Source organism: Spodoptera frugiperda, chromosome 14 (genome assembly GCF_023101765.2).
Source record: "Spodoptera frugiperda isolate SF20-4 chromosome 14, AGI-APGP_CSIRO_Sfru_2.0, whole genome shotgun sequence".
NCBI classification, from domain to species: Eukaryota; Metazoa; Arthropoda; class Insecta; order Lepidoptera; family Noctuidae; genus Spodoptera; species Spodoptera frugiperda.
The window spans coordinates 8,031,270-8,103,358 of record NC_064225.1 but is presented as its reverse complement, the minus strand read 5'-3'; the positions used below and the strand labels follow the sequence as shown (position 1 = coordinate 8,103,358).

The 72,089-nt window shown below is 37.3% G+C and overlaps 3 protein-coding genes across 3 annotated transcripts in view; all 3 read left to right on the top strand.

The window, feature by feature from the left end:
* Positions 1 to 14,814: 14,814 nt before the first annotated feature.
* Positions 14,815 to 54,165, top strand: LOC118279313 (homeobox protein orthopedia). The gene is made up of 8 exons (XM_035598971.2): positions 14,815 to 15,294; positions 25,791 to 25,916; positions 26,810 to 26,921; positions 27,351 to 27,468; positions 50,675 to 50,840; positions 51,080 to 51,232; positions 51,553 to 51,675; positions 51,872 to 54,165. Exons 1-8 carry the CDS (start codon positions 15,261 to 15,263, stop codon positions 52,009 to 52,011), a joined length of 972 nt encoding a protein of 323 aa, XP_035454864.1. The 5' UTR covers positions 14,815 to 15,260; the 3' UTR covers positions 52,012 to 54,165.
* A 2,758-nt stretch (positions 54,166 to 56,923) lies between these two features.
* Positions 56,924 to 61,536, top strand: LOC118279079 (uncharacterized). Its single transcript, XM_050698403.1, has 13 exons — positions 56,924 to 57,037; positions 57,112 to 57,183; positions 57,283 to 57,396; positions 57,619 to 57,774; positions 58,113 to 58,307; positions 58,518 to 58,709; positions 58,893 to 59,010; positions 59,219 to 59,381; positions 59,626 to 59,792; positions 60,198 to 60,311; positions 60,440 to 60,537; positions 60,856 to 60,965; positions 61,402 to 61,536. Exons 1-13 carry the CDS (start codon positions 57,014 to 57,016, stop codon positions 61,484 to 61,486), a joined length of 1,608 nt encoding a protein of 535 aa, XP_050554360.1. The 5' UTR covers positions 56,924 to 57,013; the 3' UTR covers positions 61,487 to 61,536.
* A 5,661-nt stretch (positions 61,537 to 67,197) lies between these two features.
* The window catches only part of LOC118279380 (kynurenine/alpha-aminoadipate aminotransferase, mitochondrial), an 11,094-nt gene continuing 6,202 nt past the window's right edge, over positions 67,198 to 72,089 (top strand). The window contains exon 1 of the mRNA XM_035599068.2: positions 67,198 to 67,685. Coding sequence (XP_035454961.2) covers positions 67,436 to 67,685 — 250 coding nt within the window. The 5' untranslated portion in view covers positions 67,198 to 67,435. The remainder of the gene's footprint in view (positions 67,686 to 72,089) is intronic.

The following is a 72,089-nucleotide window of genomic DNA, read 5'->3' as shown; positions in this document are numbered from 1 at the left end:
TAAGAGCATAAGCGAACTGAATTTAATTAAATTTATTATTTGAAGTAGAAACTGAGAAATGTAGATTAACCTACTATTAGGAAGCTTTTCCACTAGAGATGATGCTTCAAAGATGTAATAGCTAAGCTGTGAAAAAATGTGTTTTTTCCATTGATCCTAAGCTGTGCGAGAAGATGCGCAGTTCGAGTATGCAATGCGATAGTAGGAAAGCCATTCATAGCACGCGTCTTTCCATATAAAAACATATGTAACTCAGCTAAGTCCATTTCCACCATTGCCAAGCTATGTGTATCAATGAATATGAATGGTCAAACCAAACGCATCCATAGCATCGTAGCATAGCCGCATCGCACATCTCTAGTGGAAAGTAGCCTTGCGTAGAACAGAAACACGATATTCTCTTCATCTTATTTCGAGCATGACGTCACTGAATTGTTTCACAATTAGGATAAAAATAGTAATATAGGTTGTGTGAAAGAAAAAAAAATAATTAAATCAAATTAAACCATATATACTTAGGTATTTTTGAAACGTCAACAAAGAAAGAAAGAAATAATAGTCTGTCAGCCTGTCCGTCAGTGAATCTAAGTACTAAGCTAGGTGCCATACATGTTTTACAATAAATACTATGAGTATGATATGTATAGCAGTGCTAGTCACCATGCTACATTGACAGTGGACATCAATCACAGTTCGACAGCAGGCCTCATTCTGTCGCGCCCACTGCTGCGCCGACTAATTACACGATGTATGAAACCGGGTTATGTCTTGTTCAGAGATTTACTAATTAACTTCGGCCATTAATCAATAATACACGAACACAATGAGAATTTGTGACAATAGAATTTTATTGCGTGTTTTATTTCAAAAGGATGTCATTCTTTAGAAGGTTATTGTATTTTAGTATTTTTAATCTCGATAAACTCCATAGAATGCTACATTAGTAAATAACTGGGCAAGTCCTATTGTTATAAGAGGTGCGAATATTGCTATATATTGGTAAAATTCAAATCCCCTTGTTAGGTGCTAGACAGATTAAAAAACCTATAACGCTTTTCTTATCCCAGTACCTGAAATTGCGAATAATAACCTAGGCACAAATACATTTCATAGAAACTACATTTTCCTCATTCATTAACGTTACTGAAAATTATCTAATAAGCTTTCCCATGGTTAAAGAATTTTTCAAATAGATATATTTGTTCCGAAGCATATCTATATATTAATACGTGATGCAAAAACTTTGGACCGCTTTTTACGAAAATTGCGCGGACGTAGGAGCATAAAATTTGGTACACTTATAGTTTATGTGTAGGAGAAGTGCGGCACGCTAATATTTTTCAAAAATAATGCTTATAAAGTACATTAAATCAATAAATAAAACATTACACACACATGCATAGTATCTGATCGTATTTGACAAAACGTCAAAATATATAGACATTGCGATGATATTGACGTCTCATATGAATAGAGTTTTATAAAAGAGTTTGTTTGAGTTTGAGTTAAATAAAAATTATCCTTGAACGTATGTTAAGTGGTATTGTATATGGTTGAATTTCAACCACTAGGCGACCACTAGTTTTTCTAACAAAATAATATTTCCTCTTAGTAATTATAAATCTGAAATGAGGTTGCAAATATATTTCAAGTGGAAACATTAAATACTTTTTTGAGTATAATTATCTTATCAAACAAGGACTGGCAATTCGATGTCAAAAAACCTCGGATGCCATAAAATATTTTGTTTTAATTATATTTTTAAATGGCATCTTACAAATGTTTTCACCTGAATCTGCCAGTGTCTTTTACTGAAATAACTAAAAAGGTTTTCATATCTTGTATGTATTTTACATTCCCTTTCATATCCCAATAATACTTAGCTTGTCCCAGATAATCAATACTTAAACCACTTATTCAGCAGTCTTTCTTACAACTTTCTTATGAAATGAAGTTTTTAGACACACAAATGACACATTTCTTTCATTCTCCATTAAAGAGGCAATCATCTTCATCTATCAGGTACCAGGAACTCATAGCTTCTGGAGAAGTGATTATATCGAGTAAACCCGATGTGTAGTGTGTGCCGTATGTCGTGTCAGGCGGACGCTGAGATCCACTTCGTGCAACCCTCGGCTGGATAGATTGTCGCTATGGTTGCAAACGTTCAAGCAATCGAGTGTTCGAGGGCTATGTTTAGAGGTGGAAACATTTGGAAGAGAGCAAGGAACGTGACTGCTGCGTTTCGTGAGGATGGTTTGATTTTCTTTTAAGTATAGTCGAGACCCACAGGTCAACTTTGTTGTAAGTTTTAGGTTTTGCCCCACGCTAGGATTTTCTCCTGTATCAAAGGTGCGTTTACAAACATACAAGTTCACATACATATGACACCCAGACCAGAAACAACAATTTGTGGATCACATAAAGAGTTGGTCTGTGTAGAATCGTGCGCGATGGCTCCTGCCATCGCGTAAACTATGCAGTGAATTTTGGGTGATTTATTTTCATTTCCTTGGGCAATAACATCTGGTTCGTAGTTTTCACAATTCAACTCTATTCGTTACTAGCACTGAACCTCAAGGTGGCTAGATTAGTTTAGTTAGCTGTAAAGTAACTAGCGAACAATATTGCGCGCGAATAATAAAAGCGAATAATATTAACAATATTTTATTGGCCTGTCTATGCGTAGATTTAAATCTGTGTAGAAGTCATACGAGTTTAAAGTAAATGCTTAGATTGATTAAACCAGTCTTTAATGAAACGTGATTTGTATGTACTTTAAGCGTGGAAGAGCCGATCGGAGTCATACCACAGCCTCACCGAAAACTGTCATGAAACAACGCTTGCGTTGTGTTTCGTTGTTTGAGTGAGGTTATCAGAGGCCCAATTACCCCCCTTCCTCCCAATCCCCGAAAAAGGCCGACAACGCACTTGTAATGTCTCTGGTGTTTCAGGTGTCCATGGGCGGCGATTGCTTATCATTAGGTGACCCTTCTGCTCGCTTACCGGCTTATACCATAAAAATACTTTCCGTCATCTTTTCTATATTCTATGTACAATAGCTTGACTGTCGGCTACTGTCGTATTTCCATTCCGTATATGTTCAGTTCTGTCGAAGGATGAATTAATTTGTGTCGTCTCCGCGCGGCCATCTTGTCGTGACAAGGTCCCGCTCGCTATGCCGGGAAATTCCTACCGGAGCGCCCGTCGCCCGCCGCCCTCGAGATGGAGCTGAATTGACGTTTCTTTGATTAAATCCCCGTATATACCTGTCTATGTATGTATGTATGTGTGCGGAGCTGATGACACTCGTGACAGAATTGAGATGTCTTGTCTTGGCTTGTGTTTCGGGAAAATATCAGGAAATGTTAACTAGGTACATATGGTTTGTGTATTCAATACTTCCTTTAGTTTTGTAAAAGGTTAGAGATCATTAGTTTGCTTTCAAATTGAATTTAATTTAAAGGTAAACTGGATAAAAATATACATTTTCTTCATATTTTCTTTAAATAAGTTCCTAAATGCATAAAAGTTCCAATATGCAGTTAGCACCTCAATATGTGAGTAAATGAAGACAAACGTCACACGATCAGTATTAAACAGTCCCGCCCTAATGAAAACCAACTAAAAATTCATAAAGCTGTGTACAGGCGGGCGGGTGCGGGCGCGTCCCGCCGCTCGCCGCCACGTGCCGCCTACAGCGTTAATCTCCTAATATCTATTTATTATTGTAGCGCATGTTTGCAAGGTCATTATCGCGACGGGGCGCCCGCGCCGTGTGCACCCGCCCTTATTGTTTGTTTAAACTATAAAGGTACAACTTGCAAGTCATAAATAAAAGCAATAAATGTAAATTAAGTGAGAATTACATTGTATCGATGATCTGAGAAACTGAAATCTCGTTTTAGCGTATCGATGAGAATTTCCATGGTATTAGGTTTGAATCTGGGGTGATTTAATCAATTGGCTAGGGTATAGGTATTCCTTTGTTAACACTTAGAAAAAATAATGTTCTTAAGAAAAAAAAAGACAATTTACCAAAAATATTTTCATGTAATAATTTTCAGTGTTGCTAAAACAAACACGAAGTTTTTTGATCCAATAAAAACCTTATAACTCTACTAGCATTAACTTCACAAATTATAAACCAATTAAATGTGCAGACTAGTTTAGAAATAATAATTGTCATGTGCAAAAAATATTAGTTCACCAAAGAAGAACAAAATAATTAGACATTACATTTAACGACGGCTGATAAATAATAGCCTCCCACAGGTGACGCTCGAGGCTAGAAAGTCAATTTGCTAACTGCGTATTAAACAATAACCAGAACAATTGAACTACCGATCAGCGCACGCTCGGCAGGCGACAGGCTGCAGGGTGTTATTGCTGCAATTACACAGCGGTCCTGTCAACACCGACCTGCTATTACTTCGTTAAATATATCAATCAAACTGTAATGGTGTGTGTGTGTGTGCGTGTGATGTAGTTTCCATTCACACGCTCTGTCTATGCATGGATAAATGGTCAATGATTATACAGATCTAATGTTCTTTTGTTTATTGTCTACTAGTGTTAGATCCTAAAACTGCTCCGCCGATTTGGAAATCTCTTTCTTTATTAAAGTAAAAGTTTTTTCGGAGGTTAAGCTTATTTCTAGTAATTTTCATTTAGCCTCTATTAGTTCCATTTAGATAAGATTCTATGACTCATATAGTTACCAAAAATCTTGCCTAAAAATAATGTATTTGTAAGAGTTTATAGATGTACCAAACATGACAAATCATTAAAATAAGAAGTCGCTTTAATATAATTCCCACTAGAGATACAAGTAAGAATGCAATATACGTAATTTCCACGTGGATTAATATTGTAATTCCGAGTTAGATCTTGTCAGACAGACGGACGGACAGGTACTCAAACGTGGCGCAATATTGAAGTACAGGGGTTTACAATAAATAACGTTTGAAATGATGCAGCATCACAAAACGACTGTCAAATAAAATATCGTCAGCAAAGCGCACTGATTAAATGTTCTCATGAGAACTGGAGGCGGCAGGATGAACCTGTGACAACAGACAGGCGTGCGCAGAAGGTTAACAGTGCTATGTATGTAAATACAATGTGGAGATAAATGATAGTTAATCGACTGGTCGATAAAGATTGGTTACCTACTGTTGTTAAAGCTTGAGAAATAATATGATATTTCAATAAACTTGTTTTTTGGAAGTTCATAGCCAAAAGACGGTAAGAACAGAGTGTTAAATTTAATTTCCGATATATGTATAACAATGAACTCTCGCCTTATATCAGAGTATCATAATAACACAAAAGTAATCATTCAGATGTAGTTTTGAAAAATAAATATGTTTCCAATCATTGTAATTCTAACCTGGAGCTGCGGATAATCTAGCTTGTTACTGTGGCTCCGGGTCGTAAAGCAGGAGTAGGAACGGGCCGCTTTTTAGTCAGTAAGAATCTGACACTTCCTTGGATGACTTTCCTCCGTCTTAAAAAAAAATCTAGTTATTTCAACAAACACTGTAGTTTCACCGAGTAGAACTTCTACATCATCTGCAATGTAACAACAATGACTACACTGACGCACCTATGAATTAAAGCCAATGCACAATTGCGATTACATTGACTTCGGATTATTCGAAAATGATGCTTATTACAAACAACAGAAGGGTGGTTGTATAATATTCGCGACTATTGGTGTAAGTTGGTGAGAGGTGGAATTGTAGCAACCCCTCACCAATAAACATCAATCAAGGGACTATTAAATGCACCTTTGCCGTATGATATTGTGATGTATTCCACTTTGATCTAGTCGACGCAATCATATGTTACAGAGAGATCATTCTGGATTTGTAATAATATGTAATCTGTTTGTACAATGTTATTTATCCATATTTTTGTTTTGTTATGGTAAACATAATTCAAGGAGGTAGAAAAGCTTTACAAACATTTCATTGACTTTGAGTATGTATCTTTCATTGCAAAACAGTTTTCTGCTTCGAATAGTCTTTAGAACCGTTTCACCCCGTTGTTTAAGTCAGACTAAACCCTGATCCCTTGACCTGGGACTTAAATATAATTTCTAATAACACTTAAGCTACCTATCCGCTGAAACAAATTCTTGTAATCAAAATCCTTCCATCGTCCATTCCGTTCCATACCATGACGACAAACTCTTGTCAGTGTGCTGCAAAATCACAGGAAAAAATTACAATGAGTGGACCTTCGCAGCGGTAAAACTCTTTCATACATTTATACATGCTTTAGTTTACTATGGTCTAAATAAATCTATAAAAGAACCTCAATAAGAAATAATAAAGAGGTACAAATCAAAGGTGCATAGTGGCGAGTACTGTGGATGCAATGTGCGCGCAGGCGGCGCGTGCCCACCTGCGCAATAGACGCGGCACGCGGCCGACACGCGCCGCACCTCGCTGATTTAATAACAACCCTTGTTCCACACAAACGAATTCTTTACGCGTAATTGCTGATCAGCAGTGACTGATCATTGATGACACAATCATATTTGCAAGTTAGGGGGGTAATATAAGCGTGTGATGGGAAGATAATAAGAAATATTTGCCATGCCAAAGAGGCTAGCATTCCTAAATGAAATGGATCAAGATAAAAATGTCTATACGAAGGTACTGGTCCAATAGAAACTGGGATAGTTAGCTAAGTGTGACCTCAACACAAACTTGTTGAGAATCACGAACGATATAAATCATTAACTTTTGACTGCGCTCACAATATTAAGACCACTAGACTAATAAGAGCCTTGCATGTACTACGGAATTAAATACGTGAACTACTTAAAAGGCTGCTAGCCTTGCACGAGGCGCGCTCATCCGCTCCATACATCATCCAGCTAAATCCTCCCACCATTACGAGATCATAAAAAGCCTCGCTTGCGAAATACACAATTTTTTTCCACAATTTCCGTACAAAGCCGTTTTATAAATCAGGCGTTAATACAGTTTGAAATATGTTTGTTTCGGTGCTAGTTAGCGGCAGTTTGTATTCGGGCTGGTGTTTACTGGCCGGATCACGGAGCTTATTGCGCGCTGCGTTACGAAAAATTGTGCGCCGATCTCCTATCTACTGGATGTCGGCTTTCGACTCTCGGCTTTTTCATTGGTTATGAGTTTGTGAACTGTTATGAGCGTTTCCATGGGTTTGTGATTGCTTGTGTATCGGTTTATGTTAGTGTTTCAATGTTTGTGTATTGGTTGCATGTGAAATATTCTTAAGGTATTCCATGTGTTTAGTGTACGAATCTGTCTTTCTTTGGTACTTGTATTTCCTGTTACATTAATTTTGTAGAATAAAATGAATTGTTTTCAGTATCTTTGAATCCTAATATTTGTCCAGTAGCCATATTATATCCATATTTCCTGCAAATATTTTTTTTTCTACTAGACACCAAAATGCACACAGTCATGGCGAGTATAGTGATGTAAGTATCAAATATCGAGCGTCGAGCAAACGGCTCGCAAATAACAGCAAGTAACTCACAGTGGGTATCTCAGTTACAAATAACAATATATTAGTTCCCCGGGGAACGCGAACAGGGCTTAGCTCTTACGCCGCCAACACCGACTAGGGATGAGCTTTGACCAGGAAAATATCGATATTAATTCAGATTAAAGTAAGTTTACTTCGACGTGGTATTGGACTTAAACTGTGTCATAGGTTTAAGGGTTCAATTAGTTCTAGAGCTGTAATTTGTATTGGTTGTAGTGTGCAAGCTGAAATGCAGACGATACGTTGGCTGTGAGTTTCGCAATAATAAAACGATGTTTTAACAACTGGACAATCGTTTAAAGATTTGCTAGAAAAAGATTTTGATCCTCAATGAACCGATTTAAATTAGGTATATTTAATCACCACTTCTTTTGGCAGTCGGATAACTATGATTGAATTTCGAACTTACTGATTAAGTTATCGTATAGATTTAGCCTTTATCGATAGACTTTAAACAACACTACCGAGGTACCTAAACTTTATGCGGGCAGCGATTTAAGCGGGCGGCGGAAGAAGTATCCATTTTGAAATAAATTATTTCCTCGTCTGCCCACCTGCACTGACATGTACTTACAGTTTTAATTCATAATCTCTGAAGTGGAACTGCAAAAGATCGAAATTACAATCACAAATTCAGAGTGTTATCTACCGGTATTATGAGTTTCTTAAAGTGAAGCCAAGAAAATTCTTAGAATCACTGTGAACCAACACAACTAACAAACTATGTGTACCAAATGTATATTTTTAAAACATTAAGAATTATTTAAAAATGCGCAAAAGTATTAATCAGTTTTAACCAATATTTTAGCATCCTATTAGTTAATTATTGCATTGATGATATCGACTATCGATCAAAATAGAATTTAACAGCTACTACTGATAATTTTGATTAAATTGAGTGCACGATTGAAAAGGTAACCCGACGTAAGTTTACCGTATTTAGCTTAAACTCTGCTTAAATTGCTCAAGTGTGGAATCTTGAGACGGCGGGAAGAGATCGATCTACTCATCAGACGTCAACAAACTCATAAGTAATTGCTTTGTTAAACTATCTGCTCACCTCGCCTACTTTGTTAGTAACTTTGGATTTATTTTTCGTTAAAATCCAAAGTTAAAACCGATGCATATTTTATTCCATTGTAAAAAATTAATAAGTAAACATTGTTACAATGAGGTTATTCTTTGGGGATGCCCTTCAAAACAACTGACATGCATTACTGATGACTTGTACTCGGAAAATCGGGACATCTGCCGGCGATGGGGAGGCCGGGGCGTATTGTATAGTGTCTTACTGGCATACGTGTCGGCGGCAAGTGCCGTGCCCAGAGTTAAAAACCGTGTAACTTTATTACAATGGAAACGCTAAAATGGGGAGCGTGAGTACACTGGCGTGCAGGAGAAATAGGGCACTGTTTTACAGCCCCTAGAAAGTGACACTCCTTGTTAAAGAAGTGTAGAGATTTAATGTTATAAATCTTTTGTCATTATTAAGTCGAAATACAGGCATATAGTCAATACTTAATTCGTCGTTATAGTGTGGAAAATATTTAGGAAATCACAAAACAGCTAGTTATCTTTTTCTTTCATTCATTCAGTTATGAATTGTCCTTTAATTATCTAAGCAAGTATTTGTTTCTAAAGTCAAAGTAAGTATTTCACTTGAATTTGACTTCTAAACACATACAAATGAATAATGATTATTAAAAATTAATAAGTGTTTACTTAGAGTTTAGTAACCCGAGCGGTCTAAATTCTCATCAAATCCAATTTTGTATGAAATAATATTGTGCGTCCATAATTTTGCTCCGCAGTGTATCATAAGCTATCGGCCGGGTTAAGGCGGGTGCGTATTAACTTATAATAAACTACGCGCGGTTTCGGTGTTACCATGCGTTACCCCACACGGTACTGTGGATTCGCCCTAACAGCGGCCGTCCAATCTATATAAAAAACCATATAGCTATAGATATAAAGTTGATTTTTCTTAAAAAAGGACCAAGACAAGAATGAATTTGCCTGAAGTTGGGTAGGGCAGACAAAATTAAACTTTGTGTCTCTGGGATTCAGTGTAGATTTCTCTGGACATGGGGTGGTGGTTGTTACATTTTTGTAGGGATTTTTACAGATACCCATAGGCATATCCGATATTAAGCCGAGGGTATACTTTTTATTAAAAATCATCGCTTAGCGGGCGCCGGCGTAATGGTGTTTTGGTTGCTTTATTGTTTGTTTGCATAACTTTGTTATAATAATGTTGTATTTTGTTACAGATTTCACGGAGTTATCAGCTTAGGGTACTTGTGATAAGATGGTAAGTAGGTGTTGTAAGTTATTGTGAAACTAATATTGAGGATAGTTGCGTAACGCATCGATTAGGTTAAGTACTCATTAGTCAATTCCATACGCAATTATGCAATCACACAATTATTCGAAGGTCAGGTGGTTTGTATTAAATACTCTGCTAAAAATAACGTTGAGTTTTGGATTCCAGAAAAGTACTAAGTGGTTTGATTATGAGTAAGAAGCTGATCAAGAAATATAATAATACTTAGGAGTTGTAACATAAAAAAATGGGTACAAAATATCCCGAGTTTCCTCTTGATATGGAAACTTAAATATTTATTTAAGCGTTGGTATTCTTACGAATTTACAAACAAAACTAAACCAGAAATAAAATAGCCAACAATAGTCACACTACACACACATACAAAGGCTATATGTTCACACAAATAATATTCCAATCACTGGGCAACAAGTTTCTCCACTCCTATATAGGGTTCCCAGATCAATTGCTATCGAAAGGTAACACGCTGTATGTTATTCTCATCCCTGTCTCTCGTATAGCGGCGTCTCTGTCTGGCGCAGTAATTGCATTAGTTTTAAGTAAAGACACATTACTGTTAATCTGGTCGGCAGTGCTAAGTGGCGCTAAGTGAAACCCCAAGAGTTTGTTTAATCCGTCACGATTAGTGCGCTGTTTGCACACACCTTGTATATTTATGTATTCATGCAATGCTGACTTTACCGCCGAGGTGTTCGTTGATCGTGCGTTTGTTTGTGAGCTTGGCGTAAATAATTATTGCAGTTATCATAAGAGTTACGGGGCTTTTCTAATAAACTATGGTGATCGTTTCCACTCATACTAAGCTATGTAACTGTGCGAGGAAGATATGCTGCTGCAAAGTAGTTGCCCTAGGAAGATTCGCTGCTCGAGTACCTATGCGATGTATCGATAGTAGGGAAACCATCCATAGCACGCGTTTTCTCATATAAAAAACATATTATCTTAGTACTCGTACTTAGAACCCGTTACCACCAGTGCATTGGCACAAGTAGCTTATACTAGTGCCAATGAAAATGGTTTGTGGAAGCATCCACAGCAGCGTAGCATAGCACAACTCTGGTGGAAAAGCACTCTAATGCAGATCTAATGTTCTAACAAATATGAGATTCTAAAACTGCTTAACCGATTTGAAATCTCTTTCATTACTACTCATGTTTGCAATGTTTGTTGAGCTTTGCAATATTTCTTTTTACAAAGAAACTGGTGGTCCTTAAAATTGTTATGTGAGAGTAGAGACAGTGAGGTTTACGAAAATACTGCAGCAATTGATACCACGTTTCCCGTTTGTAACTTCTGGTCGGATAACAATATAAGATAATGACCTGACTGATGTCCACTATCTTGCGACGAGGTAAGTCGAAAACAAGATAACCATTAAAACTTCATGTTCAACAGTCTCATTTAAGTAATCAGCCACCGAAGCAACATCATTACACTTACCAATAGGCGTTTTATCAGTTCTGACTGCATTCGAAGCTACACTTTGGAAAGATCACCTGCTTCACTGGCAGACAGACTGATAGACAATTCAATTTGATGCTTAAAAAGTGCTTAATTAAGGATTAATTGAAATAAATGCATTGAATTTGATGCGCTAAAATATTTTCCCGACTTGAACTCCAATACTTACATGTCCTCGAGTACATCTGAGTATTGAGTCCAAAGAGTACCTACACTTGAAGCAAGCTGCTGTACATCAAAGCGGGCAGCGACAAACTCACATATTGTGCCGATGTTCCAACGCCAGTCGAGCGCCATTTTATTGCACTCACTCTTACCTGAGTATAGGAGGGCTCACGAATTGTGGTAGAGCAAAAGAGCAAAACCTATTTTTAGCGATTTTTAGTCGTAATTAGTGAAGAGTTAGGTATTGTTACTGAACTCGGTCTTCAACTTTTCGCATCCAATTTAGCAAAAAAAAAACACCCATCTTTGCGGGACGGGTGCCCAGACTGGTGTATTCTCCATGCCAGAACACAACTAGCAAAGAACTTAAAATGTAACTCACCCATATCAGCTTTAAGTTTGGCTGTGTCGAAATCTTTGGTTCACAGTCGAACCAATTGGAGTTTCGACGAATACGTACTACGCCACAAGAGACGAGTGTAAATTACGAAAATATAAACAACATTTTTATAGTTAATGTGGCATAGAGTGGCCACAATTCCTGTACCGTGTCACTAGCCGTGCTTTGAGCGGTAGAATGCAATATGTTGCAATTACACGAGTGACGTCACACAGTGTGACTCGGTGACGTAGCGATTGGAAGTACTTCTGACGGCTATCATATTCAGTGTGACAGATGACAGAGTGTGTCATAGGATTTTAAATTCTCTTGCAGATTATAATAAAAACTATTATGGTGTAAAACGACAATAAGAAGTTTCAATGAGGTTCATGAACCTCTTTCAGTCAAATACCTTAAATGCTATTTTTATTTCTCAAGTTAAAATCTATGGTTATAATATTGGTGGCCTTTGTTCAGTAGTGGACTTATCCCGACTGAAGATGATGATGACTTTACATTACTCACATAAGATTAAAGAAACGTGTAGCCTTAAATCGCTCTTATGACTTTGTAATACGTACCTATTTCTAACAATAGGTACACCCACTACCTACCGCTATAAAAACTAATTTCATTCACTTTCAAAGAAATACAAAAACAAACAAAGTATTAATTCAACGTTTTAATTAGCGTTGTAGCTCGTAGCAGTCGTAGCTCTCCTGGCTACGGCGCGTGGCTACGGCGTAGCGATCGCAGCACCCCTCGCGCCATGCTACTCTGTATAATAATAAAATTTATAAGTCTGCAGATTAGGATTATATTAAATTTTGTATTAGACTCATAGTTGGTCTCTTACGTAGCTTATGAATAAAATATGGCTTTTAATAAAAACAAAAAAATCTTAATAAGTATCTGTCAAGTTTGCATTGCACGAGCGTGGTGATTAATGCTCAAACCTTCTCCATACAAGAAGAGTTATCTGGTCAGCAGTGGTAATTTATAGGCTGTTGATATGTGATGTGTGTCAAGTTGGTAAAGTGTTTATAATCTACGATTGTTGGGAAAGGGTCTTCGTGTTCGATTTCCCTGTTAGACAAAGTTTCACTGTTAGTTACATATCGATGCCTTCCAGCTAAAAGAGGTAAGCAACATTTTTATGCTATATTGAAACACATAATTCGATGTAAAAAATTGCTGATTCCAAATATGCGTAGAAATCAAAATCGCAGAAAAGTCGCTTACCCTATTTTGGCCGGAAGTCTTACATAAATATCGACGCTGTATAGGCAAATTGGATTGACAACGAATTTGGTCAAAAATGAATTTACTGGCGAAAGGAGAAATATGGTAAAGTACATGCCGAACTGTTTGGGATTAGACCTAGGCTATATGCAAATACTAACACTAGGTACTAAATGCCAAAAAACACTAGGTAGTAATGACTCAGTGAACATTCGCCGCTTTGTCTTACTAAGTATACAGGAGATGTCTATGTATAGCTACAGTTTGTTTAAACTACATTTTATTTCGAAGTCATGTTAATAAGATCGAGATCATTGAACCTACATGACAGTGGACAACTAAACTCGAAATTAGGTATGATAAAATGTAACACGAAAAATATTTCTCCAACCCGGAAACCAAACCTCCCTGAAAACTGCCAAAACACACTGTAACCAAGTCTGGTTCTCATTTGAAAGGCATTTCAAATATGTTTCACTGAAAATGCGAGGAATTTTTCGCTGAAGCACAAGCCGCTTTCATAAAACATTTTATGAAATTCTTTCGGCGTAACATCCATGCTACCTACCTACTAGGAATTTCATCAAAGTAAAATCAAGAGCCAATTGGAGCCAAGTGTACAAGTACTTGTGTGAGTGTGTGTGTGTGTGTGTATGGATGATATAATTAATTGTCATAGAATAAGTGGAGCCTATGTTGTAGGGTGAATGCCCCATTTTCCTTTGTCAGAAATTCAAAATGTTAATACTGAAGCAAAACTTTTCATACGTTTATGTTAACTAGGTATATGTTTAGATATCCCTGTTAAAAATACTTAAAGCGTGGTCCTATAAAAAGTCAAGAAATGAAAATCTAAAACAAATATTGTTAAAGTTTACATATCGAAGAAAACTCTTGCGAACATCCTGTGAACCGACGCGAAACAACTCAGTAGGTAGTCAGTAAGTGAGTACTACCAAAATAAAATATAAGGTTCGATAAACAACAAAAAGCTAACATAAAACAGTCGCCGGCATCCATTTCGTCAAGTGTCCATTCCCCCGCATTCCTTATTCAACAACGTCCGAAAATTAAAGGCGCTTTTACAAGAAATCGCACTCAGACTGCGACGTTTTCGAACGCAACCCAGCTGAAATATTTCCAACGGATCTCATTCGAGTACTCTTATTTACCTCGGACAACACAACTATAGCGAGCTATATCACGAGCACACTGCCTGTATTTGTTTTTTCCATTACAAAAGAACGGAACGCCCTGCGCCCGCTATAGCAATAATATTTCAATATCGCACACTGGGTGCCAGCCCTACACGCTTTCAAAGTGATTTCTCTGCGCTCCGATTGGTCGCCCGCTACCGCCGAGGAATGCGTTCGATATCCAAAACCAGCGTGCGATAGAGACAGAACAACACTAGCGTCGTAGTAAACGCTGCAGGATGAACGAGACGGAAGTAGTTATGTCGGTACATGAATATTGTATGAATGGGAAAGGTCCGTATCAATAATACGTGCACGAATGAAATAATAGATTATTCGTTTGTTCAAATCGAACGTAAACAAAATGTAAGCATCCATTACTGATGCACGCGTGCAAAACGAGCGAGACAGTGTGACGTTGTGTGTGCGTTAGAGCGGGACAGGTATATTTCTTCGCGTCGAGCTTTCGGCGGAGCAGGGTCGGCAACAATGTGAGCACTATCTGTTTTTGTACCAGTCGACGGTCGGTTTCCACATTAAACGATCATTTTAAGGGCGAACCAATCAAACTGCAAATTTATACAAATTGATACTAAACGGGTTATATTAATTTTATAACAAAAATTAAGTGTGTAAATAAGTTTGAACGGAGTCGTAATTAAAACTAATTGGGTTTAATATAGCGCTAATTATTTTGTATTAAGGCGGGTTTTCGCTGGAATTTCGTCCTTTTTGACGTTTTGCGTGAGTGTCGTTGGAATTTTTTGTGTCTCTCTCGAGTGGACTTGTGCTGTGGCGTGGAGATGCTGGGCGCTGGAGTGGCGGCGCGGGGCCCGTGCTAGCCGCGGCCGCAGCCATTGGTTTGTGCAGCTGTGTTGCGGACGATGTCGACATAGGGGGCGGCCAGGGTTGGCCCCTAGAGGCCATGCTCAATAACCTCACTGCGACAGCTTTGGGAGGTGAGTTCCTTCATCCTACCTTTCCTCACTTGGAGTAGGCTTAGTACACACTTATACACTGTATGACTTGTAATAGGTCAGTGAGTATTCTTAGGAGCAATGACCATTACATTTGCAATGAATCCATCCTGAATGTGTTAATTACAAACAAGACAGGAGTGTAAGAAACTAACACTCCTTGTTGCTCAAATTCCAAAATAAAAAATCCTCGTGCATAGAGGTCGTTCTGACGACCGCTAGTCCGATGAAGCAGAAACAGTGTAAATACCACAGGTAGAACGTAAATCATAAATCATGTGACTGTTTTAAAAACCCAATTGTGTAGTGCTCATAAATGTTTCTAAATTATAAAACTTTTGTATCTGTGAATTAGTGATTTTTTAAGGAATTTCATCATTAAGGAAACTCCCGTCCTTATTCGGTCCTAGATAAATAACAATCCATTTCAATTGTAATTTAAATGAATCAATGCCACGGCTGTAACTCTTACACATCCCATTCCTTATTATTTAGTCCATAACAATAAAAAATCTAATTTAAATGAATCAATGTATTAGTTTGTAAAACTCAGTTAAACACAGATTGCAAATTAAATTCCAGATTTGATGCATACAATTAAGTAGAAGGTTCTGAAACTCCTGGAAAATTAGTTAAACTTTTAAACGAAAGGCAGGTTCGTTTGTTGGCCTCATTCTTAAATTATGTTTTAAAACCTTAATAGCCCTAACGATTGCAATTTTTCTTAAAAAATCTGTTTTTGACTGCATTGACATTAATATTTTTTTAAGAAATTAAGAGAGATAATAATCTCTTTAATTTTAACCAAAAAGAAATATGTAAGTGACATAATTAATCACCAATCCAATTAAAACTATCGACGTCCAAATCCGACCAACACACCATCCAATAACTGCATCTCCCTCGTTCCTTGAACAAAGGCGCGCTGACAATAAAACGGTTTGCCGGCAATATCCCGCTGCCGTCGAACCGTTCTGTTTTACGGGATTCAATTCCATTAAATCGTGTTTATGAGCCCGCCGTAATCCCGGTGAGCCGGGCCGGAGGTGCTAAGTCCCGACATTTGCTCCCGACTTGGGGTGGATATCATTTAAATTCTGCTCTCAGAAGAAAATATTGTGTTCTGTATTAGTTGGAGACTGTCGGAGGGTAATGGGACATTGAATTTAAATTGATGTCGAAGGAAACTTTACGTGAGAGAAAAATTTAGAGATTTTGTTACGAAAATACTTTTGGTAGGCAGTTAAAGTAACCGTGATGATGATGAACGGTCAAGGAGACCTAACACTGTTACGTTGCCGTCGCTAACGATGTATAGATCCATAATATACATTCTTAAATCTCAAGATTTCAGCAAAATTTTAGGCAATTCCTAGTGTAGTAATTTATCCTAGTAACAGATATTTTGTATATACCGGCTAGGAACATTAGTTAGGGAAGAAAATTGAGACTATCGCGCATTTGGTTAAAACACCTTAATCTTGTTTTTTTTATTTTAATAAATCAAAAATGGGGCCAAAATTATCTAATAACTTCTCTTTATTAAATTATCTAATAACTTGTCAGACTCTTACTGACTAAAAACCACCCCGTTCCTACTCCTACTTTTCGAGCTGGAACCCCGGTAAACCACTAGGCAGTCCGGTATTTAATAATTAAGGTAGCTCCTGATACTTTAATCTTGCTTAAAATTAAAATTCAGTTTTACTAATGTAATCTTTTACACGGAAGAATAAATTTTAAGAAACACTTAAGAAACGTTTCTTTAATCCATATTATCATCATCATCGCCAGTCGACTCACCATACAATGCTCTGTTATGAACTTACCCTTTTTCAGATTTTCTACCTAGATGTAGAAAATAACATGTGATATTTTTTTCTCAGCATTTCGGATAAAACGAAGGTCATGTACCATTGAAAGGGTCACATCTATAATTTTGATTGACATTAGTAGGTATTCTGAATACAGTTATATTGAAAATCCTGTGACCCCTGTCCTAGCGGGGTTTGATAAATAATTAATCCACTGTACTCCCGGTCATGACAATGTCAATGTCAAACCTGATGTACTCACCCTGTGGCTTTATGATTGAGGAACACCTAGGTAATATCTGCCTATTTTATTACATGGGTTTTCTCCAGTAAATTTTCATAGTGAACAAAATTTAAAGCTATTCAAAAAATGTGTTGTACCCTTTTAAGTGTTTTGTCAATTTTCCCCGCATGAACAAGGGAACGGTAACTTTAAGGCAGTGGATAATAATTTTATTCTAATGTATCAGAGATATTGTTAAAAATATTTTTTATGCAAAGAGTAACGATGGAGTTTCTTGCTCGTTCTTCTCCATTTGAAGCTACACTTTGGAACGAGCACCTAGCTTCACTGATAGACAGACTGACGGACAATTCAATTTGTCGTTTCAAAAGTGCCTAATTTAGGATTAATTGAAATAAATGCTTTGACTTTGACTTTATTCGCTTCAATATATTTTTTCTTGTTTATTTCAACTAGTGGTCGCCTAGTGGCCGAAATTCGACCATATATGATTTAATTTACAATACCACTTAACGTACGTTGAATGATAATTTTTATTTAATTCAAACTTTTTATAAAACTCTTGCCATATGAGACGTGAGAATATCATCGCAATTAATCGATGTTGAACGTTTTGTCAAATACGATCAGATACTATGCATGTGTTGTGTAATGTTTTATTTATTGATTTAATGTACTTTATAAGCATTTTTATTGCAAAATATTAGCGCTTGCACTTCTTCTACACATAAACTATAAGTGTACCAAATTTTATGCTCCTACGTCCGCGCAATTTTCGTAAAATTGGTAAAAGTTTTTATCACGTATTAATATATAGATACCAACTTGCTCTCATTTGAGACCACTAACAGATGAACTAAGGCTTCTGCGGTAGGTCCATTAATATTGTACAATGTGCCTGGTAAATTTAGTAAATTTTTCAATACGTCTAGTTAATAGTTTTGCACCGTTTATTCGTTGGCTAACTGTAAGTTTGTATGTTAGGTTTTGATGTGAGATCTAAACCAATTGAATTCATAATTATATAGGGTGTCCCAACAAGAGACGCAAGATTTAAATTTCGCTAAATACAAACTGGTGCAAGATCTAATGGATAATGAAAGCCAACCTGAAAGCTTTGACTTAATCGTAAAGTAGATAGGATGAAAATAAATCTATGGAATAATGTAAAGGATACATCGGGCTGCCGCTGGTTCCTGCAAGTGAATACAAACGCGATCTTTCAATGCCCTCTAAATTTTCAATGAAACACGTTTTGCATACAGATTGAAAAGCGGTTGGTTTTAAAAGAACTTAACTCTTAATTTCAGTACCTAATGTGCCACGTTTCCTTATTCCTATCGTCCTATGTTTTAAGCATTTGTCTCTGTTGCCCATTATCATTGCCATTTAATGTATTATCTGCTACAAGATTAAAATTTTCACATGGATAATCATTGTCATTACTTAATTAGTCTTTCAAAACAGATATAATTGATTGATATTTTATTCACAGTTTATTCAGCTTCCTTAAACCTCTCTGATTTTCTCTGCGATTCAGTAACATGTTGGTATATAGGTAACCTTCCATGCACATTCACAAACTTTATATCTATAGGAGTTAGGTAGGTTTTAAGTTGAACATAGAAATTAACATTCAACTGAACTTTGTGAACTAACCTGAACTAGCCAATTAATCTGAAACTTCATTGTTCATTACGTCTAGTTAATAGTTTTGCATATTTTATTCGTTGGCTAACTTACCGGCCAGTTTGTTGTTCCTTCCTAGATGTTGACTCTAGACTAAATTGAATTCATTATTATATTTAGTTGTTGGGACATAGTTTAGAGCTGTGTAGGTACAAATTGTCGTATTCCGGATTCATTATGGTTGTCCAAATTATCTATTGGTCAAAATGCGGTCCTTTTACTCACTTTTTGCGACTTTCTGTTCATTGAATCATAAATTACCGTGCGTCTGAAATTTATGTTTATTGTCTTTATTAACAAACTTTTCTATACTCAACTGTACCAATCATACTCGTCACAAAGTTAAGAAGTCAATTTCAAGTCGATACTAGTCTGGCCTCAAAGAGCCATCAGACCACAATAGATGGGGCCAAGTAGGGCTGATGCTAATCCGGAGCTGCGGACTGGAGTTACCGGGGTTCGGACTCGAAAAGCAGACGTAGGCACGGGTTGGATTTTAGTCAGTAAAAGTCTGACACTTCCTCTAGCCTCGCCCAAGGCGGGAGAAGTCATTGGAGGATTTTCCCACCTCAAAAAAGTCGACACTAGTTATCTGATGGATATTGTAGTCTATCACCACTATGATAGGTATCTCTAAGTTAGTCACAAAGTGATCACGTACCTATACCTACTTCAGTAGATTGTACTGTAACTGTACTTAGATTTTTGAGGTTATATCTGTAAGTAAGGCATGGATTAGTCAGTATCCGGAGTACCGACGTATTCTCCAATGTTTTGTTAGTGACTAACATTGAATGGAAATACTTTACTTTGCTAGTTCCGGGAGAATTGTCGAAGGGCGTGCTAGACTAGGTTTGAACCTAGTCTACTGTTTCTAGCTTTCTAGAGTACTTGCATTTTTATGCATTTTGGTTCTAAATAATTTCATTTCATATGAAGGTGCTATGGAAGCTATTATTTGATTATAATAGGTTTATTAGTTTGGAAGCTATGACCATAAAGAACGCCGAGAAATCAAAATTATGTACCGATGTCACATGCTTTTCGTCAAGTTTTTAGCGTTTTCTTGCCAATCATGACATTACCGAGAGAGTTATCAATGCAAAGATTTTCAAGCAATTATATATTGCTTGAAACTTACAGTAGAACTTCATGGAGGCCACCCACTACTTGATAGTTTTGAAAAGGTCAAGGAAAAGTTAGGAAGCATCCCACTTTGCTGAATAATTCTAAAACTTGTTCGAAGACTAGAAGTGTACTAGACAAATAGCCAACAACTGACTAAAGCTGAACTAATTAATTGTGTATTACATTACTATTATACGTGACCCGACAGATGTAGTCCTGTCTGACACGTCTTTAATTTGAAAATTTTAAACTTCTTTTTAATAAGCTAAAACATTCTGGACCTTTTTGATGAAAATTGTCATGTCAAATGTTATGACAATATCTAATTCATTACATATTTGACACTGCTGAACTGGTAGCGCCGTCTGTACGGATCCAATGTAAAACATTCCAAAATCAACAACTTACAAATAAATATAGAATAAATTTAATTAAAAAAACTCGTTTAAGAGAAGTTCAAGTGACATACACACGTACAGAAGAATTATATATATAAAGATTCTTCTGTACGTGTGCGTCTCTTAAACGACTGGATCGATTTTGACGATTTTTTTCATGTGTGTGTTCCAGGGGATCTGAGATTCACAATTTTGTCCGCTGGACAATGTTTTTTGTAATTAGTTTTTAATTTATTAGTAGTTGTTGATTTTGGAATGTTTTACATTGGGTCCGACAGACGACGCTACCAACGCAGTGTCAAATATTAATGACGTTAGATATTGTCATAAATAGTTTGAATAATTAATTTTCATCGACTAAATGGTCCAGAATGTTTTAGATTACGAGTATTAAAAAAGTTTAACACATATTTCAAATTAAAGACGTGTAGACATTTAGGACAACGTCTGTCGGGTCCAAACTATAGTTATATATATAAAGATTTATCACACAGTGAACGTCCATGTAATCCATGCATGTAGTTCATAATTTTATTATAACTTTCGTGGGACATACTAAAGTAATTATTATGAGTTATTGTTCTAAAGTAATTATCTGGGGGCACGGCAGTGCCCCCGCCAAGTCGAGCAAAAAAAAGCGGCACGGCCGTACCATCCTTTTCTCGAAGCAATTCGGGCCTTTTTCGACCCCCTATAATTCGGTTGTGGATAAAGCAAGAAACCTGAATCTTCAGTAACTAATCCGGCATTGTATAAACACGGAATATTTAAAATTTCAGTCAATTTGAACCAGTAGTTTAAGAATGACAACTTGTTAAAGTTTCTAAATTTTGTCACTCACTGACTCACCGATCATCAAAAGTCCAAGGCACTTCTAGCAGACTTAGAAGCTTCATATTTGGAATACATATAGAGTTTAGTGTCTTAATCATGGGAAAACTTAAATATTTTGTAATTTCGGTCCAGTTTTCCAAATACACCAACTGCATCAATAACTTTGTAATCCCATATAAATATATGGGATTACAAAGTTATTTATGCAGTTGGTGGTTGGTGGTGGTTATAAATTTAATAGGTGTAGATAGGTACCTACCATATGAGGCAAGGGAGGGGGGGTATGTGTTTAGCCCATGAAACTGAACAACATGTAAAATGAGATAAGACCTTTAACAAAATTCGTTAGAAGTAGATGGTATCAAAAAGAAAGGCTCTACAAAAAGAAGTGAGATCCCATCAAAAACATCCTGTAAAAAACCCAAGTCTCGCAGCTCAGTCTTTCTACCGTCAAAAGTTGTGAGATCCATGTAATACCAAGTCGGTTAATCTATTTAGTGTCTACTTGAAGGACCTTCTGTCTTAAGTTATTACATAAGCTATTATCATGCCAATATTAAAAATATTTAACATTTTAAACAAATAGATCGACTTGGACATCGCATGAAAACAAAATGAATATTACAATATTATATTAGATTCTTTAGTCTCTCGCGCCTCACGCGATTGAAACTCTCGTTCCTGTTGGTCGCTGGCCCGTCGTGCTGTGTAGTGTGATACATACTAATAATCAAATCAAGCGATGTCCAAGTCGATCTATTTGTTTAAAACGTTAAATATTTTTAATATTGGCATGATAATAACTTATGTAATAACTTAAGACAGAAGGTCCTTCAAGTAGACACTAAATAGATTAACCGACTTGGTATTACATGGATCTCACAACTTTTGACGGTAGAAAGACTGAGCTGCGAGACTTGGGTTTTTTACAGGATGTTTTTGATGGGATATATATGTAGTAATTAACCATGCTGAAGGCATATATTGAGCAGCTTTCGCGACACACGACGCGGCGATTGTCGTACTGCTACATGTCTATTTACTATGTATTGTCTATTTATTGAAACCGTCATGAACTGATGCTGCAACTTCCAGGAAATGCGCAGTTTATATTCTTCTTAGAGTACCTCTTTATTTCTGAAGACCGTCAGCTATGAAGTTGTTAATCAGAGTTAATCTACGCGTTGGATGTTACGTATCCACGACATTTCATTTCTTTTTATTCTTTCTACAATTAACAGAAGCAGCATGTATCCTATCATGTCTTAGAAAAATGTTCATCAAAACTAGCTATGTAACAAAAGATTGTGCGTTGCGTTTTCAGTGAATCACGGAACTGTTTAACCGTTTAAGTTGTTTTAAGGCTTTTGATGACTAATAATTGTGATTTAAAACAATCGAAAGCAAGAAATAAGGGCACTTTAAGGTTTAAATCTGAACCAGTATTACTTTGTCTAACCTTTTAGCTAGAATAGCCACAAACAGTAATTTAATGTTTAAGACGTCTTTTGTTTCATTTTCGAATATAGTAGCCAGTAGGAATCTGTCCTTATTCCATACAATAATGTCCTAAAAGACATTTGGTATAACGAGGCGGCTGTAGCGGCTATAAACGATACCATTTCATACCGTGTAACAGCATGGAACGCAAGTTTTCTGCTTGGAAATTCTCAATTTGTTCGCAAATAGAAAATGTTGAGTATCGCCAAGTCGTTGGGTTGAGCCGACGACCGAACTTTGCCAATTTCACGCATTAACACTTTGTTCTTCGTCTAAATTGGATTTATTAAACGTTGTAGTTTCATTTTGTATCGCGAGCGGTTTTTTAAATAGTTTGTGGAAGGAAACGGATTACAACGGTGTCGATACTTTTTATCGACTAAGGTTCTATGTACGGATGATTTCTTTTTTATTTTTTTTATGTATGTTGACTGATTATGCTGCCTATTGTAAACCGATTTTCAAAATCAATAGTCAGTAAGAGTCTGACATTCCCTATAGCCTCACTCAAGGTGGGAAAGCTCATTGGATGATTTTTCCCGCCTCAAAAAAGAGTATTTAGTTTACTTCGATCTAACTTATTTCCTAATCTTCTTGAAAACTAAACCAAACTTTATAGACACATATGCTCACTTCTCCCACGTTTAATTCAGATTTCTAATAACAGGAGAGCGAGAGGCTCTCCAGGATAGTATCCAATACCAGGAGAACCTCTCAATATCAGATTTAATTGTAATTGACTAATGCGTGAAAGGCATAGGTATCTTGTGACTTCGATAAAATCCGTGTACCTAACAATAAGTGGTGTTGTATTCTAACTTTTTCTTGGGACTTTATAGATAAGCTCTTGTTACTTTCACGCAAGTATTGGTTGATAGAGTTATTTACATTGACATAAATCCCGTTTGATGTTGGTGATCATTCTTAATTGATGTCATTAGGTGCTATTTGCGTGGTTGCTGTTTATTATTGTTGTAATCATTACTTACCAGTGCCCTGAAATAGACCAAACTTAATGTTTTAAATGAAATTCATAGTTGAAAGTTGGTGATAACAAAGATGATATTATTTCAAAGATAATTGCTTAATAATTGCATTAACTGCAATATATAACTTCATTTTCTCAAGAAAAGTTTGGATATGTGAAACTTAACCTAACTTTTGATAAAAGCGTAATTTGGATTTAGATAGAGCACACGATATATTTACATCCTTGTCGTTTTGGGTCTGACGTCATTGACATGTCATTTGTTTTTCTTTTGTATTGTTGTAAAGGCGCAATCATTTGGACTAGTTCGCCTAGTGGTCGAAATTCAACCTTATACGTTTATGTAATTTACAATACCACTTAACATATGTTCAAGGATAATTTTTATTTAACTAAACTCAAACAAACTCTTTTATAAAACTCTTTTCATATGAGATTTGAGAATATCATCGCAATGTCTATAGATTTTGACGTTTTGTCAAATACGATCAGATACTATGCATGTGACGTATTTTCATTTCTCTGATTTAATGAACTTTATAAGCATTATTTTTGAAAAAATTAGCGTCCTGCACTTCTCCTACAATAAATCTATAAGTTTCGATACCACTATTTTATGCTCCTATCCGCGCAATTTTCGTAAAAAGCGGTCCAAAGTTTTTGCATCACGTATTAATATATAGATTTAGAAATCTAGCTGTTCAAAATACCTTAGTTATTTGTATCCGTGTAACTCGATTATCTAACTTAAGTATTTTAATAGAATCAAAGGTTCCTGGGAGAAGACTTAGGTATAAAGTTAATGTTAATGGTTTAACTACATAATTTTAATTCCACATGTATTTCTCTTTAATAACACGTAATTATTGATGTTTATCTCACTGAAACCTAATGTTATGTATGTTACCTAAGTGCAGTGAATTTTATAAAATATGTTCGTGAAATATGTAGGAAAGTTATAAACTTAGTAATATTTAAAGAGTATCGATTTAAATTCTTACTCCTTTCATATAAAGATAAAGATATTTTTATTTGCATTAACATAAGTGATATTACACATAGGAAATAACATGCAATGGCGGTACATGAGCTACATGTTATGCCGTCTAGGCGTACAAATATTTTTAATTATGAATCTTTAGCATGCAATGAAATTTTACAAAATTATTAAACTTAAATAAACAAAACAGTGGAACTCTATACACATTTTGAAATGATCACCTAATTTCACTAACAGACAGACAGACTGACCGACACACAACTATACGTAATGTTTCAAAAGTGCCTTTATGTGGCTAAGATAAGATCAATGAATTCACTTGGACTTTGAATGCCTACACAGACTTTGACCTTTGGTTCGGTAGCGATTGTATCAGTACATCCTACTAGCATTATACTAATATTATAAATGCGAGAGTTTGTGAGGAGAAAAAATGTAATGAACGGATTTGGATGAAATTGTCTGGACAAATGGGGAAATTTTTATTCTGGGAATGCAGGCGAACCCGCTGGAAGAAGGCCTAAAGGAAGGAATCAACAGCCTATAAATGGCCACGGCTGACCAAAGACCTATTTTTACTCTATGCGGGTTGGCGATTTCAAACTTATAATTAGAAATAATTCCTATTTCCTCGCGCTGTTTTCCTTCGTCGTGTCTTCGCTTTCCACATAATTAGAAATTCTAAGTCCACGTTTCCTCACGATGTTTTCCTTCACCGTTTGTCATTGGTGTCTAAATAATCTTAGAAACATACATACATATTATAACTCGTAAAACGTCACATTGGTAATTGCTGTTGGTAGGTTTCGAACCTCTTAAGCCTCCGGGCCACCACGACAAGTAGGTAGTAAACTAGTAATAATATAAGTGTGTATGTGTTCAGGTCACAAAGAGTCGTGCTCAGAGGACAGCAAGCCGCACGAGATCAAGCCGAGCCTCGACCGGTCGCACCATGCGCTCGGCCCGCGGCTGCACATCGCGCACAACATACGCACCGAACACTTACAAGGTAAACCAGGAACTTGTTTTTTATTATTTCATAGAATTAAGTACCAGGAACTTCACTTAAACTTATTCACTTGATTTACTATAACAATGACAATATCGGTAGGTGTAATGGACAATTGGACGGCCTACAATGTATTTGTGATATCTTCGGAGTTGCAAGAGTGGTTAAGCTACAGTATTTTCTTATATCCGGCAAGTCTTTATGTTGCTTATATATAAAACAACCATATATAAGTATTTTGCCGATATAACAATGAGTTTCGCTAGTTATAACTGATGGTACATGCCTTCTTAATATGTTTGATACTGCGAATATCCGTTGTGCAGTAAATCCCACTGAAGTACTTACTATGCAGGTCACAAGCATGTGCAACTAAGGTGCCACTCGGTCATTAGAATCTCTAAAACGCTATAAAAAATTCTTTGTGAAAGCATATAAATCAATTATTTTAAGTAGTAATGTAATCAGTGAAGTAGGTACTCACCCGATGATAGTAATTAATGTCCCTCATTGAAATAAATATTGTTGATTTATTAAATTTTAGCAGAACTACCATATTGGCATGTTTGTTGATTGATTTACAATTTAATAAGGAAATTCCGACAATCCATTTAATTTATCGGGTTTCTAGTATTCACTCTCTTTTGAATGATTCTAAGTATTTATAAAATTTCCTTTTCTAAACGAAACTGAACGTATTGATTCACAATTTTGATTAACGTTAACCAAAACGTAAATTTTAAAGTATCTCAAGCCCAACATTTTACTAATGTCAGTAAAATTGGTCAATACATATAGACAGCCTTGCTCCATCCTTTACCACCTATCGAGTAGGTGGCTAAACACTGACCTATGATATAAAGACTAGAAAGTAATCGAGTTTGGTGTTGCAGGTGGCATCCACCAACAACACAGTGGGGGGCATATGGCCACCGTGCCAGTCAGCATGTCGTCCTCAGCATCAGACAGCGACAAACCTGCCAAGCAGAAGAGACATCGGACGAGGTAATGTTGAAAGTCATAAGAATAACATCAGAAGAATATGTTACGTAGCAACCAATTTTGTCTCTTTCTGTCTTACAATCTATTTCCACATTCTATTGAAGTATACCTGGGACAAGCCCGTAGTAATACTGAGAATTGTGAACACGAACACGAACTGTGAAACACCCGGCAAATGAGCCCCAGTTTCATCAGCTTCAATTATATAATACCTTTCTCCTATAATTTTTTTCAATGTGTTCATAAACTTGAATAAATATATTTCAAGCTTAAAACTCATTCATTAATGTATCCTTCCAGTTAGAAAAATACTTTAAGAAGAAGTTACAAACTTGATATTTCTGAAACAAAGTTTGTCTAACTTTTCACGCCAAGGTTTAAGTTCAGCGGTATCATCGAGTGTTGTGACGTTAACTATATATTTCTGTTCAGGTTTACACCGGCACAACTGAACGAGTTGGAGAGATGTTTTTCTAAGACACATTACCCTGACATCTTCATGCGCGAGGAGATCGCCATGAGGATCGGCCTTACTGAGAGTAGAGTACAGGTTAGTCCAAGAATAATATAAAAGAAATGATACTTAATGTACAGAAGGATATTTATTCTGAGCAAAACACAAAGTTGTATTACGTCGTGTCAAGTTTTAGTATTGTCCATGTTCTATCCAACATATGTATTTAAATGTTGGCTATCAGTCAACAAATTATTTAAAAGATCAAACAAATCGAATCGCCGATACCGTTACCTTAACCAACATCCGCTGAAAACACAATACAAAAAGCGTTGGTCCCAAGCGTTCACCTTGCGAGCTCCCTCTTCGCACGTCCAGTTCAAAAGTTGCACTACACTGATACATTTCACGGCACCTCTTACCTGATTCAACCTTCGTGGTGCACGAATAAAAATTTAATTTTTACGTTATGCTCCTTTAAAAGTGATGCGAATGGGTGGTCGAGGTTGTCAAACGCTTTTGTAAAAACTTCATAGTCGAATAATCCCATGTATTGGAGTTTTATAGGCCTTAACTTTTATAGAGCGGTTCAGCGGTAGCCGTGTTTTATGGACCCTGAATGTTATGACGTGGTAATGATATTATTATTTCCTTTTCCCACATTCTACATTGAATTTTGATTCAAATAATTCGGTGTGGTCTATGGGATTGATGGTAATAAAGATTGTTTGAATAATTTCAATATCTACGCAACCCGCACATTGTACGTTTGTGTAAATACCTGTGTAGCACTAATTTTGGCATTTTGAATAACCAGGTAATCATAAAACATGCAATATTTCGCACGAGGCACATCATCAGGTGGATTTAACACATCATTTTTAAAAGTTGATCTCTTAGTCAGAGTTAAATCGTATGCTCGTGCAAATAGCAGAGCAATTTACACAGAATTTTGCGCATAAAAGTAGTGAAGTATTAAAAGCTAACTGGAGCTAATCAGCCACCGTCACTTTGTTCAAGCACTTAGTTTCAAGTTAAACTATGCTTTACATTAGACATTAGTCTTAATTTGTGTCGTGTGTTCACTAATATTTGTATTTCGTTAACACTCGAGACACACGATCCGTTGGGACCTCGAGCTTTGGACAAACTTTTGCTGCAGCGCTGTGAAGTCTATTTGTTATGGTGGCTTTATGTTTCTGGAACGAAAATATATTTTATCTCTGAGGCAGGTATTTTGCTGCAATAAGGATTGGAACGAATTCACGCAAAATATTTATACAATTTGATTTTAACGTACTTATTACTAATTAAAACGACTATTACTATTCTATCAACTATTTCCCAAATCGAACTGATATATGTCCTCAGAATTTGCATTGCAAAACTATCCGACTCGTGAACTACAAAATCTCTAACAACTTCGTAATTGAATGCATATCACATGTCCCTTGTACACTAGTCCATGTCACGTTGTCTGTCAGTTTTATTAACCGTGTGTTCCTCACTAAGAAGCGAGTTGTAATCCGTGAAAATTGCCTGTTTATCGTCACAGTTATTAAGTTTAGTGTTACGTTATTCATTGTAACTGTTATCGACTACGTGTGGGCAGCTACTGAATGAAGTAGCGTCCATTGATTGACTTCCATCATAAATATTGATGACTGGTCTACATTTGAGTATTCTATTAGTGTATCTGTATCTATTCTAAATCTGTTTTGGGATATTGTGGCTTGTAATTAATTTGTTTCTAATATCTCAATTTGTGATGAAAGTACTTCAGCTATTTATTATTCCTATTGTCTTTGGGACAAAAAGTAAAGATTGTCTAATGAACTAACAGTTTACTTAATTTTTTAAGAGATTTGCACACACAAATCTTTTGGCAGATAAAACTAAGTCATGTGATGAGTGCCATTTTATAAATCGTCTTGCAAAAAGTAGTTGATGTATGTATAGTATGTATACCCGCATGTGTTCACTTCTTCGGAAACAAATAGAGTTATGAGTTGGTACAGAGTACTATCTGTTAGTTCACCGTTGCCCTTGACATTTTATCGATTTGATTTTTCTCAGCTATTCAACATTTTTGTAAACATGTCACGGCCATGACAGCTAACATACAAGTTGCTACACGCGAGAACACAAAAAGTTACGCAATCTAAAATAGACCACACGATATGAAGACTAACTTGGATGCCAACTCGTGACTAGGACACTACATTTATTTATACTGTCGAGAGGAGAGAGCATCTAGTCATCATTCGTGTAACAAACATAAAATTTATAGTCGGGTTCTTTAGTGACATTCTTCGGTGAAGTCAATAATGATGATAATTTAGCAGTTATAGTAGAAGTGCTTTCATTCTTCACCTCACTTACAAAAGTTGTTAGAGAGCTGCCGACGGATGAGAACATTAAACATACGAGTAACTCCTGGATAGGAACAGTTTCATAACGTGGCTTCGAGTTAAGCTGATACTGAGAATCGGTGCTGGAGCTAGGCAACAGAAATCTCAACAAAGATATCGTGATGTATGAATATAGCCGGAGCGGCGCGGCGCACAAAACAAACATCACTAACCTTTACACCTCGGAGTTTTTAAAAAAGTAGCGTCGACAAAAAAGTTGATGCTTTGCTACGCACAATAAATAAATAATAAAACGCGTACGAAGAATGTCGCAGTGTGGCGCGAAGTGGTCCCGGAGAAACACACAAAACGAACACAAATGTGTTTGTCTGACGGTCGCGCAGTCGCGCAGCGTCCGTGTGGCCGGCTCGCTCGCCCGGTACCACGCCAGCTACCGGGCATCAACGTCCATTGTTTCCCATCTCTTTGTCTATTCACGGTATCAAAGCTCATTTGAATTTTCGTTTTAAGGAAATTATCACCTTTCAATTTCACTTTTGTCTACAACTTCAATGATTGATAAAATATTAACCGTCGATATCACTCCAAAATAAATATAAAATGCGACTGGCTTCACGTAAGATTTTGCTCAGGAAAACATTCTTCTGTTGAACAGAAATTAAAGGCAGGACTGCCGAAAATGTTACCTTTCATTTTGGAAAATAAAACTTCTCATATAAACGAAGTATACTCCACTTGAACTCGTACCTGTATAAGATTTATAGCTAGTAGTGGTATATATCTCGCTCAGCTCAGTACACAGGTGGGGGCGCGTACACTCGTACAGTACACATGAACTATTTACAGTGCCGGCCGCTCAATTGCAAACACCGGTTGAGTTCCCTATTTACTCGACTTCGGACTCGCTCGGAACTGTATTATTTAAATATGCAGCCGCCAGAACAAACAGTTACCTATATGGGAGGATACAAGGCTCGGAACGAAGATGTTGTGAGATATTGAATTAGCTTTAACAGAATATAAAGTGGTTTACTTCCATTAGTACTTAATAGTGAGACCGTTGTTGTAAAATTTAGGTTAAAAGACATAAGGAACATCGAATGTCCGTACTCCAGTATTTTTTTTGCATTTTCCGTGTTTGGCATTAACCAATCTCTTCAAAGTATTGATACTGCTCTTAATTTTGTCTTGTGCATGTATGTAACTGTAGTATTAAGCAAAAGAAACAATAATCCTGAAATGTTATGATTAGAATTGGAAACTAATTAACACCAATTTTACGATTTGCATGATTTATTTGTTGAATTAGTCTTAACACCAATAAACAAATAATTATACTTAAGATAAACTTACGGAAAATTAGTAACTTTGGAAACAGTAAAAGATTGATACACTTTGTATGGGATTGTTAAATCTGACAGAACACGAGGTTCGTCAGATCAATTATGAATAGCAGTTAGTAATACAAACTCATTTGTATGAAACCTACATGGCAGACAATGCATCGTCCAAATACAGAAGTGTATCGCTATCTGCGGTACTATTAAGTTTATGGTGTGAGAACAAAGAACGCTCGGAAATCCTCCGGCCGAGCATTTTAGCACTGCCATAAAAATATTGTAGCTACTGGTGTAGCCATGTCTAGGTCGGGTGTCAGGACAATGAAATCGATCTTAAAACTTATAATGTCGTCGCACTACTTTCATTATTTACCAGATAATCTTTAAATCGGTAGTATATTAGTAGCATAGTAGATCTTAAGGCATCGTATCGTATTTAAGTGTTACTACATACTTAATAATGAATGAAAATGTTGATACAAGTTTCACCAACATGGAGAGATTTCTTAATTTTCATACTTAAGTTCAAGTTAGTTACACAGTAAAATATTGTTTTGTATGCTTCTAAACACACTGCAGCAACAAAAAAAGTACTTCTTAATAAATCTCAGTTGCTATCTTCGACGTAGTCACCCTACAATTCTGATATTCAGTAAGTCAATATTTCGACCGTCTTGTAGGCAGTGTGTTGTGCGGTCGATTCCTGTTCATTCGCACATTGCGTAGTATACTCAGCACGTGTAAGACTATTAGGCCTTTTGTGACTGACTCTATTGAGGAGATTATCATTTACTACTACGAGTATACTATCACTCACTTCACTAATCGAGTCGCCTCGGGAAGGGGTCGCTGATTTGATTTCTAGATTATTGATAAAGAATTGCTCAATGTTCTAATGATCTACAGATTTTTGCATATAGGTATTGGAAATAGTATTACAATTAGCGAAACCTAATCCTTGAGTTTGACATTTTATTACTACAAATTGTTGAATAGATCAAATATTTACAGCGCACATCGCTCCACTATCGAATTAAAAAATAATATAAAAAATTCTTGCAATCCCGACTGTGTCACAGTCTGTTTACCAAATCCTTTCATTATTAAAAAGATGCATGGGCGTAGTGTTGTGACACTATACCGGGTACCGACATCGATAAAAATAAATGGCACGCGTACCCCTCATTCGATATTCTCGACGATTAGACAGTTAAATGGTCGCCGGGTACGTTACATGGGAAATCTTTTTCTATCATCAATTATTCCGAACCTTTTTTGTATAAAACTTTTTTAGTTTGCTGGATGCGATTTTACGTTAATTGTATAATGGATGTAACCGATAGATGACGACGTAAACCGATTTATTTATATCGGGAATGCGGAGTGGTTTCGGGAACTGACGGATTAAAAAATGCATTTTGGAAATTGTTTTGCTATTTTATAGTTATTGTTTTTTTTACACAACATAACATTATTTTGACGGTTTTTTTAGTATTAACAAACTGTGACCTAGAAATATAAACGTAATTTAAAAAAATCTTCCTGGTCGTGTAATTTTTGTTAAAATCAGGCGGGGTAATGATTTGGCGATGTGCATATTAACCCGTTGCGAGATATAATTACGTGGGGCGAGTGTGGCCGCCCCTGGAACATTACGAGGCATTAGCATGCCGGCCGCGGCGCACTATATTAAGATTTATTAACCCAATAACTTAGGGACCAAGACCCGCCGCTTAGCCCACCAGAACGTGTAATGTTTGATTATTTCGCATTTTAACACTACATACATATTTCGGAAATAATTTGTTTAATTTTTTTCGGTGATCTTTAATTGAGACTATTTACATGAAGTCGAAAAGTTTTAAGATCGTTGTCTATGCTTAATAATGACCGGTCTAATTTATTTATTTATTTAGTCTCACCAACATAAACACGGTATTATTGCACAATGAAAATAACAATAACATACAAAATACCTTATTAAACACTAATAACTTAAACTAAGAGAGTTTAAACAAGCATATTCATCTATTTATCCGAAATGCTTAAAGACAAACAACTACAACATAAAATATTACAAGTAAATAAACTATTAAGAGCAGTTTATATTAATGTTACACCACAATAATAAATCACAACCAATAGGGTGTTGGTCGATTACAAGGCGATTAAAATATTTAACATCTGGACTTAGTATCGATTGGCAGGTGAAGTAATTATCGATGTTTCGATTACAATTGTACGTAACACGCTAGTTAAGCGCATCACTAAATTCATATCACAATTATTTTGCAAAATGATTGTTAATTTAATCGTTATTTTAATTGTATTCAATTATAAATCTCAAACCTATTGAAATAAAATTATGATTTAAATAAAATGATATAACGTATAATATATAGAACAGCTACATTGTAATGGTAAAAATTTGGAAACGCCTAGTAGGTAATAAACACAGAGATGGTCTTTAAATTAAATCCAAAAATCTTTAAATCCACATCATGTTTCATATTGCATTAACATGAACGAAAATTGCAACACATAAACACTTATCACAATAAAAGATAATGTTGCTAGCCGAAAAAATAGACTCTGAAATCGTGCCTACCCCATATTATGGGGCTTTAGCTGTGATTTAGCATTATTTGGGGCTATTTGCAATAAAATTGTATTGAGGATCAACGGGCGAGTTAATTTTGCTGGCAACACCGGGGGTTTGTTAAGTAAGGGTCAGTGCAGTGGGTTCATTCCCAGGTGGGTTGAAAAGTAATAAGAAATGAGCGATCATTTGTTTCTTTGTCTAGTAATACTGCAGTGGTGAAGGGAGTGTTTGTCAGTTATTGACAAAAACAATGAAGATAAATAGTTGGCAACACTATTCTACAAATGTGTTCGAATTTACTTATGTTTCTTTGATAGATTTCAATATTTTCACATTTCTATTTCCTTACGTTTATTCTATAACATAAGTAGGCAATAATGTACGATCTAAATCCTGATTTATTGGTTACAATAAACATCTTAGGATGTTCAGTTAATACTTTTTAAACTGCATGACAAACTGCATTTAAAACAGATACTCTGCTACTAAAAGAAAGGCCTATTAAATTCCTACTTATCTATATATTAATACGTGATGCAAAAACTTTGGACCGCTTTTTACGAAAATTGCGCGGACGTAGGAGCATAGAATTTGGTACACTTATAGTTTATGTGTAGGAGAAGTGGAGAACGCTAATATTTTTCAAAAATAATGCTTATAAAGTACATTAAATCAATAAATAAAACATTACACACACATGCATAGTATCTGATCGTATTTGATAAAACGAATAGACATTGCGATGATATTCTGACGTCTCATATGAATAGAGTTTTATAAAAGAGTTTGTTTGAGTTTGAGTTAAATAAAAATTATCCTTGAACGTATGTTAAGTGGTATTGTAAATTAAATCGTATATGGTCGAATTTCGACCACTAGGCGACCACTAGTTACATTTAATCCCCGACGGTGCATTCTTTATGGATCTGTGTTTCATTTGGCTATAAAATATCGGGACCATTATTAATTTTTGGAGGCTGAGTCACCCTCGTCCGTAGGAGAGCACCCAAAAAAAACCGAAACCCTACACGTGTCCTCTGGGTGGTGCTAATCAGGTGACACTCTGGTGGTAGGCTTCGGCCGACGGCATTATAACCACCCACCGAGCAAAACCGTGTCGCCAAGCGGCCTAGCCGTGTTCCGCCACGATGCTCGGTGAAGCCGTATGAGAGGATGGGTCGAGATGTTTGCTCCACTATGAGTAGACCGATCTGGCGCGCGCTGGTGTAGCTTCATCGGGTGGCCAGTCGCGGAGGGTAGCGGGATCCGAGGCACGGTGCACCGCTGGCCGACCGCAGATAGTTGGGGGCCCAATTAGCGTGCTAGCCACACGTGAAAGGCTGCCCCGCCATCTAGCGAAAAATCCCATGGATACGCCATCGTGCCGGTTGGCGACCGGACGAGAGGGCCCGATGGATATCCATGGGGGGGCTCGGGCGTCCCCGCAGTCTCCAGGCTGGCCTCCCAATGATGTGGCTAACTGCGGCGCGCGTCTGGGGTCGCCTGTGTGGAGGAACATTTCACTGCCATCCTCTCAGCAACCTCATACTCATAAAATGAAAACAAGAGCAAAGAAAAGGGTTCAACAGCGGCTGCACTCCTCTCCCTCAAAGTGCACCTCTCAAATATTCGAGGCTTGCACTCAAATATCAATGCGGTCCATCACCACCTAGAGACCGAGAACCCCACGCTCTTGTTTCTCTCGGAGACCCAGATCAGATGTCCGTCGGACGTATCATACCTGAACTACCCAGGCTTTTCCCTGGAGCACAATTTCGTTCCCCGCGCAGGCGTATGCCTATACGTCCAAGACGGCATCTGTTACCGGCGTCTCCGAAACTTTGAAGACCCCAGTTTTTCAACCTTGTGGATACTGGTGGACACAGGGATGGAGAAAATTCTCTATGCCTGTGTCTACCGGTCGCACAGCGGAGATTTGGAGACGACCAGATTAGCTCAACACCTTGTGGAGACGGCGGATGCGGCTCGGCAGAGGTACCCTTCGGCCCAGTTGGTGTTACTGGGGGACTTTAACGCCCATCACCAGGAGTGGCTGTTCCCATACCAGTGCACTGACCATGCTGGGAGGGAAATGCGTAAGCTTGCGCTAACGCTTGGCCTGACCCAGCTGGTCCAGGAGGCCACAAGGGTGCCCGATGTCGACTCGCACACTGCCAACTGCTTAGACCTTCTGCTGACAACTGATCCAGACAGCTACTCGGTGTCAGTTTCTTCACCCTTGGGTAGCTCTGACCACTGTCTGGTGAAATCCGTATCCACGTACTCCCCACCGGATCCTTGTCCCAGAGGATCTCGGCGGATGTGGCGGTACAAGTCAGCAGATTGGGATGGGATGCGATCTTTTTGCATCCTATCCTTGGCGGCCTGTCTGCTTCTCTACTGAGGACCCGTCAGCTTGTGCGGATGCCATAACGGGGGTGTTGCGTCAGGGCATGGAATACTACATTCCATTCTCGGATGCGACATCTTTCGGTGGGACTCGTCCATGGTTCGATGCCGACTGCAGACGTGCTGAAGCGCGAAAGCATGCGGCATACTTGGCATGGGCGGATGCCAGGCGTCGTAGGGCTGACGATATTCTTCAGAGGAAGAGAGCCTATAACCGGGCTGCCAAGTCATGCAAAAAGGCATTACGGATGGCTCGGTTCAACCACATTGGCCGAATAGGGAACAAACTGGCTTCTTACCCAGCGGGTAGTAAAGCGTTTTGGTCCCTGGCCAAGGCGGTTGAATCGAACTTCTGCCGCCCTTCACTCCCACCTCTCCTGGGGCCTAACGGGACGCTGGCACACACCGCGGTAGAGAAAGCGAACCTGTTTGCTTCTCTATTTGCGGAATCTTCACGTCTTGATACTGGTGGCGCTTTGCCTCCTTCTCTCCATAGAGTTTGCGAGACGAATATGTCAAAAATTCGCATACGACAGAAGGAGGTATATAAGACGTTGCGTAATCTTGACGTGAACAAGGCCAGTGGCCCCGACGGAATCCCAGCCGTGGTTTTAAAAATCTGTGCGCCTGAGTTGTCTCCAATCCTGACACGCCTGTTTCGACTTTCTTTGGAGACTGGTCAAGTGCCGGTTGCATGGAAGCTAGCCAACGTGCAGCCTGTGCCCAAAAAGGTAGTCGTGCCGACCCTAATAATTACCGGCCCATCTCGGTCACGTCCATACTCTGCAAGAGTATGGAACGTGTACTTAACAACAGGCTCCTGGCATACCTTGAAGGTAACGACCTCCTCAGTGATCAGCAGTATGGGTTTCGCCGCAACCGATCCACTGGGGACCTTCTTGCGTATGCCACCCACATTTGGAGCGAGGCCATCGAGAAGCACGGGGAGGCAATAGCGGTCTCTCTCGATATATCGAAGGCCTTTGACAGGGTTTGGCACGACAGCCTTATCGGCAAGCTTCCTGCATATGGACTTCCCGCTGATCTGTGCAGATGGATTGCAGACTTCCTGAGGGATCGGTCAATTCGAGTAGTCATTGATGGCTGCTCGTCTGACCAATTTGGCATCAACGCCGGAGTCCCTCAGGGGTCAGTACTTTCAGCAACGCTCTTTTTGCTGCACATCAACGACCTGCTTAAGCCCGGTATCTTTGGGTATGCAGATGACAGCACAGTTGTTGAAAGGTATGTGTCCGATGCGCGGAGTAGCGGAACACAGATCCGGTCTCAAAGAGAATCCATGGTCGAACGGTTGAACTCGTCCTTGAAGGCGGTTTCCGATTGGGGTGACGCCAACTTGGTCAAGTTCAACGCTACCAAAACCCAGGCGTGTCTATTCTCTGCCAAACGGAGTCAATTCCCGCTGGCTCCGACTTTCCGAAATGTGTCCGTTCCGGTAGCGGATCGTCTTGAGCTTCTGGGCGTAACTCTATCGCCAACGCTTAACTTCGGCTCTTATATAGAGTCGAAGGCGCATCTGGCTGGTAGGAAGTTGGGTATTCTCTCGAAGGTGAGACGGTACTTCACACCGAAACAACTGCTGAGCCTGTACCAAGCGCAGGTTCGGTCATGTATGGAGTACTGTTCTCACCTTTGGGACGGCTCGGCCAAATACCAGCTGGATGCGCTCGAACACATTGAAAGGCGTGCCAAGAGGCTCATCAATGACGATGCGCTTGTGGAGGCCCGGCTTCAAAGCCTTGAACACAGGCGCAAGGTCGCAAGCCTTTCCGTTTTTTACCGGATACATTTCGGAGAGTGTGCGGGGGAATTGCACAACTTGATTCCCCCTAGTCCTTTTCATCATCGAACCACAAGACAATCGGCGAGGCGTAACCGCTTCATGGTAGATATCCCACCCACTCGCACGAAGCGCTTCGCTTCAAGCTTCCTTGTGCGAACTGCTAGGGAGTGGAACTCCTTGCCGGAGTCTGTGTTTCCTGATGGGTATAACTTGGGTGTCTTCAAGGCCCGAGTGAATAGGTTGCTTATGGGCAGACGTGCTCCACCGTAGGCCGTATCATCACTTACCATCAGGTGAGATAGCGGCCAAACGTCGACCCATTAAATGTAAAAAAAAAAAAAAAAAAAAATAATACCTCATTTGCATTAAAACTTATAGTTGCTTACGATAGTTATTTGAATTTTCTTTCTTACCAACTAGAATCGTGAAACAAACGTACCACTACGAGTATTGCTTTCTTCTTTCGTTTCCCTGACCCATTTTGTAAACTAATTTGGTAAAGTCAAAAGTTTAAATCGATTTACAGTCATCTGCCTTTTACAATGTGTCATTGCATTCATTTTATTTTGTTTTTAACCGTGGTCCACTGCAGGACAAAGGCCTCCCTACTGTCCTTCCATTTCTCTCTGTGCAGAGCTTTCTGCAGCCAATTCTTATGTGTCATTGCCGCCCAGACTAATATGCCTTTTGGTATATATTTTAGCCTGTAGTATATACCTTCATTTCTGGCAATCTCACCTTTTTAATAACAATTTAATAAAGTAATTTACCTGACGGACGGAACATAACATTTTTAGTAACTATCGCTAGCTTCATGGCGTTAGGGCTGCCACCTAATTATTCGTACCCCTGTGTACGCACCCTGCAGGATAATCCCTGGTAGGATATTGACTTTTAAATCTGTACGGTGTAGTACGCGGGGGCGGCAGCTGTTCTATCTATACATATAATAAAATCGTAGAAAAGTGCTGTCTGTACATTGAAAATAAAAATAAAAAAAATAGCAGGGGTTATTGTTATGTCGATGTCGAACCCAAAAATGTAATTAACTTTTTTTTTGTCTGTTTGTCTGTTTGTCTGTTTGTCTGTTTGTCTGTTTGTCTGTTTGTCTGTTTGTCTGTTTGTCTGTTCGTCTGTGCGCGCTAATCTCAGAAACGGCTGATCCGAGTTGGATGCGGTTTTCACGAATATATTGTGGGATGCTTAAATTTACATTTAGTGTTTGTTTCATTTCAATCGGTTCATAAATAAAAAAGTTATGTCAAATTAAAGAATCACGTCGAACATTCTATGCTTATACCATTAATCTCCGCAACTATTTGACGGATTTGGTTGAAATTTGGTACAGATATAGTTTAGAACCTTAGAAAGGACATAGATATATTTTTATTTCAAAAATCAAAAAATAAAATAAAAATAAAATAAAAATAAAAATAAAAATAAAAATAAAAATAAAAATAAAAATAAAAATAAAAATAAAAATAAAATAAAATAAAATAAAAATAAAATAAAATAAAATAAAATAAAAATAAAAATAAAATAAAAATAAAAATAAAAATAAAAATAAAAATAAAAATAAAAATAAAAATAAAAATAAAAATAAAAATAAAATAAAAATAAAATAAAAATAAAATAAAAATAAAATAAAAATAAAATAAAATAAAAATAAAATAAAAATAAAAATAAAAATAAAAAAAAAATAAAAATAAAAATAAAAATAAAATAAAAATAAAAATAAAATAAAAATAAAATAAAAATAAAATAAAAATAAAATAAAAATAAAAATAAAAATAAAATAAAAATAAAATAAAAATAAAATAAAAATAAAATAAAATAAAATAAAATAAAATAAAATAAAATAAAATAAAATAAAATAAAATAAAAATAAAATAAAATAAAATAAAAATAAAATAAAAATAAAATAAAAATAAAATAAAAATAAAATAAAAATAAAATAAAAATAAAATAAAATAAAAATAAAATAAAAATAAAATAAAATAAAAATAAAATAAAAATAAAATAAAAATAAAATAAAAATAAAATAAAATAAAATAAAATAAAAATAAAATAAAATAAAAATAAAATAAAAATAAAATAAAAATAAAATAAAAATAAAATAAAAATAAAATAAAAATAAAATAAAAAAAAAATAAAAAAAAATAAAATAAAAAATAAATTTATTCCGGACATACAGCGCCATCTATTGTTCAATTTCGTACTTATAGTACGGAATTGAACAATGTCGGGCTGTTCCTATACTCCGTAGATAGATGGCGTTGATCGCGCAATGGTGTAATTACAATTGTTCAGTTCATGTTATTGTTTTAATTTATTGGAAATTTGTTTTTACAAAATAGTAAAAAGCAATGAAAAATATAACATAATACAACTTTTAGTACAAAGAAAACGCTCTAACGGAGTATAGATAATTCTATGTCGATCGTTACACGACTTCGGTTCATGTTATTGTTTTAATTCATCGAAAAAAAGTTAACAAATAGTAAAAAGGTATGAAAAAAATTATATCAATATAATTAAACTTTTAGTACAAAGAAAATGCCCGAACGGAGTATAAATAAATAATCCAAGTTGTCTTTATCCTCGATAGATGGCGTTGGGATCGAAATAGATTGCGCTATGGTTTTGTTACAATTATTTGGTTGGGTATCGGCCGAGCGCTTCGGTACTATTGTAGAAAATGTGTATTATCAGTCGTATGATTATTTGTCTGTAGTGGTCCTGCTGTTTCGTATATTCTAAATTGGTTTCGTTGTATTTGTCAATTAATAAGTTTATTTGTTGGGTTTTCCTGGTTTTCTGGTTTAACTTTTTAACGTAGGTTTAGTTTGATATCGATTATTAGTAGTTACTGTAGTTAGTTTTTTTAATAAAATTGTAAGTCTAATTTATAAATTAATTAGATTAGATTTAAGTCGTTTCTTTTAAATTATTTAGTTTAAGCTTGGTTATTATAGCATAAAGGATAGGTTCTAATATAATTTCTTTTTTAATTGTTATAAATTCGTAATTCGTAGCTTTCTTTAGTTTTAAGTTAGTTTAAGTCCGTTTTTAAACTATTTTTTCAATGCCCTAAGTGAGTATACATCTATTAAAATCAAACGCAGAGCTCATTATGTTGATTTTTGAAGAGTTCCCTGGAATATCTTCCACATCTCATTTTTGAAGAGATCCCGCGAGATCGGGAACTCATCATCATCATCATCAGCCTATAGCTATGGGAACTATGTGGTTAAAACCAAAAATTTGCCGGAAGTCACTATTCCACGCGAACGAAGTCGCGGGCAAAAGCTAGTACTTATAATAAATCTGTAGAGAGGTCAATTCTGTACATGAAATATATTTCCAAAATAACTATCAGTGGGTGATTAGTAATCGATACTGACGCCAAAAATGCAATCAGAAAAATTTTTGTCTGTCTGTCTGTCTGTCTGTCTGTCTGTCTGTCTGTCTGTCTGTCTGTATGTTCTTTATAGAAACAAAAACTACTCGACAGATTTCAACGAAACTTGGTACAATTGTTCTTCATACTCCTGGGCAGGTTATAGTATACTTTTCATCACGCTACGATCAATAGGAGCAGAGCAGTGAAGGGAAATGTTGGGAAAACCGGAGAACTTACTCCATTTTTGAAGCTTCCGTCGCGTGTGCAGCCTTAATGGTTAAAGCTACACAGAAATCATGTATGACGGAAATGTTCTCCTTAAAATTGTTTAAAAAATATTCCACGACAGCAAATGTCTATCTTTTATGATTGACTCACAATAACACGTATAACTCCCGATAGCTTAGCAGTTCGAAGCTTTCTGATTATATTTGTCTACCTATTCTTACGTTTATGACACTCATTCATCCCTAATTAAAAAATGTTAACATTATTACCTATTAAATAAAAAAATTAATCATAGAAATCGGTACAGAAACACCAAATATATACATGAATTACGCTTAGTTTCTATTAAGTAGGTAAAGGCGTAGGTACTTTTATTAATTACTAGCAAACCCGGCGAACTCTGTTTCGCTACCAATGGTTTTCCCTGTTTTCCTGCCTTTCTCTGGAATTTTTTCCTGAATTTTCTTTGCTACAAACCTCACGGAGCTCGAGACCTTTCCAACGAATGCAAAACCGTGGAAATCGGTTCGTGCGTTCTGGAGTTATAGCGTCAGGAAGGAAAACCCGACTTATTTTTATATTATAGATAGATCGATACTAAACCGGAATATGTGATTAATTTTTTTTTGTCTTTCTGTCTATCTCTATGTTCAGGCATCACGTGAAAACTAACGGTTCGATTTCGATTAAACTTGGTATAATTATACGTTATTATCCTGGTCATAAAATAAGATACTTTTTATCCTGGAAAAATATGTAGAAAAAAAAATCTCAATTTTTCACTTTTATACTACAGAACGCTAAGCTCAACAGCAGTAGAGGGATATCCTTAATTATTATGGGCCTAGACGTAATTGGGTCCAATAGATATTTATAAGATGTCATTGTTAGAGTTACTCAAAATGGAGAAATAAAACATCCACGCGAAGACCGACATCCACGCGGACGGAGTCGCGGGCGGAAGCTAGTTATTAATACGGATTACCGCGCTCAATTAAATACGTGTCTCGGTTAATGCATCGCTAATATTAAGTTTGTATGCAGATTTAATATTTATATTTATGTGGTTTTTATTTCGAGTGGCGGAGAATTGTGTTATTGTTGGCACATCACTAGTTTATTTTTGTAAAGTTGTTTGCAGGGATGCCATGTTCGCTAAAGGTGGTTTTAGTGGTAATCTATAAGTAATCTATAGGCATAAATAACAACGAATTCTGTCATAAGCTCCATATAAAATGTGCCCAAAGATAGAAAATAAGTTATTGATATTTATAGAAAAACTTTACCAAGAAATAAGCGCTAATAAAATTAATATTTATTTTGTATGCCATATAAAAAATATCATAATAAAATGTACCATTAGGGAGTACCATTCGTGTTTGTCCGTCGGCCGCGGCGCGCCGTCACTCAGCTACACGGGAACTAAATTAAACCTCCCGAGGGATCCTCCTTGTTATGATACTCTGGTACCTCTACCCCAGATGTCCTTGTTTAGCCTGGAATAAAGTTCATCTTCTATTTTAGTTTCACTCGATATTAAATTGTATTTTTGTATTCGTTTATTTTGTAATTTCTTTAAGATTGAGGAAAATAACGACGCCGTAATGCGTTATTATAACTTTATTTACAAGAACTAGTGGTCGCCTAGTGGTCGAAATTCGACCATATACGATCTAGACACACGGCAGTGTGTCCGCCAAGTTCGAGCAAAAAAACCGACACACCGGCCGTGGGTTATATTACACGAACCATTTCGGGCCAAGTTCGACCCACCTATAACTCAAAATCTATTTTATCTACGCATATGAAATTTCTAGTATCTATCGAAATCTACTTACTTATCTAAAATACAAAATTTCATTAATGTATCTATTGTAGATCTTGAGATATTGACGTCAGAAAATCGCTATTTTTACTATACACTCACTGACTGACTCACTCACTCATCAAAAACCTAGACCACTTCCAATAGTCGTATTGACTTGAAATTTGGCATGGAGGTAGGTCTTTAGGTCAAGGTAAAGGAAAAAATCTGAAAATGGCCAAGTGTGAGTCGGTTTTAAAAATAATGAAGGTGTAAATTCATACCCCTAAGGAACTAAAACAAAAAAATTATCTATATCTTCCAATGGTCGTACCGACCTAAAATTCGTTACGAAAGTTTGTATTTAGTCAAAGTAAAGTAAAATAAGAAAAAAGAAAATAAACCTTACAAAAATAAATGAAATCCCACCCAAAACATAAATGTGAAAGGATGCCAAGTTCGATAATATTGGAATGCTTCGCCTATAAAAGAAGTGAGATCTAAATAAGTACCAAGTTCCATACACAGACCTCAGTTAAAAATGATATAACTTGGCAAGTTTTAATAGAAAATTATATACTTGACTCATTGCGTTTAGTAGGTTTATAACAAAGTGTGTGAAAACTTGCCAACTTGTTATATCATTTTTAACTGAGGTCTGTGTATAGAACTTGGTACTTATTTAGATCTCACTTCTTTTATAGGCGAAGCATTCCAATATTATCGAACTTGGCATCCTTTCACATTTATGTTTTGGGTGGGATTTAATTTACAATACCACTTTCCATACGTTCAAGGATAATTTTTATTTAACAAATTGCTATTAGTTTTGTGAAATTTAAATTAATATATTCCGGCGGATCATGAATAACCAAACCTCCTTCAATGAGAAACCTCTTTTCATATGAGACGTGAGAATATCATCGCAATGTCTGTCAATTTTGACATTTTGTCAAATACGATGCTATGCATGGTAGTGTGTGTAATGTTTTATTTATTGATTTAATGTACTTTATAAGCATTATTTTTAAAAAAATATTAGCATTTTTCACTTCTCCTACACATAAACTATAAGTGTACCAAATTTTATGCTCCTACGTCCGCGCAATTTTCGTAAAAAGGTTCCGAAAGTTTTTGCATCACGGGTTTATATATGTAGATAAGGAGTGAATATAGTTGCAATATATGTCGATCCTTGTCATTTCGTGCATGACGTCATTGACGTGTCAATTGTTTTTTATGAAGAAAATAATGAAATTGTTTAGAAAAGGAATGAAATATAATTTTGTCTTTGTCATTCCGAGCGTGATGTCATTTGTTTTGTTTTCATAGAAGGTAGATTGTCCATAAATATAGCACCCCAGTCATTTGCCATCAAGTAACTCACAATATTCTGTCGTATCTTAAGCAGTCGTCTACTGCTTGATTGTGGGCCTCTTATATTTTTCTTCTTAGGTTTTCCACAATTTCCAAGCTCGGCAGGACGGGTTGAAGATATCGCTTTAAAAGAATCACATTTATCACAGAGTGCTGCTGCCCGATCTCTGTCAAATATAGGCTATTCTTACGATACCCGCGGGAAGAGTAAAGGTGGTGAGAAAATGTATTCTACTCTGCTATAATTACACGGCTTGCTACGAGCAACGAAACCGTTCCTTAAAATAAAACATTGCAGTTCTTAGTAGGTACTGATTGCAAAACTTTACTCTGTGTGGAGTTCAAAGACTAAGGAGTTTACATTAATATAAGCGAGCGGGCCACGGGCGGGCGGCGGGCGGGCGGCGGGCGGCGGCGACTATAATGAAACGTCTCTGAACAACTCCATTCAATTTACACAAGCCGACGGATTACCGGCACGTCACAACGAATTATTAACTTTCATAAATGCAAATAAAATGCGTTAAACTTCGCAGATATTATAATATTTGTATCTTAATGTACAAAGCGGAAGCTGTTCCTTGGTAACGTTAAATATTCATCAAGTTAATTAATTTCCATTGACCCCTTTTTAGTATAATTGAACTGTCTCCATCATTTTACGAGTTTTGTGTTTAGTATCTTCTCAGTAAATGTTCGGAGTTTAGAAGTCACGGTTAAGTATTAAATATTCGTGTTGCCTAGTTTGTCGTTTAGTCGGAAAAGCGACTCCCGAAAGTCTCGTTAAAAGTGTCTGTTATTAGGTTTATTAAAACCTTTATTTTTTTAATTCAACGGAAAAATGATTAGAAGTTGGCAATAGTACAGAATACTACTAACAGGCTACACATTAAATATTTTTTGTTAGAGTCCTACAAAATGGAGTCTTTGTTTATAGCATCAATCACAATAGCAGTGGTGCAATGGTAGGAACTGCAGGGAGCGGTAAAAAAAGTGTGCAACAGTGCTGTACGATTCGTTGGCAGTCTTATTGCAGTCGTACTAGCTGCATTCAAACTATGTGCTTGCTTTTGTGTCTCTCATAGTAAACACAGTTCCTATATAAGGTGTAGATTTTTACCATTGTCAAGGACACCCATGGGAAGAAAAGAGGTGATCAATATATTCTGTTCTAAGGCCACCTCGCTAGTATTATAGGACTTTAAAAAATATCTATCAAATCCATTTGACAAAGTGTATTCAATATTGCCAATTCAGTAGGAAATCTTTACATACTTATGTTAAAAGTGAACATTTTGGTATCATTTTGTACAATTATTTACCTAACTACATAACAATCGGAAGCGGGTGGGGAATCGACTAGTGATTACCAACGGTATAAATAAATTTTATCGATAATTTTGCTGCAAGAGTATCGATATGAGTACTCGGTAAAATGCACTTTAAATAATTGAATTTTAAATGTAATGAAGTTTTTTCACGTAATTTATAACTTTAACAATTGATGTGTGTCCATTTCTCCTTAATTTAAAAGAATTAATGTTATCAATTACCACGCCACGCTACAGGACATCCACAGCTGACTGCTTTTCTGTATTCATTCAAAAAAATATTGTTGTTAGTGGTATTCCGATTCCAGATTCCGATTCCGAATGATGATGGTAAAACATTATTCGTTTCAAACAGTTTTTTTTATCAGTTCCCTAAAGCATATGATGGTAATCATTTTTAACCATAGAACCATTCTATGACTATAATAAGATATTAGTTTTGCTAAAATGTTTTATTACAAGGAACGAAAATATGCCGACAACGGAGCATTATTTCGGTGGTTAGGTCCCATCCCTGGCAGGGCGTGTACGCGTGCGCGCGTATGTATCGAGCGGTTTCTATGTACCGCGCTATGTACTGTAGCTCGCACTCACAGAGGGACGCTCAAGACGCCCAGCCTTTGTCCTGTACACATTATCCAACAATTAAACTATTTTTAAAGACAATATTAACTGTCGCATCATTGCTGTTTAGTAGAATTTTCGCAAGAACCAAAGCCGAGCAAAATATTATAGTTTATCGGTCGAAAATTCTTAATAGTAGCACGTAGTCTAAAATTGTACACAGTTTATGATACATAATTGACTCATCTCATATTATATGAAACGTATTAAGCCCCACAACACTCAATCCAGCTGGTATCGTAAGAGCCGACTAAGAGACTACACATTTGTCTTGAGAGATTATTCAGTAGCGCCCTCTGTAAACCAGAACCTTAAATCTTTTAGATCTGTCATCATCTCTTACACACCTACGATACGTTGCGTGGAGACTACGGTATGGTTCGAAAGAAGGGACATATCACAACGGCTGATGAAGAACCCTTTCACTTAAAGCTGACTGAACCTTGAACGTTGCTTAAGCATTGCGGTAATGAAATTAAATCTCTCCTAGTAGGCTCCTGTACGTCCATCGGCTGGTAGCAACAGCTTCGCTACCGTGACTGTATGTTTGTTCTTCACGTTAGAGCACCGCACCGCGCTGGCGCAAGCTAGGCGCCATACGATGCGTGCTACGCTCATTATAGCCTTCATGAGGTGACTCACCGTCTCAGGAAATTGAAATACTAGCTATAAAGTGTTCAAAAACTGGGAAAAGTTTTTTAAATGACGTCTGTAATATAGTTTCAATAGATTTCATGGCATGGATATATCCTGTTTGTAATCCAACTAATACTTAGAAATTCGCTCCGAGAAACAAATCCCTGTTGGTTGAAGCCTGCCTTTCTATGAAGAAGACTCATCAATTTGAAAACAAAAATCTATCAGTTTTTAGGAAATCGCGAAGATGTTAGTTCATTCAAAGCAATATTTGTGTGTTTGAAACTATTTTCTTTACATTTGCATATTTTTTTCACACATGTGGTGTGTGTTGTGTACCTAGCGTCTAAGTGCAGATGACTAAATAGGTACACAACAAGTTGCTACCGGATAAATATTAAACGTTGTAACAGATTTTTGGCGCCAACCAGCAGCACATGATATAGAAGATGGCGGCAAATAAACTATTGTGATACTAGTTTTGCGCCGTGACTAGGCCGATATGCTCAGAATTTAATAGTTGTATCGAAATAGAATATAATATAAGGACATCTAATTGAGATAACATATTGCCTATTAACTCCACCAATCCTTTAAATTCCTTGGTTTACGAATCTCAAAGAAGTGCGCATTCCGATATGTGAATACGTAGTATAAGTAAATGGCGTGTTAGTATACCTACCTATACCAACTATTGACCGTACTACGAACTAAGCAACATTTTATACATCGTGACAGTCCTGAAGACTCGTCCGCTATCTACTGGTAGCTGGCCACGACACACAAACACAGCTTGCTAACTAGGAGCTCACGAGTTTGGCTCACGTTGGGAAACTGTACGGTACGCCCAATTAGACGCGCTCGCCATCGCCCAGCCGCTTTATAAACTTCATTGTATTGTACAAACGTTCATACACGCAGGGTCGAGGGGAAATGAATGATTATTGGTAATTCTAATTTGAAGATCTTTGAAATTCAGTTATTTGACCTGCGTGTTTGCATAAATCTGAATCAGATATTCGAATGAAATCTTGATAAAGTACTACTGGCGTCCTAATTTAGATTAGTCCAACTGACCGATTTGGAAATCATTGAGAGTAAATCTATGTTTAGAAGTGGATATTTTGTGGTTGATATTATAAATTCATTCTTTATATGAACTCCCTTGAAATAGGTCCTCATTATTAGTTATCATCAAAAAAATCATTTAGATATTTTTCCGACGGTCAACAGTCGGGTACTCGTATGTGATGCATGTATAAATTCTAATTGTTGAACGAGCTCAATTTATAAATAGTGTGTCGTTGTCTTCTTACACTTTGTCGTCCTTGTATGGTTACTTTGGTTGTTACCATTCGTTTAACTGGTGAAATATAATTCAGGCATGAGTCCTGTTTCCCACAGCACGTACATAACATTGTTTGTCTGCCACGAAGTAGAAAACAAACAAAAAGCTTGGCAACGTGAACGTTTGCAGGCGAGGCGGGCATCCCCACCGCTGACACCATAAATAATAGAGTCCTGCCGGTGACAGTTGCCAAATGAGTATTTCCCTCTCCCTCACTCATCTTGCCTCTCGCTTATTTGCAGTTTTAAGGTAGCATTACACTGAGTTTGGCGGTAGCGGAAAATATAGAAAAACCTACTTATATATCGTTCTTAGTTCTACAATTATCAGTTCTTAGGTACTTCGTTATTTGATTGAATTTACAATGAGTTTTATTTTAATACCGTCATCCCTAGTACAATCTTCTAATTGGGAATTCCTTTAAAATCCAGAGTTTTATTTAGATTTTACTCAATTCAAAAGTAAATTTTAGGCTTGACATGATTTTCTGAACCGTACCATAGGTTCTTTATTTCTGATGTTTCACGCGTACTAATTAGACTAATCGATAAAATCCTATAACGTGAAGTTTACATGTCATCAGACTTAGGTAGGTATATAGTCCACAAGAAAAGCGGGAGAACAAAAATCGCTACAGCTCATCACTAACGGAGCGATATCATTTAAATTTTTAATGCGTTCGACATTTTCACATTGTGCGGGAAGAAAGATGCTTTTGTTTTGTTTGTTACGAGTATAACAGTTTATACTGATTTGTGCACACCGTCGCATTACCACTATTGGACGTTAAACTTTTATAGATGCAACATTAATTATTAAATTGGCTTACCTCCCTGTAAGCGGGTCGAAAAATAGCGCGCTTGTGGTTAAGTCTCGCCTTAACCGCAATATATATAAGACACAATAGAAAATACATTGTGTCTCGCGTAGATCTGCATACCACGGGTTAAACTCATAGGCTTGTAGTGGATAGCAGTATGCATAATTGGAGATACTACATTATGGGGCCTTAAAACATTATTAAGAAAGATGAAACATTTTGGCTTGAAATAATTCTTCAACATTTTTCATACACTCCCCAAATAGCAATTTTGGCAAAAATAATCTAAAAGACAGATTGAAGTCCAGAAAAGGTGTCCAGAAACGAATTGCAATAATGGGCAGCACCATTACTTTTTTCATATGTTTGACAATGACGCGGTGAGAAAAAAAATCATTTGTGAATGATTTTTACCGAAAAAATCACTATTAGATTCAGTGGGTATTTTCAATTAGGGGTTCAACCCCATATATTATTTTTTTGACAAATTCGATAAAATTAGATGTAGTACTCAGCCTTAACGAGTTAGAAGCCCCCCCTATCACATTGTATAAGACACAATAGAAAACGCATTGTTCTCGTGTAGATCTGCATTCCGGCACACCACAGGTTAAACTAATATATACTTATAATTGATAGCAGTAATATAATTAGATCTACGTTATGGGGCCGTAGAATATAATCAAGAAGGATAAAACATTGTTCCGGCACAAACAAAGCCCTAAACTTTTTTATACACCCTAATAGCAATTTTGGCAAAAATAATCTAAAAGACAGATTGAAGTCCAGAAAAGGTGTCCAGAAACGTATTGTAATAATGGGCAGCACCCCAAACAATGATAAACAGCGGTGGATGATCCCAGCATTATCAGAATCAATAAGTTGCGAGCCGCTGACAAATGACGCGCGATTCCAGACAAGCCCCACGTGGACGGCCCGAGTTTAGGGCTTCCGTGTGATCGATGATTATCGTCGAAGGGTGATTTAAGTTATGGGAAATCTTAGAGTCGGGCGCGGATTAGATGGACAGTGGATAGCTCTGTTTTATTATTATTACCTAAGAGTTTTTGAAACAACATAATATTATGTACCTTATTGGTGACAAATTCTGCAGTGTCTTTACACTCGTCCCATTATAGTTAGGTTCAATACAAGATGCTTTCATCAAACACGTATCTAAATCTAAAATTTGTCTTCTCCTCAGGTGTGGTTCCAGAACCGTCGTGCGAAGTGGAAGAAACGCAAGAAGAGTACGAATGTGTTCCGCTCCCCCGGCGCGCTGCTGCCGTCGCACGGACTGCCGCCTTTCGGTGCCGGGGACGTCTGCAGTCCCGGCGTCTTCGCTGACAGGCCTTGGTCCATGCCCGCTGGTAAGTAGTCTTTGTTTCTTTCAATTATCTTAAAGATAAAGATATGCAAAAATATACAGTCGGAATTGCTGCAGGGGTGAAGGAAGCTATAGTGTGAGGGCGAAGTGTAGAAAACAAAAAGAAACTTGAAAAAGTTGACTAGGGTTAAATAACATGGGGACATAAATGACACCTAATTTTCCTTAGACAAAGAATCATGTAGTTAAAATTTAATATGACTCAATTTTTGAACCTTCCAGGCCTAGGTCAGCTATCACAAGGCGGCGTGTCGATGGGCGGTTTCGGCGCGGGTGGTCTACCACAGCTGGCTGCCGACCTCAACCCATCCCTGCCCATTAGCTCCGTCGCCTCTGGACAACCTTACCAGGGACATTATCCGCTCAACTCACTTGGTTAGTCGATAATAATTAACTTTAGTGTGGTTTATCATTAGGTATTAATGTAGATGCAGGTGGCGAGCTGTCGTTCGGCGTGGAATACTAAAAGGGAGGCCTTTATCCAGCGTCAGGACGTCTTCCGTATGATTATGATCGCGAAAATTTCATCAAACAAATTGTCCATCACTATGTATATTTTCCAGAAAGAATTAAATTTTCTTTGACTATTGCTGAAATTTTGAAAATCGGGAAATCCGAAATGGTATCAAAGATTTTGTACCACAAAATACCCTTCAAACAAGGACAAAGTAATAAATAGTACTAATTGGTTGCAGGGGACACGATGATGTCGTACTGCAACAACATCAGCCAGCAGCAGCAGGGCGCGCTGGAAGGGTCGCCCACTCCGCCGCACATGGCACACTGCGGCAACAACAACGCTTCGCCCACTGCCTCCGGTAAGTTGCCACGCAAGAAAAGACATTCTATATCATATCTAAAGGATAGTTTTAATGACTCCGTTTTTCACCGGTATTGACTTACAAGCTGTTTCTGTAGACTTATGGCATATGAAAAAGAAGACCGTCGTCCTCATGTTTCACCTCAATATCTATAGCTTATTCTAAATTTAACTTATTATAAATGTTCCATCAGGTAATGGTGGTGAACCCGCGGAGGAGGAAGTGTGGCGCGGGCACAGTATCGCCGCGCTGCGCCGCCGCGCGTCCGAGCTGTCGGCCGCCATCCCGCCGTACTTGCAGCTCAACTACGACGCACACAGCCCCGTCTACTGACCGCGTTACCCCGTCTTCTGACCGCGCGACCGCTACTGACTGCTCATCTCAGTCCATCGAAGATCGACCTTGTACTATAGTGATACTTGCATCCATTTGTAACTATTACTTCCCAATCATTAGTTTATGCCTCGTCGAGATTGTCGGCTGGCTTGTGACACATAAACCCCTAATTAAAGACATTGGTTTTGCTACTTCCATGGCTCGAAATGTTTGCAAATGAGCGTGTATTGGTGTACTTTCGGAGTTATTTTAGACGTTTGTCGAAGGATTTACTTATGTGGTGCGTAACGCAATAGATGTGGATTTCATTGCACTTTGTGGTTCATTTGAATCAGTGCTGCGGTTTACAATACGTAAATTATTGATATCATATTTTTGATGCTTTTTTTGTAAAATTAAATTGGCATACACTGTATACGAAATGAATTGAGGGTCAAGCATAAGTTTTGTCGTTTAAGTAACCACTTGGTACGATTGTTCGTGGGTGATACAACAATGTAAATGGCAAAAGTCATGCTTGGTCTAAATGTTTACTTACAAACGTACCGACACGTGTTTATGTAGTCTGTCATTTAACCGCATTGGCTGTGTTGAACAAATTGTGAGATTAAATGGCACAAACCTACAATATTGTAGCACTCTAGGCAAATTATGGCGCTTTAGATATTTACTAAAGCAAGCCACTAGGCCTACAGGACAAAATCCTCTAGATTTTCTTCGAAATGGTGAACATTTCGGAGTGCTATCACGATGATATTTACTGCAAGATTTGCAGAGACATTAAAACTACTTACGATAAAATTGTGAGCTGTATTCGAGAAAATACATGTATACGCATTCGTACAATAATAAATTATAGTTTAATATTAAGCTATTTATTGTTTAAGTAACGAGTATAAAGTATTAAATAGTGTTAAATAGCAGTAATGTTAATGTATTTACGAAAGTTTGTCGTATTCGAGGATTAGGTACGGATTCCAAACATTCCGATTCAAAATTTAGAATAGTGTACCGTTAGAAAACAGGGCAACGCCTTGAGTTCCGACGTTTAAGAAAATAACAGATACCTACTTTGATATCGAAAGTTTTCACTTCGGAAACTCATGGCAGTCCCTCAGAAATATTTTCATTAATTCGGGCTTTGTCGTGAATTGTTATTGATCGTAAAGAATATGCATCAATCAGTATTACCAGCATTTAATATAAGAAGACTGAGCCCGACCTTCTGTAGACGAATTGAACAACACCACATACCTAGTGCAAATAAATTACTTTACATTATGCAATAGGGAATGTGATAGTAATTTTAAATGTTGTCCCGGTCTGTAGGTTACCAAGCGAAGAGAAGTTAGCGATTTTTCTCTTAAACAAAATTGTATACAAACATAGTTTTACGACAAAAGAGGGTAATCTAGTTCAGTGTGTAACATTATACAAGAATCAAATAAAGTGGAAATTAATCTTATTCCCACACCCTGTATACGGAATTTCGATCCAAAGTACGTTTTATGTGTGTAAATGTATAGCTAGGTATATTCAATATAGATAAACGAAATTGAACTCACGGCCACTGTATTTTAAACACATTTTTGTATTAGTTGAAAGTGGTTGATAGTTCCTATTTGTTTTGGGCTCCGGTTCGACGAATAATTTTGTCTGTCGTAATTTTCTTTGTGTCAATTTTTTAATCTGTGTATTTTCCGTCCGTTGTTTTGTGTGTAAGTATTATTGCTTTTGTTTTATTTCTTTTAATGTCTCGGAGCCATTTTACTTTAATTTCGAATCTCTTAGGTTTAAGGAAGATACCTGTATGATACTTATTCTCTTTTTCGAACACCAAAGTGAAGCTTGTTTCTGTAACAAAACCTACTTTACTAATGCTTCAAATAAGTACCTATTGGGTTTTTCAATTGTGAAGGTGACGTCACAGTACATTGTATGCTAGAAGTGATGTGCCGTACTTACTAATTTATTTATGTATCGATTTTTCTATAAGTAAAGAACTGAGTGGTTAATAACTTCTAGAACAAATGAATATTTTAATTGAATACGATAACTCGCTCGCTCCGTGTATGTATAGCCTACGTTTAGAGTTACAGTACTAGTTGTAAGTATTATTATACATACATACAATAAAATAGACAATGTTCATTATTGTGTTTCATTTTAAACGATGCTTTATTAGACCTTCCGCATTTTATGAACTACTACCTTCTGCCCGCGACTTCGTCCGCGGAAAATTTCTTGCATCAAATTATCATATACTTGCTAGACAAAAATTGTGATTATTCGGTTAATATACATGCTATAAAAATAATTAATAGCCCTCGGGAATAATGTAGCTTTCTACAAGTGAAAAATTTTTTAGGATTGAATCATTAGTTCCAGAGTTTACCCCCTACATACAAACTTAATCTTAATCAACATAATTTTACGTTAGAATCTACCTTTAGAAAGGTTTAGTTTTCTACAATTTCACATTTTCCATTTCCCACAATTGTGACGATAATCGTCACCCAAACATAAAATGGAACAGAGAACGCCATCTATCTTTAAACCACAGTACTCAAACGATACTCTAGTCAGACGCATAATAACAAAAACGAACAAATAGGGTGAGTGTAACGTCCCAACTCCTTATTGGCAGTTGGATTAGTTTACGTTTCAAAAGACAGATGGCGCTGAATAACCAAACTTCGAAGTGCGAGTTACGTAGTGAGCGCCAAAATATCGACAAAACAAATGCTATCTCAAACATAAGTACGTCGTTATTCTTTTACTGAAATTTAGTAAAACAACAGAATGTCTATAAAATCGGAGAAATCGTTGCTTGAAGAGTGTTCTGAAATAATAGAGAAAAGTTATTCAGTGAGGAGTGCCTCGGAGGAGAGTCTATCAGGGTTTGTATTTAAAAGAGGTTTGTCAATAACTTGTTGCTTTATAGATAAGACTATACTATGCATGGCTATTGGCTATACCTCAAATTAACTACATTTATGGATAGTATATGGCTTAAAGATGTCTGTAAAAGTGCCATTGGTGCTTCTACAAAAATCTATAGGTGGGTAGACTTAAATAGGTAATAGGTAAAACTAAACATTGAAGAAAAATACATTGAGATGTGGAGTTGCCATACGTAGGTACTTGTTATTCAACGTCCAAATGTAAACCTGTGATTCAATTATGTTTAAGGGCAAAATAATTTAATTTGTTGCGTTATATTTTCGTTTAGCGATGATGAAGACGAGTGTTTAGCGCGGACTCTAATGAACAAGATGACTCCAGCAGTGCTCAGCAAACTACGACGATGCTTCAAGAAAAATAAAGAAAGGTCCAAAGCTCAGGACATTGACAGGTGAGCAGTATTTAACTCTCGATGCAAAAGGGTTTTATAAGATTAGTCTATTCGTTCATCTGTCTGTCTATGGCACCTGTATTAATGAACCAATTTGAGTTTGGCCAAAATTATTGTTCTAAGGTGTGTGTTATAAAAAAATTGTTTCCAATTTTAGCATATTTTTTTATATCGTCATGCCTTTTATTCCCGACGGGGAAGATAGAGGTGCACATTACGGTTTGTAATCACGCTATACAATGTACTACTTTTCACCTTATGTGCTATAGGTCACATGTAAAAGGGAGTGAGCCTATTGCCATATACCGGGCACATTTTTAAACTCCATGCTACTACTGAGAAATTATTGGAAAACCGAAGAAGGCCAAGTAATACTTTGCCCGACCCGGGAATCGAACCCGAGTCCCCTTATCCTGCAGTCGCACTTCCGACCGCTCGACCAACGAGCCAGTCGGAATTGAAATTAGCCGGTTTAATTGTCAAGGGATTTCGAATTAGTATAACTGTGATGCTGTATTTGAATCTTGCAGGCGTGTAGAAGAGGTGATGCGAGCGGCAGCAGCCGAGGAAGGCATCGAGTTCGCGGAGGCTGCTCCACAGCCACAAGACTCGCTGTGGTTGGATGAAGTCGGATTTGTTACTTCACTGGACTCCATATTTGGTAACGATGAACAAACAAATTAATAGTTCTTACTTACTATGTAAAATAGCGCTTAGAAAATTTTGTATTGGGTTCATAAACTAACGCAATTTACAAAGACATGAGAAAGAAGATAAGGTAACTTCTCGTTTAAAAGTTGATTATGCTGCGTAAAAGATTTTCGTTTATAACCCTCTAATTCAAATTCGCCTTTTCATCTAGGTTGGTCCGCTACTACGAGTTAGTTCATCGTGTACCTACTAAGCATTCACATCCATTTAAATACTGTACTTAAAAAAATAAATTGTTTTTCTTTCTTCTTCTTTCTTTACTTTTCTTTGTCACACACAGGTCACCATAAGTACACGACACACGCACACAAACTGTTCCAACTGCTGGACAGCTTCAGCAGTGGTAAGGTGTGGTGGAGACAGCTCATATGTCGGCTGGTAGCCGTCGGAGCCAAGAAGACCAGCACCAGAGCTGAAGTGTGGAAGCCACTTAGTGAACAGGACATTAAGAGGCTGGATCATTGTAAGGTAGCATTCCAATGAATTTCTCTTTATTTTAGCACACGCAGATGTATTACCTGATGGTAAGCAATCGCCACCGCCCATGGGCACTTAAAACACCAGAGGCGTTACAAGTGCGTTACCGGCCTTTTGGGGGTTAGGAATTTAAGGGTTATTGGGGAATCGGGGATTGGAAACACAACGTAAGCGTTGTTTCACGTTGGTTTTTGGTGTGGCCGTGGTATCACTCGGGTCGAGCCAGCCCATTCGTGCCGAAGCGTGACTCTCCCACACTTAAACGTCACACTTCTCAGTAATAGAACTAATGCTTTATACAGCCACTTAATATCTTCACTGTACCAATATTTATTTTATTTGATACTCAAATGTTAGCGGGAGACGTTGGTGAAACTGGTGTGTGTGGAGCGCGAGGATTCGTTCTGCTATGTGGCGGTGTCTCGCGGCGGACGCGTCGGTGTCTACAGTGGTGACATGCGCCTACTGCACTCTTACGAGGTAATAGGAATTCTCCACTTCAGTTCACAAAACGACCTGTTGCAAAGAATAAACTAATGATGTTAAATTTACAGATATTTTACCATCGATCGGGGGTTCGCAAGCGTGTGAAGAACCGATGGATAACTGACGCGATATACTTACCGGTAAGTTAGACGGCTTGTGAATCAAATGTACGGATGAAGAAATTTTGTTCCCCATTTTATTTATTACAGTTGATATAATCGTGTTTAATAACGTTTCAGGATGCTCAGTACCTGATGATGTCGGCATCAGACCGCAGTTTGACGGTGTATGACGCTGCAACGCTGTCACATACGCCGCTCTACTGTATTACTGGACTGCCAAGCATTCCTACAGTGCGTACCTACATACTGACCTCACTATTACATCTATGGACAGACCAAACATTCTTAAGACTTCTTAACCGCATACTTTTTCTAACTTCCGAAGAAAACTGTCACCCTCTAATACATTAAACACTGAACACCAAAGACTGAGTCTGGAAAAAAGGGTTGTTCAAATATAAACAGTCTTCCTTTGTTTGGTTAAAACTAAGCTCTAATGAATCTTGTTTCCAGTGCATGGCGTACACACCTTCGTCGCGTTCATGTGACACCTCGGAACTCGCGTTCGGCACGGAGCGCGGTGACATCACGCTCATGCGGTTCCTCCAGCCGAAACTACAGCTGTTCCATACTAAAACACCTGATGCTATTAATTATTACTTCTGGATGGTATGTCTACTTGATTGTGAATTATGATTTATTTTCATTAGCATCAGACCATTTTCGTTTAATGGCTAAATGCTGTTCGCCTCTGGGCTCCATTTTCAGTTCTCCATATTATCCTAACTTTTAAGTGGAATTCTTTGCACAATTGGCGATTGGAATCCAATATATTATACTAACTGCCGTACTCAGAGTCAGAGTTACTTCAACCTACCCAATCCTTAGCAATTGTTTTCGGAACAAAATAGTTTAAGTTATCATTAAATGTCTCTGAGTATGGCAGTTAAACTCATTATTTAGGGAACGTAAAAAATGATACGAGCTATGATTCTCCTATATTGCAGGAGTTGCCGTCCCCCCCTCACACCTCATACTGCAGCATCACGCGCTGGCGCAAGGTCCACTCGCGGTCAGTGAAGCGCGTGGCGTACAGTCGCGGCGGCATCATCCTCGTCAGCTGTTCCCATGACGCGACCGCCAGTGTACGCATCCGACATGTGCCCGGCAAGATGGATGACTATGTCTTCAAAGTTATCAGGGTAAGCACCTGCTATGCTTGCTGAATGTTTCTTTATGTCTTGCTTATGACTTCCTCAGTAGACATTGTAGTAAATGGCTAACAATGGATTGTGCCTTGAAAAGGAGTTGACGACTTTAATAATTTAGTTTGTAAATACTTCAAATAAAGTATAGAGAGAAGAATATGTAGTAGTAGGTATTTCTACAGAGTTCCTTTCATAATATTCCAGGGTGTCACTTGTTTCCACATAGTATCGGCGCTGCACTTGGTAGCGACAGGCGGCTGCGATGGCTCAGTGCGACTGTGGCAGCCCTGTGGCCGCGCGCCGTTCGCGACACTCGCAGCTCCCACCTCGCCTGCAATACTAGATCTAGCCATTATAGCTGCACATGAACTCATCATCGCCTTCTGTAACAACTGTGTAAGTTTAACCTAATCATGTTACTTGCTTTATGTAGTTAAAACTCTTTTAATGTTGTAGTCCATGAGCATCCATTCCATAGGTGGTGCTGATTGCTTAGTTCGTTTACCGTCAAGTGATCCATCTACTAGTTAGTCATCTAGGTGTATGTTTTGATTTCCTTCTATTTGTTTCTGTTCACAGACGTTGTATATCTGGGATCTGTACGAGGAGTGTTTGCTGCAGACTATCAAGATTAAGTTCCCGTTTCTTGGAGTTCTCGGCAAGAAGGTCGAGTTTGGTCCTTACTGCATACATCCAGGTGAGACATTTTTGGTATGTTTCTTGGGGCAGATACAACTATACAAATAAGGAGTCTGGTGAAAAGTAGTCAGTATTTAGACTTTGGTTGTCAAAAAAGGTATTGAAGGCAAATCCTCGATGAGGCAAAGAAATCGATTAGTATTATCATTTGATATTTTGTTGAGAGCAGATACGTTATTTACTTTATCACAATTGTATATGCTTAGGTCCTGTTCGCAAAGAGAAGGAAGAAGAAGAAGAATCAATGATAGAAGAGCCGATAGTGCTATCCCGGCGCGCGTCCAGCGTGTACCAGGGCTCTACGGGCGGGCTGATGCTGCAGCTCGACATGGAAAACGAATGGGATAAGAAGGGATTGGAAGATGAACCGTATGTGTCATATTTTAAGGGTTATTTTCGAGCAAGTTGCCAAGTCGCTATTAGGATTTTCATAAGAGTTTCGTAGAGTATGGCGTCGAGTATTTTCTTAATCTACTAGCTTTTGCTGTAACTTTTTTGGTATTCTTAGCAAAATTTATAGCTACTGCATTGTAATTTTCATTTATTCACATGCATTAGAACTTCCAAACTATAATAAGCTCTCATAATACTGATAAAAAAAATCTGCTAACAGAGAGTACAAGCGCTTCAACCGCTGCGAGATAATGGTGTCCTGCTGTGACTTCGTGTGCACGGTGCGGCTGACTGACGTGATGGGCGCTGTGGTGCCGCCGCCGGCCGACACGCTGCGGGCACGACGACCCTCCGTGTGGGACCTGCCTGACTATCCTGCTACTAGCAGTAGGTGCTTTTAGTAAAATACTTTTGTCACCACCATATTCATACGATTCAGAAGTCTTACGATTAAGACCCGACTAAGAGACTACACGTTTGCTAACTCTCGTATGTAGAAGAAACCTATTGTCCAGCAGTAGATTGTTACGGGCTGTTGATGTTGATTTTACGTATGTCTTTCATAGTAAATCAGCAATAGTTTGTTTTTGATAAAATAACTGGTTATCTTTTATCACAAACAATCAACTTAATACATTCAAATAATGTTTCAAAAACCTCAAACATAGCAGTTTTGTAGGCGTGTCGAGTATGGCATTAAACACAATTTTCACAGCAGTCTTTCCACTATTAACTGCAACTTAAAATATAATTGCTCAACAGTTTTCAACTCTATTCTGCTTAACTTTACAGCATCATCTACAACTCCTCGTTTGAGACCCTCGTTGGCACCAACTCCTCAACTTCTGTCACCTTCAACAGCAGAGTTTCCTCTTACTGATCTTGACACGTTACTGGAAAATGCAGGTACGTAGTATTTACTAAACCTTTGCATAGTGCATTGCCATCTCTAATGTCGAAATCAGTATTATTTTCAAAATTTATAAGTATTTTTCTTCTACAATCGTTTACATAAAGTTTTGTTCTTTAAACAGGGTTACAAGGAATTCTGGAGAAAGACTTCGTTCTAATGCAAGGACTTAAGAATGATTTGAACAAGAAACTGGCAGAAATGGAAGCAAATAAGCAAGTGGTAAGCGAACATTTTATAGAATTTTTTTTTTATGTAGTCGGAGGCAAACGAGCAAACGTTTCACCTGATGGTAAGCGATCTGCGCCGCCCATGGACACCCGCAACACCAGAGGAGTCACAGGTGCGTTGCCGGTCTTTTAAAAGGAGTATGCTCTTTTCTTGAAGGTTTGAAGGTCGTATTGGTTCGAAAATACCGCCGATGACAGCTCATTCCACAGTTTTGCTGTGCGAGGCAGAAAGTTGCGCGAGAAGCGAAACTTTCTCAACTCATTGCAAGAGCATGGCAATCACTCTCTGTGCTTACTATAATGTCCACAGATGACAAACGCTGTGTCTGCTGGTGCGCCGTACTTGGCGCTGAAGACATACGACCCGAGCCTCGTGGAGCCCGTCGACGAGATGCTGGACGAGTACAGACGAGTTATGAAGTGCGTTACTAATATTGGCGTTATTTTAAATGGCTCTTGTTAATAGTTTTTTGAACACCTACTTTGAGACTTGACTGCCTCGTTAGCTGAGTGGTTGCAAGTGCGACTGCCGGACAAGGGATCTTGGGTTCGATTCCCGGGTCGGGAAAAGTATCACTGGACTTTATTAGGTTTTTTTTTAAATTCTTAGTAGTAGCATGGAGTCTGGAAATGTGCCCGGTATATGGCACACCACCTATTACTTGGGACTTACAACATAAATTGTGAAAAGTGGGTGTTCATTGTATAGAGGCATTACGTGTCGTAATGTGCACCTCTGCTGACCCCTTCGGGGATAAAAGGCGAAACGTTGAAAAAAACAATTTGAGAAAATATACCTAAATCTTAAAAGAACTTGGTGCAGGAATGATGTAGTAGCATGATTAATTGTTTGCAGGCTATTCCCGAGTACGAGCATAACCGGGACACCGACTGGTAGTGAGAAGTCCACACCAAGGCGGAGCAGAAGTCAAAAATTATGAAATAGTAAGTGGTGATTTAACTTGTACCGTGGCTACAGCGGAATACTACCGTAACAGCTGATGTTTACAAACATACATTTTAAATGAGTATAGTTATTCTGGCTGGACTATTTATGGGGAAGTGGCAAAAACTATGTTATAAAGCAAAGGCAACAAATAAATGTGGATAGATGCAAAGACAGAATGATTGGAAGAGAAGCATGAATGGATAATGTACGGAGAGCACATTGCAAAATATTGATTCTTTTTCGTACATAACAATATTACCATGGATAGATTACCTTTCGGAATGCTAGCGGAATATTTACGTTCAACTGTCTTCACGTGGCGATTACGCTGTTAGGATTTTGTGTTAAAAAAATGAGGTTTTCAAATCTGCCAGCAATCTCTGACACGAGTCTGTGGAGAACTCTGCCAGCAATAATGATGGTACATCTTTTCATCAGATAAGAACTCTTATATTTGTAGTGTAAATGGTTTAATGCGTTCATCTGGGGGCACGGCAGTGCCCCCGCCAAGTCGAGCAAAAAAAGCGGCACGGCCGTACCATCCTTTTCTCGAAGCAATTCGGGCCTTTTTCGACCCCCTATAATTCGGTTGTGGATAAAGCAAGAAACCTGAATCTTCAGTAACTAATCCGGCATTGTATAAAAACGGAATATTTAAAATTTCAGTCAATTTGAATCAGTAGTTTAAGAATGACAACTTGTTAAAGTTTCTAAATTTTGTCACTCACTGACTCACCGATCATCAAAAGTCCAAGGCACTTCTAGCAGACTTAGAAGCTTCATATTTGGAATACATATAGAGTTTAGTGTCTTAACGCGTTAAACGCCATGGGGGTCACACCAGGTGACCGACGTTAGCGGAGGATTTGCCTTCAACAGTTTTCTATTGGCAGTCAAAGACTTAATCATGGGAAAACTTAAATATTTTGTAATTTCGGTCCAGTTTTCCAAATACACCAACTGCATCAATAACTTTGTAATCCCATATAAATATATGGGATTACAAAGTTATTTATGCAGTTGGTGGTTGGTGGTGGTTATAAATTTAATAGGTGTAGATAGGTACCTACCATATGAGGCAAGGGAGGGGGTATAGGGTGGGTAAGGGTGTGTTTAGCCCATGAAACTGAACAACATTATTACTTGTAAAATGGTCGACGTAATGAAAAACACATGATTGGACATGTCTTGAAGTACGAAAATCTAATAAAACAATATATTATAATTTAAATCTGTTATATATAAATTGTTAGCGCGACTAGCCTCCTTACAGACAGACTGGCCTCTATTTTACTCTATGACTGACAAGCAAAATATACGCCAAAATGACAGAACAATGAAATGTGAATGCCTTCGAGCGAGCGGCAGCCGCACGCATACGTGCGAGCGCCCTCATGCTGTTCGGATGTGCCTCAATCAATCGAAATTATAAATGAAAATCGCAAACTTATAGGTTAGGTTTCGAGGCATTTACGACTTTATTAATTACATTTACGACTAAAAGGCTTGCTCATTAGTTTACTGATATTATTTGCTTACGATAAGAAAAGCCCATAGAGACAGGGAAAAGCCCATACGAAAAGCCCATAGAGACAGGGAGTGGGCTTTGAGAAAAACTGTGGCTGAAGCTCAAGAAGTAGTACCGGAAAAGAAAAAGAGGAAGACTACATATAAAAATAAGAAAATATCATAAGACCTTTAACAAAATTCGTTAGAAGTAGATGGTATCAAAAAGAAAGGCTCTACAAAAAGAAGTGAGATCCCATCAAAAACATCCTGTAAAAAACCCAAGTCTCGCAGCTCAGTCTTTCTACCGTCAAAAGTTGTGAGATCCATGTAATACCAAGTCGGTTAATCTACTTAGTGTCTACTTGAAGGACCTTCTGTCTTAAGTTATTACATAAGTTATTATCATGCCAATATTAAAAATATTTAACGTTTTAAACAAATAGATCGACTTGGACATCGCATGAAAACAAAATGAATATTACAATATTATATTAGACTAGCTGTGCCCGCGACTTCGTCCGCGTGGAATAGTTATTTTAGGCATTATATTTATTTTTGCAAACAACTTTCTTAGCTTCATAAATTATAGCAGTTACCCACGGTTAATTTGTGCATTGAAAATTCGTGATAGCACTGGATTATGATTATAAGGAACAATCCACACTCATTTCTATACTATATGTGTTTCCACTGTTTTCCGGAAACCTGCGCCTATAGGTTGGGTAACCGCCACCCCGGTTTGTGTTTCAGAAATAAAATTCCTAGGGTACTTTTTAGATGGGCTCGCTACATACGCGTTATAGCAGTGGTAAGTCCCCTCTTTGAAGAGTGGCTTGAGAGGCGTCACGGCGTCCTCACCTACTGCCTGACGCAGGTACTTACCTGACACGGAAGTTTCGGTTGGTACCTGTTTCGAATTCGGCGGTAGGAAACACCCGGGCGTTTCGTCTGGGTATCGTCATTGCGAGGACCGCCCGGAAGATATGGTGGAGCATACAGGGGCGGTGTGCATTGCATGTGCTGAGCATCGCCATGTCCTTAGGGTTATGGCGATGGTAACCTCTCACGTCCGGCTGTCCGGCTCTAGTTCAGGCCAAGGTGCGGAGCGAGGGGGAAAGGGACGCCGTCTCCCCCTTCTGCGAAGCAGTCATCCTAGCTAAGGAGGAGGCGGAGCCCGTGAGGGAACGATCCTCATCACACCCCAGTCGCCGCAGGAGGATCGCGTGACGATCCCTGGCCACCGTAAGCGCGGGTCTGCGGATGGCGAGTAAGAGTAGCTCGTCGCCCGATCAAAACCTGACCCGTGCGTACCGTGTGTCGCGTTCTGTGAGCGCCTCAAAGAGCCAGGCCACTACAGATGGGACCCAATAGGGATGATGCCCGATCCGGTGCTGCAGACAATGTAAAAGATTACCGGGGCCCCGGCTCAAATCAGAACGGGGTGATTTTTACACTCCTCGCTTCACCCAAGGCAGGAGTGCCAACGGATGATTTTCCCCCCTCAAAAAAAAGAAAGAGTACTTTCTAGAACAAATGTTTTCTTTCATACATGATGACGCAAGGTTATGAAATCCTTAAGGTCCATATTTTTATACCCTATCATATTTTTATGACAATAAATTGAAGAATTGGATGTTTTGTTTGTCAAATGTTTCAGCCGATATTATTGCACTAAACGTAGAATCTGGTTGTACTTTGTTAGACAGCCACAATAAAATGTGGGCGTGTGGTAAACCGCTTTTTTGCTATTCTACGCTGTAAACAAACGCTTTCGATGGTCAATGATCAAAAAATGTTTTACTTCGTTAGTAAGACTATAATTTTTTTGAGTATACATAGTTACACCAGGCTCCGCGTCGTTCGCAAACAATGCCTCTCCTCCTGGCAGCGCGCAGCGTCGTGTTTCGCACATCATGCGGCGCGGGTGAATTTTATATCGGAGTTATTTTAAAACTGTAATATCTTCTAAGATGTTTATAGGAGTATAGTGATGTCAAAGACAATTTTGTTCACAATTAAATACTTTTAATGAACAACACATTTATTTCGATAAAGATTAATATTTTTTCGTTAATACAACTCTTAACAAATAATGCATTAATTTCGACCCAGTTTGATTACCATAAAAACGATTTTAGTAAGTTAATCCTAAAAGATAGACATATACTGTCGCGGACTTTTTTAGATCATTTTAAGAAGAATAATTCTTTCATACATATAATTTTCGTATCTTGAACCATTTTCGCAGCGCACGCAACGGAAGCCCTCAAGAATTAATAATTTCCCCCGTTTTGTCCACATTTTCCTTTATTTCTTCGCTCCTAATAGTTATAGCGTGATGTTTTATAGCCTATAGCCTTCCCCGATAAATGGACTATCCAACACAAAAAGAATTATTCAAATCGGACTAGTAGTTCCGGAGATTAGCGCGTTCAAACAAACAAACAAACAATCAAACAAACAAACTCTTCAGCTTTATAATATTAGTATAGACTAGCTTCCGCCTGCGACTCCGTCCGCGCGGATGTCGGTTTTCGCATGGAAGTTTTATTTCTCCATTTTGAGTAACTCTGACAATGACATCTTATAAATAGCTATTGATTGGACCCAAATACGGCTAGGCCCATGATAATTAAGGATATCCCTCTACTGCTGTTAAGCTTGCGTTCTGTAGTATAAAAGTGAAAAATTAAGTTTTTTTTTTCTACATATTTTTCGGATAGGATTAGGATAAAAAGTATCTTATTTTATGCCCAGGATAATGAGGTATAATTATACCAAGTTTCATCGAAATCGAACCGTTAGTTTTCACGTAATGCCTGAACATAGAGATAGACAGAAAGACAAAAAAAAACACATATTTGGGTTTAGTATCGATCTACAATTAATAAAAGTACCTACGCCTTTACCTACTTAATAGAAACTAAGCGTAATTCATGTATATATTTGGTGTTTCTGTACCGATTTCTATGATTATTTTTTTTATTAAATAGGTAATAATGTTAACATTTTTTAATTAGGGATGAATGAGTGTCATAAACGTAAGAATAGGTAGACAAATATAATCAGAAAGCTTCGAACTGCTAAGCTATCGGGAGCTATACGTGTTATTGTGAGTCAACCATAAAAGATAGACATTTGCTGTCGTAGAATATTTTTTAAACAATTTTAAGGAGAACATTTCCGTCATACATGATTTCTGTGTAGCTTTAACCATTAAGGCTGCACACGCGACGGAAGCTTCAAAAATGGAGTAAATTCTCCGGTTTTCCCAACATTTCCCTTCACTGCTCTGCTCCTATTGATCATAGCGTGATGAAAAGTATACTATAACCTGCCCAGGAGTATGAAGAACAATTGTACCAAGTTTCGTTGAAATCTGTCGAGTAGTTTTTGTTTCTATAAAGAACATACAGACAGACAGACAGACAGACAGACAGACAGACAGACAGACAGACAAAAAAAAATCTGATTGCATGTTTGGCGTCAGTATCGATTACTAATCACCCGCTGATAGTTATTTTGGAAATATATTTCATGTACAGAATTGACCTCTCTACAGATTTATTATAAGTATATATAGATATAGATTCTTTAGTCTCTCGCGCCTCACGCGATTGAAACTCTCGTTCCTGTTGGTCGCTGGCCCGTCGTGCTGTGTAGTGTGATACATACTAATAATCAAATCAAGCGATGTCCAAGTCGATCTATTTGTTTAAAACGTTAAATATTTTTAATATTGGCATGATAATAACTTATGTAATAACTTAAGACAGAAGGTCCTTCAAGTAGACACTAAATAGATTAACCGACTTGGTATTACATGGATCTCACAACTTTTGACGGTAGAAAGACTGAGCTGCGAGACTTGGGTTTTTTACAGGATGTTTTTGATGGGATATTATTTACATTTCACCAATTAATTTTTTGAGTATTTTTTTACACAACGCGGAAAGGATAGAGTAGGTAATAAACATTATTCACAAAAGATGATGTCACTTAATATTCATACCTATAAAATAATTCTTTTAATCGATGTTATTGTATTTTTTTAAATTAAACAGTAAACACAAAAATCAATAACATTACTTATTCAGTTTGCACGGAGGGGTCAAACCTTTACTTGCACTTAACATATTCGACAGTTTCACCAAAATTTTCATTTAGTAAGAATTGAACAACGTTCGCATGTTTTTCGTGTGTTTAGCAAACAGTGCCGACTAATTAAACAATTTCGTTGCTCATTATCACCTTATCGCATAATCACGCTATCATCAAATTTGACGTAATCTAAGCATTTTAATTGAGGTACACTGATTTCGTTACATTTCGTCGGTAACGCCTTGCAGTACGAACATAGACGGTGGCGGGAAAAGTAACACGAAAAAAGGCGCTACGGAAATTATTTTTCTAGAAATATTTGAAACGTAAAATGTTCGTTACTACAAAACTGAGGAGAGTGAACAGGGAACTGGCGAAGAGGTTGTTCGAGGCTCGCGCTGTGACGTTGGTTCTGAAGAAAGACTTCTCGCAGAGAGATGTTGACGTGAATGAATTCTTTAAGTTCTACAATGAGAGCAGTTACCAGGAGGACAGGTACAAGCCGCTCACGGAGCAGGACTATGACCGGTTCTTGAGCACGAGGGCGGCGCGTAGGGAGCCAGCGCTGACGAGGCAAATCAGTGAGTAAATATTTTTTGGCAATTCGTAAAAAATATGATTTCGGTTAAGTAATTAAGTATTTGAAATAATAAATCGTTAAAGAAGCTATAGACTATAATTTCAAAAAGTAGATCAAGAAGACGTAACAAGAAATTTTAAACTCAAAACGTTAATTTTAAGGATTTTTTTATTCTGTTAAAGAGACCAAAAGAATGGTAGAAATGATCTCGACATTGTCTGTAGAGTTACGATTTAAGACAACGTAGATTCTAATAGAAAATTCTGAGGTAAGGCACATAATTAAGACAACGTAAGTTCTTATAAAAAAATGCAGTAAGCTTCAGTATTAAAATCGAAAATAATCCAAAATCTAACAAAGAATTTAAATTACTTTTTACAAAGACAAGGATTAATTAATTTCAACATACGTGTGTATGCAGTAGATAAGTGAGTCGTCGAAGGCGCGGCTTATCATCAAAGTTATCTTCCCCTTCATGTTTGGAGACATCTTTATTATCTACCGTTGATTTATTTACTTTTAAATACGCATTGCCTAATCGTTCTAATATGTCGTGAAACGCAGTTTTTAATTAGATTACATTACATAAAAAACCTAGTAGTATGTGTAACTTAATCACGTCAAAATGACCGAAGGGATCGGGATGATATTTGGGACAGGGGTAGAGTATGGTCTAGAACAACACTTAGGCTACCTTTCACGCCACGGGAACGCAGGTCACTGGCAGAAGTTATTAGAATTATAAATGCGAAAGTTTGTGAGTTTATGTGTGTATTATGTGTGTTAGTGAGTTTGTGTGTATGTTTGTTACTCAATCACGTCAAAACGGCTGAAGGAATCGGAATGAAATTTGGGACTACTATTCTAGACCACAATCTACCCCTGGGTACCCCTGGGTAGATTGTGGTCTAGAATAACACATGAGCAATCATTTAAACCATGCGATCGCGATTGAAGCCAGAAACTAGTATTAGCAGAAACTAATATTAAATAGACCTAATAATAGGTATAAATGCCACGTAAGTTGTATAATGACGATAAATAGAGACAAGATAAGATGTTTACTTAATTAAGCTATTAAAGTAATATTTGCTGTTGTAGAGGGAGGTAGTTAATGCTGATTCATTATAATAATATCAGTAATCACTACTAATCAATAATCAGGTGTTTATACACGTGTTATCAAAGATATCGGGGGGAAATTCGCTAATGCAGTCATTATCATTATCGTCTATTAAAAATCAATCACGATTGATTTATTTATTACTTCGGTTACAATGTTATTAAAATGATATTTTTTATGAACAATAGTTTTGTTAGTAAATGCTTTTTTTTGGGGAGTGAAAATTATCCAGTTACTTCTCCCGCCTTGAGCGAGGCGACAGGGAGTGTCGGACACTTACTGACTAAATGCTTCTAGGTACAAGATTTTTGTGGGTACTTACCGAGGTACCGAGCTACGTTTAAGTAGTTTGGGTGAAGACTACATGAAATTTTTTTAAAGATATAGTATGAGATTTGTCTAAGTAGACTCTACTCAGTTAGTAGACAATTTCATGTATTTTATTAGAAGGACTCTAGTAAAATTGCGTAAATTGTATAATTATAAAAATTATAATACGCAGACGATTCTGCGGAGCTGGTGACAATTTGAAAGATGATATTACAATTATTACCAGTTGGTATTTAAGCATAAACACATTATTTTAGGCGAGAATTCCCGCGAAAAGAACACGTTTAAAGAGCTTTATATTGATAAGGTGCTACGTCACAGATAAATAGTCATTACACACCCAAATTTGCTTTTGTGGCATTTTAATCACAAACAGTTCATCGCATCCATTATCAGAAAATATAAATACATAGGTAGGTACTGCCTCTGTTTTCCCCAAAGTATTAGGTAATTGTAGTTGCCGAATTACGGAAAAGGCAGCTAAACACACCCACATCTAGGTGTGTCCAATAATTCAGTTGAATGAGTATTGAAATTCTTGAATTAACGAGTCTCACGCCGTAGCGAGCACGGTTTAGAAGTAAAAATTGTAATTTGTGCTAATGTTTACAATCAAACATTACTTGTGTGTGTCCGGATATAAGTTTCAGAATTTGTTCCAATATTTGTACGATCGACAGTGTATGGGTAACAGGTTCTCTCATTATTACATATACTCATAAAAAGACGTGATGAACATTTGGCACGGTATCTTTGATTACCCTGAAGTTAATAACAGTCGTAATATTATCATATCAAAATTAATTTGTCAAGTATGTAAGTGTAAGTGTGTAAAATAATGCGTTATTGCTGTAACTTATTTTTCTTTCTGAAATATTCGATTTAGTCATGAATATTCATGAGCCCTGAAATTGGTCGCTAACCTTTCGTACTTTCTCGAATGATTGTTGTCTGCTTATTTTGAATATTTATTTACTTACAATTGTTGCTTGTTGAATGTATACAGATATACACTTTAATCAGTTCATTCAACTAAATATAGAAGTTTCTTGTAATATGAACCTAATTGAATTTCTAACGAAATATCTGTTACATAATCATTTTTAGAAACTTCTTATCATTAAAACATACATCAGCTGTTGTTTACATACTTACATTAAGTAGGTATCTAAGTCTGTTTGTTGTTGATAAACAAAATAAATAGTTTCTCTTCCTAGGCGCACGATTCAATGTCACGAGAAATTAGTTCTCAGTAAACTGCGGTTTCTCTTAAAAATTTTACCTACACGCGTTCGTTATCTTTGGAACAATATTATCTAATCTAACACAATATAAAATGAACAAGTTCACTTACCTTAAAATTTGCGTCATTAATTCAAATTACAAAGGCTTAAAATGCGCTTTATCTAATTGATTCTGCTTGATATTATTGTCGATTATTATTGTTGCATTGCATGTACAGATATAGGTACAAACATACTGTGTAATCGGTATAAAACATTTGGAAAATCAATTTTTCATCATAATGGTGATGCAAACTCAATGTGTAATCTATCTATACATAGTATAAAACAAAGTCGCCCATTTTGTCTGTAGTCCCTTTGTATGCATAAAACTTTAAAACTACGCAACGGATTTTGATGCGGTTTTCACTAATAGAAAGAGTATTTTCTCCGACAGGTTTTTATATATAATTGAAATACATTGAAACTATATTAGCTGAGTTATAGCGATTTATGTCCAAGAAGTCAGAAAAAAATCTAATTGAAGATTGCATTTGTGCGTGCGCCGCTTATACCGTTGGATACAAGTAAGAACAATGTATAGCAAAAACATTGGTCTTTATTAGTTCTACAAAAAAGTCCGCGATGACATATATCCAGCTTTTTTATTTAAGTCACAAAAACTACTTTTCTGTATTAAAAAAACATTTAATTCGTTGGGTGATGTTTAACTGGTGATATAACCAATAATACATATATCCTTATCATAATAAGTAAGTTCATCATCACGAGCATTTAATTTAGATTATTTTTGCAGTTTACAGTGTGTTATTTAGACATATAGTTTAGGAGATATCACGATATTAGTATTGCGGCACGGTACGGGCCGGCCGCGGCGGCGGGGGCATGCGTTGACTGTATTTGTCGAAGTAGCGGGATACACGCAAACGAAGTTGCGCGGGTCAGCTAGTACTGTATAATTTCAGCTCAAATAAGGTTGAAGATATCTGCTTCAAAATTCTGTAGCAAGGTAACTCTTCCACTTCAACCACATACATTATTTCATTGTAAGTCTAAGTACATAAAATGCAAGTTTTTTTTTAAGAGGAGAATGTCATCCAGTTACTCATTCTCATTCAGACTCTTACTGACTAAAAACCACCCCGTTCCTTCTCCTGCTTTGAGCCGGAGCCCCGGTAACCTGTTACGTTGTCCGCAGCTCCGGTTATACAACGCAAGTTAAATAGAAGCTTGATATAAACGTAGTTGCGTAGTACTTAGTTTTTATGTAGAAGATCAAATAATTTGGCGAAATTCTCACTGACCTTATACGTAACTCGTTTAGATGTCGAACGTCAATCCATACAATAATCGTTCCATCCGTTGATAGTAACATCCGTTGTTTCGGCAAAATGTTACAAATGAAAAGAATTTGCATTTATTACTTCGTTTTATCGTGTAAGAAACATGTACGCATTAATCGTCGTTGAGTGATGCGAGAAATGTTGTAACAAGAGTTTGTGACACTTTTGTCCTTTTACATAATACTCAAAGGGATTATAAATAGCTAAATTAGGTACCTTGAGCCACCAGTCATACTATAAAACTTAGGAAAATATTCGTACTAGACTAATGTGTATATCATCTATGTATCTTAAAATGTCTTGGTGGCCCGGTGGTTTAAGACACCCACTTCTTATGCATGAGAGTGCGGGCTCGAAACCTACCA

What these genes read in the sequence shown, in the direction of transcription:
- LOC118279079 (XM_050698403.1), top strand. Translation starts at nt 57,014, where the DNA reads ATGCGCCTACTGCACTCTTACGAG. An exon ending in TTAATTATTACTTCTGGATG is followed by an intron (nt 57,775 to 58,112) that starts GTATGTCTACTT and finishes CCTATATTGCAG; the next exon opens with GAGTTGCCGTCCCCCCCTCA. An exon ending in TGACTATCCTGCTACTAGCA is followed by an intron (nt 59,793 to 60,197) that starts GTAGGTGCTTTT and finishes TTAACTTTACAG; the next exon opens with CATCATCTACAACTCCTCGT.
- LOC118279313 (XM_035598971.2), top strand. Translation starts at nt 15,261, where the DNA reads ATGCTCAATAACCTCACTGCGACAGCTTTGGGAG. An exon ending in CACTGCGACAGCTTTGGGAG is followed by an intron (nt 15,295 to 25,790) that starts GTGAGTTCCTTC and finishes GTATGTGTTCAG; the next exon opens with GTCACAAAGAGTCGTGCTCA. An exon ending in TTATCCGCTCAACTCACTTG is followed by an intron (nt 51,233 to 51,552) that starts GTTAGTCGATAA and finishes AATTGGTTGCAG; the next exon opens with GGGACACGATGATGTCGTAC.